Here is a 60948-nt window from a genome sequence, read left to right as displayed (position 1 = left end):
GCTGTGTGCTTCCAAGTTACCTTCTGCTTTGGGGTGCTGAGAGCAGGAATCCTGGGCCAAGGCCTGGTTTTGGGGAAGTTCACCCCAGGGGCTATAGAATCTGGTGCATTTTTATTTTCCCAGGAGAAGGGGGAGGATGTCTTTAAACTTTTTGCTGGCTGCTGGGCCCTGGGACAAAGGGGAGACAAGCCCCAGGGCTGAGACAATCATGTCTTTATTATCTCAGATGTCTCAGGCCTGTCCCCCGCCTGGAGATATATGGCTGGGAAGGCTAACTCCGTGGCCTCGGCGCGATTCCAGGTCCTAGGAATGTCTGGCTGTTTTATAGCAAACAGAATCACGCACAACAGCCCAGCATCCAGGCATCTCCACCCCAGCAAGCTCATTCTCCCCGCCAGCTTGTAAAACAGTGGGACCTACAGCAGTGTGACACAGGCCCCATGGCTCTTGGGGTCTCAACACCTTGGCATAGGGCAGCAGTCGTGGGCAATGTTGAACCCATCTAAGACTTTGGGCACAGGGCCAGCAGTGCAGGCCTGGCTGTATCCAGGGACCACCTTTCAGACCAGGCCCTGCCTGGCTTAGTTCTCACTTGCAAGCTATGGGCTGCCCTGATTCTAGCCTGTTTCTCTTCTTTTGACCCATTTGGGGAGCAGCTGCAGGGAGCCACTGAGAAGGCTTGTTTACAGATGCACTTGGCACAGGATGGGGAGACCAGCAGCGATGAGTCCTGAGTTCCAACTTCCAGCTGCTCCCAGGTGCTGAGAAGCCTTCTACTTTGGGCCCCAAAAAAACAAGTCCACACTGTTGTCTTTGGCTAGGGCTTCAGGAACTTGGAGATGAGGAGACTAGAAGACAGTGGGTCAGATAGCTGTCCAGGACGTCATCTATAACAAAGCCGTGTGGGCTGGCCCTCCAGGGAGGCCTTGCACAGGGACCATGGGTTGTGAACCCAGGCTTAGGCTCTTCTCTGGGGCCCTGAAAGGGGCATTAAGGGGCCTTGAAGTTCAGGGATAGTAGTGGGTAGAGATAGTTTAATCTGTTCCCTGGACTTGTTTATTATGGAGAAGAGTCCAGAGTAACAGTCATAGACCTGTAGCATTTTAGAAAAGGGCTGGAGCCCACTCCTGTGTGGCCATTCATCAGAGAGTCAGTCTATCTTGTACCTCTCTGATGGTCAGTAGATGGTTGTTTTCTCCCCTAACATGCATGTCTCAGTTCATTTGACATTCAGTGCATCCTTCCCACCCTCAATATGAAATAGAAGTTCCAGATCCCACCCTGAAGGTGCTCACAGTTTAATGGGGGGTATGAATGTGTAAGCAGTAGTATGTATGACACCATATGGCTTGTACCTCAGGAAGCACAGGTCTGTCAAAGGAGCATCAGCCCTTTTTTTCTGTAAAATGTGTTCTCTGCCCAACTGAAGTCTTGGGGAGCCTACTCTTAAACATCTACTGGCTCAGGATTCTCAGGATCGGAAGTGGGGGCAGGAACATTCTCTGCTGTTAAAAGCAGTAATAGCTAATGACTGAGCCCTGGCTTTGTGACCAGCAATGTGCTAAGGGTTTTACATGCTGTATCTTCATGATAGCTCTGTGAGATGGCTACTCTCTTCATTCTCAGTTTATAACTGAGGAAACAAGTTAATGACTTGCCCAAGGTTCACAGCCAGTCCGTGGTAGAGCTGGGGTTATTTGACTCCACAACTTCAAAAAAAAATTATTTTTGAGAATGTTCTGAGCTATTTTTCTTGTAACTGGTGCTATTAGTGGGATGCTGTGGCTAACTTCTTTATAGAAAATGTAAAAATTTCTAGAATAGAGTTGACATTAAGCCTCTCACATGTCAATAACTAAATTATTAGTTTACTTAAGTTGAAATTAGTCAACTGGCAGTTAAAAGTGGTGTTCAGTATTTATTTCTATAGAAAAGTGGTAAGGTGTGGCTGGGCACGATGGCTCACACCTGTTAGACCATCCTGGCCAACATGGTGAAACCCTGTCTCTACATTAAAATAAAATTAAAAAAATTATAAAGACAGATTCTCACTCTGTCACCCAGGCTGAAGTGTAGTGTGCAATCATAGCTCACTGTAGCCTTGAACTTTTTTTTTTTTTTCTTTTTGAGGCTGAGTCTTGCCCTGTTGCCTAGGCTGGAGTGTGTTGGTGTGGTCTCAGCTCACTGCAACCTCTGTTTCTCCAATTTAAGCGATTCTCCTGCCTCAGCCTCCCAAGCAGCTGGGATTACAGGCCTGTGCCACCATGCCCGGCTAATTTTTTGTATTTTTAGTAGAGACAGGGTTTCACCATGTTGGCTAGGTTGGTCTTGAACTCCTGATTTCGTGATCTGCCTGCCTCGGCCTCCCAAAGTGCTGGGACTACAGGCATGAGCCACTGCACCTTGAACTTGAACAAGCTGGCCAGCCTTGAACTTCTGACTCTAGAACTTATACTACCAGCTCCCCTTGGGGCAGTAACAGAATAGCTGGTGGACAAATGATGTGTAGAATTTGAATGCTTATTTTATCAGATGAGAATAATAGAAAAATAATGCTTATTTTAAAATCACTATTGTGTTGATTTGTTTTTAGTCACAAGATTTATTTTGAAATGACAGATTTAACAAAGCAGGGGTTTGTCTCTCAAAGGCAGGGGACATAGGTTAAAGGTTGAGAATCTCTTGCTTGCCAGCAAGTGGCTGCTTCACTGGGTGAGCTGTACAGGGCACAGTGGAGGGGAGTAACCAGCTTTTCCCCTTGCCATACTGGGGTCCCCCTATCAAACTGAAGCCTGCTGTGGTTGGAAATGGGCACCTGAGCAGCTTGGGGACCAGGAATCACACCCACATTGAGTGTATCCTAGATTCTGAGATGAGAGGGTCAGGGTGTGTAGAGGGTTGTCATGCAGCATCTGGCTGTGCTGACTTGCCCAGGTGGGAAGGGTGAGTGTGTGTGTCCCAGGTCAGAAGTGAAGGGAATGGGAGAGGGAACATTGGATGCCGACCTGCATTGTGGTTCAGTTCTCACAGGAGTTCTTTGAGATGGGACAGGTGGGGAAGCTGTGCAACCTCAGCTCTCAGGCTTTTCCCGCCACACTATTGCCTGTTGTTTTGGAGAGCAAGTCTCCAGTCCCTTTTCCTCATACCCTTCTGATTGCGGGATTGAGCCGCTCCTCTCAGCCTGCCTCTTTCCCCATTGAAGCTGTCTGAATTCAGAGCAGCAGCCCCGGATCCTCTTGGTCACTTCTCTGGATCCACTCCAGCTGTATGATGAATCAGAGGGGCAGCAGCTCGCCCTGTCCTGGCTGTGATAACCATCAGCCATTCTTGAAGCTTCCCAGGTGGCTCCAGCCGCTGTCCAAGAAGGGGATGGGGGAGGAGGCCCAGGTTGCAGGAGGTGCTGGAAGGAAGGAGGAGGAGAGATGGGAGAAGACAGACCCAGCAAGCAAATTCTAGTGTCACAACCTGATGAGACCAGGAGCCTGGAATGCCATCCTTCACATGCCCAATACATATTTCCCTCACTCTTAAGGAAAGAGCCAGTGTTCTGGCCAGTGACTACCGTCAGCATCCCTGATAGCCCTTCCCAGTCCATAGAGCACTTCCCTATACAGTGTTTCACTTGGGCCTCCAGCAACCATAATGGTGGAAGTGTGGGGTCAGGAAGGCTGTGTAGAACGGAGGCTTTAGAATTAGAACTGGGTCCAGTCCTGGCCCTGCGGTATCTTCATCTCTACTTTACAGATGAGGTTGAGAGGTTTATGAACTTGCTTCAGATTCCTCAGGCTGCCAGCAATGAGGAATGAGACCCCAGGTCTTCTGATGCCTAGAAAGAGGCTTCATGAGGAGAGAAGGGAGAAGCAAGCATCTATAGGGCTCTGATTAGGTGCTGGTTAAAGTCCTGCTTAGGAATCTGCTTGTTGCTGTGTACTTACGATCTGTTTGTTTTCCTTCAATTTCCTAGTAAAAGATGTTTTTGAAAAATACCTCCGTTTGGCTGAACTGAAGGGGAAAAGGACTCGTCAACTCATCTATACCTTGGTTCAGGCAAGATGCTCTAGAGCCAGGTGTGGGAACAACTCAGAAGGGGTTTGGACTGGATTGTCAGCCCCTTCCTGCTGCAGGCAGGCACCTGACAGCCAATCTGACAGGCCTGGAACTGGGCCTAAAGTTCTTCTGCCACGCCAGCCCGGGAAAGGGGTAGGGGGTGGGCTGCTGTTTCCAGCTATGGCTTTGTCAGCTCTAGCAATGTGACTCCAAGCTTTCTCATCCCCTGCCTTAAAGAGAAAGCTGTAGAGCGATGTGTAATTCTCCAGCAGAGTGACAGAGTCCAGCTTAGCTCAGCCAGAGACAGATTTCTTGCTCCTGTGTGGGGAGGGGTGGGCTCAAGGCTCTGAAGCCCTTTGGCGAGGAAGCACCAAGGGTAGGTCTACGCCAGTAGTGGAGTGAGGGAAGTGGAGGATCTGTGGGACTGAGGAGGGCCTCTGGTGACATATTCCATCCTGACCAAGTGCTGAAGCCTTAGGTTCCGCTCTTGGGCAAGTCTCTTCCCTTCTGTAGGCCTCAGTCTCACCTGTAAAATAGTGATGAAGCCTACACCTGCCTCTGAGTTGGTTTATCTGATAGGAAATGTTTGTGTTCACTTGCTTGCCTATGAACATGACATGGGATAATGCTAGTAAATGGTGCTTTAGTGCAGGCCTGACCCACAGTCGGTGAGTTGCTCAGTAGATGGTGTGGTGTTGAGTGTTGATAATTAGTAGTGTCCTGCATCGCTGTCTCAGGGAGGTCATGTCTGTTGCTTTCTCTACTAGAAGCTTCAAGGAGGCAACTGTTCCTGATGTTGCTACAAAGTCCATTTTTGACCCTTATATCTGGCAGGAGGCCTGTGAGGACTTATGAAAAAAAGGGAGTCCTTGGGTAGGTGAGGAACCAAATTGAGGATGGAGGCTTTGGCTCAAAGGGGGCTCAGGGATGACGAAAGTAGAGTTGGTCTGGAATCAGGAAGCGGGGCTAGGCTGGGTGCGGTGGCTCACGCCTGTAATCCCAGCACTTTGGGAGGCTGAGGCAGGTGGATTTCTTGAGGTCAGGGGTTTGAGACCAGCCTGACCAACATGGTGAAACTCTGGGTGCCTGGAATCCCAGCCACTTGGGAGGCTGAGGCAGGAGAATCGCCTGAACCCACGAGGCAGAGGTTGCAGTGAGCCATTATTGTGCCACTGCACTCCAGCCTGGATGATGGAGTGAGACTCTGCCTCAAAAATAAAAAGAAGCGGGGCTACATGAGAAGGGCCATGCCTGGGGCCTGCGTTCTCCCAGTGGCTGCCGAGTTGAGCTAATTAAGCCCAGAGGAGCCACTGCCTGGTCCAGGACCAGTCTGGCAAAGCCTGTCCTGGGTCCTTCCCGCTGGCTTTTGCACCATCTTCCACAGTGATCAGTCTCTGGGCCTCAGTTCCTTCTCCTGGGTGCCCCTTTCCCTTTGTTTTGAGGGTTCTACCTTAGCCTTCCCAAGTCTTGGGGTGCTGGTGGGGCTAGAGACTGGCACTGCTCCAAGGTGATACACACAATCTGTTCTCTGGCTTGACTGAGCTCCTTGAGGGCAGGGGCCAGGTCTGAGTTGCCTCTGGCCTTTCCCTGTTCAGCATTGAGCCTGTAATCCTTGGGTCCTGACCAGAGGGCCCAGCCCTTGCTGGTCTCAGTTGTTGGGCTGGCCAAGGTGGCACAAGCTTGCATGAGGCCTTCTTCCTCACAGGTGGCACGAGGAGGTGGGGTGTGTGCTGAATTGGAATACATGGCTCCTTGTGTCCAGCTTCCTCTTCCCAACTGGCCCAAGGCTTGGGAACAGTGGCTGCCTTTCTGGGGCGGCCAGGGCACCTGGCCAGAGTGTGCTCTGCCGGGCACTGTCAGCTCTTCAGCAGGCCCCGGTCCTCTTCTTAACCTAGAGAAGGCCCTGGGTTATTGGTGTTGTTCTTGGCGGACCACCGAGCCCCTCAGCAAACAGGGAGGCGAGTGTGCACCCGGTCTGGGCCTGTTTGTGTTGGCCTCGCCAGGCGGGGGATTAGCTCAGCTGGGCTGCTAATTGCCTCCGAAGTGCCGGCCGGGATGCTGACAAGGGCTGGGCCTCTAGTCCCCTCCTCCCGCAGCAGGCACTGTGCCAGGCTTGGGGGCCTGGCCCAGAAGGGCCCCTTCTCTCCCCTGTCAGCGCCTGCTTGGCCTAGACCCTTGAGATGTGGGCAGGGGTCACCAGGACTGGCGGCTCAGGAAGGAATTGGGGGAGATGCTTATGAAGTCATCGACTGGGCCAGGCCAGGCCGTGTTCCACACACCCCTCCCCCACATGCCTCAGACTGCACCTCCCCAGCTCCCTTTCTGAATCAGACACTTTCTCCTGAAGCTCAGCACTTTTCTCCTCTTACTAGGAAGCTGCTGGGCTCCTTTGCCCAGACGCCCTCACCTCAGTCGCTGCTCTGAGCTCCTGCAGCATCTTCTCTCTTCTTATCTCTTTCTCCCTGTCTTCCTCACATCTGTCCTCCCTCTCTGCCTTTTCCTCACTCTATGTCTAGCCTTTCTTAGTCTCCTGCAGTTGTCTAGTTCCTAGACTTCCCTTCTGTCCTGTTTTCCTGTGTTCTCTGGCCTTTGCTTGGCCTCTGCTGCTCCCCACACTTCCCATGGACTGGTTGTTCTCAGGAAGAGGCTGAGAAGGAGGTCTGCTTTGTCACTGCATTTTCATAGCTCTCCCAGAGAACTTCAGGCCCAAACTCTGAGGGCAGCTACAAGGATGGAGCCTGGACATAGGCTCTCTGCAAGCGGACCCAGCCTGGGAGCCTGAAAGCCTTTTCTGTCCCCACAGGCAGAGCACTTGGGGCCCACTACACCCTTTCCTGCAGCTCTGGCACTCCTGTCTGCACTTCCGACTTGGCCCTGCTCTCTGGCCTTGCCCTGCTTTTCCCAGACATTGAGATCTCAGTCAGCCCTCCCAGCTGGTGCGTAGGGACAGCTTTGCCATAACCTTGTTGGCTACTGCCTGGGTATCCTGGCCCCTGGGATTCTCTGCTCTCCTACCTGGGGTTTTCTACTTTGGGTAGAGATCTGCCTGCTTCTGAGCTCTGGGTAGGGCCAAAGTCTTGGGGCACCTGCCTCAGCCCCCAACCCGTTCCATGTGAATTAGAGGGATCGAGCCACTCCTCGTTTCATTCCCCTCCTGCCCCCTTCATCTTACAGTGACCTTCACTGCCGTGACCTTCACTGCCTCCTGGGTTCCTGAAAAGGGAATAGTAATATTTCCAGTGAGAGTTGTCTGGGAGGGTAGACACAAGGAGAGGGAGAATTAGAGAAGGTGCTGAGGGAGCTCAGGGCAGCAACTGAGGCGAGGGCATTTGGGCAAAGGAGCCAGCAGCTTTCTAGAAGAGTTGTTGAACTTGACAGATGTTCTCGTATTTAACACCCCCAACAAATAGATTCTATTATTATCTAGCCCCATTGAAGTGTGTGTGTAAGCGGGTGGGACAGGCCCATTTTACAGATGAAGAAGTGAGACTGGGAGAGGATGACGAATTATCCGAGGTTTTATCTAGTGAAGAAACGGCAACGCTGGGATCCAAACCAGGTCTATCTGATTGCAAAGCCTGGGACCTTTGCATAGTCTAGAAAATGATCCAGCATGGTCATCTTGACTTCTTGATTTCGTTTTGTTTTGAGACAGGGTCTTGCCCTGTCGCCTAGACTGGAGTGCAGTGATGCAGTCTCAGCTCACTGCAACTTCTGTCCCCCAGGCTCAAGTGATCCCCACTCCTCAGCCTCCTGAGAAGCTGAAACTACAGGTGTGTGCCACCGTGCTACGTTAATTTTTGAATTTTTTTGTAGAGGTGGAGTGTCACCATGTTGCTAACCTTGACTTATTTGCTCTTCTTGTACCCTCTATCCCCTCTCTCTGCGATTTTGAGGATGAGGTGTCCTTTTTTGTCCACCTGTACTCTAGACCGTGTCCCGGGACCTCCGTTTGTCTATTATGCCCCTGCCCCCTATTCTTTACAGTTCATAAGCACCCCTGCTGTCCTGAAAGCACTTTCCTTTAGCTCTTTACCCCGCTAAGCTTTTGGAAAGCTGAGCACACAGCAGCCTCCCCACTCCCCGGCTGCTGTGAATTTGCTGCGGTGGGGGTCGGGGACAGGCCGTGGCCTGCTTTGGTAAGAATAAGGACTTCACTCCGTTAGAAGGGAGGTTCCTGAGAAGCCACCCTGGATCTCCCCATCAGCAACGAGTTCCCTTGGCTGTGGCTTTAGACTTGAGTTATATGAAGTTTTCCACCCAGTCTCCTTATTCTAACTGGGTTCTAATTCTAGAGTTTACCTGTAAGCCATAGTCCTTGGATTCCCATGTCTCAGGATAGAAGCTAAGTCCTTTTCCCTCGTCCCCTACCTCCCATGTCAGTACCCAGTTTACCAGGCCCTCTACTCAGTCAGGCCCTCATCCATACTCTTGAAAGATCTGACTAGGCCAAGGTTTAAGTAGCTGGTCATGACCCAGTGAAACGCACATGAAGAAGCCTTTGTGAGTAGTGAAGTTTCAGAAAGCATGCAGGTGGGTTCTTGTGGCCCTCAAACCACCTATTAAGAAGGCAAAAGGGCCCCTATATATAGAATTTGCTACTATTTATCTGCTATTCCCATGACCTTCTCCAAGTCTCTTCTCCCTATTCTATAAAAAAAGTCACTGTCACAATTGCAAGATAAAGAAATAATTGTTTTATCGTGCATCAGACTATGTCATGGGGACGTCACAATGGCAAAGAGCCTAGTATAAAAATTGGAGGATGGGGTGGGGCAGCAGAGTGGGTTAGCAGCATCCAGAGCTGGGGTTTATCCAGCCCTAGGCCTCAGGGCATCACCTTTGCCTTGGGATGAGAGGAGAGTGGTTTGGGCAGGATGTGGACCTTCTGGCCAATTTCCAGGCCACAGTGAGGCCAAGACGGGGTGGGCTATGTAAGGGCTGTGCCAGTTCCCCCAGGACAGTTTGGAGCTGGGCATGTCCAAAGAAGCTCCTTTTCCTGTGACTGTGGATTTCTTTGACCTCTGCAGCACTGGTGGTGGTCGGCCTGGGTAGTGGTTCCTAGAATCTGGTCTGATTAACCTAGGTTGCAACCTTCAGAACCCCAGGAAGATCAGCTTTAGGAACTCCCTGGCAGGTGAAAAGGGCAGTTCCCATCATACCAGCATCCAACCTGGACCCACTGTTCTCTGCATGGGGAGAGTGGCTCAGCTCTTGTCTCTGGGAGGGGAGGGGTCCTCACTGTTCCCTCTCACTGGGTCTGGCCTCTGCTATTGAGGGATAGTATTTTTCTTGGGCTTAGTGGACAGCTGAACAGCCAGCCAGAGGAGCAGTGGACCCAGCTGGGCAGCTGTGGCGACAGTTGGCTCAGCTTTCATCCACATCAGAGCTGGCCTGCTCCAAGATTATCCCCACGTTTGAATGTGGCTCCAGCACCTCACTTAGTTTTGGCTTCCTCCTTGTGTGGACACTGAGCAGAGATCTTGGCTGGGGGCCAAGGGTGTTGACCCTCTTTTCATGAGGGAGCCAACACTAGGAGGCACAAACCATAATGCCTGGAGAGGAGTTTCTGCAGGCTGGAGCCCATATTCCAAATCTCGGATGTTGAATTCAGCCACTGAATACAGGAGTCAGGAGCTTGGAGTCTGGGAACCCCAAATGGGGGATCACAGAGCATAAGATCTCAGACCTGAAACTTAGAGCCCCAATGTGGGGGCAGTCTGGAAACTGGGCTGACAGCAACTTCCTCTGGTGATTGGAAGCCCGTCTGAGAAGCAGTTGGGTCAGGGGCAAGGTCTTGCTTTGTGCATGTCCTGCTCACAAGCCTGGGCGGGGCTCCTGATGGTTTGGTTTGGCGGTTGCACAGGGTCAGGCCCAGGTTGCTGGTGCTGTCTCTTGGGAAATCTTGCAGTAACCATGGTACCTGGGACCCCAGGGACCCAGATATGCTGGGGATGGGTGCGCCACACTGCTGAGACCTCACTGTCAACCTTCTAGCTGTTCACGTCTTTCCTCAGAGCCTGTTCTGCCCTCAGGAACCATGTGGACTCCAGCTCAGCCTGTGATCTTTGACTCCTGCTGCTTCCCTGCCCCTTTTCCTCCAGCCAGAACTCCCTGCCCCAGGCTCAGACCCAAGAAGACCTGCAGTTTATGTGCCTTAGGGTACAAGAACCAAGGAAGAGGCTTGGCTGGAGGACTCTTCTGGCCCTACCTCTCCATCAAGCTTGCTGTGAGGTCTGGTGAGCATTGCCCTCTCTGCTGTCAGATGGGCATTAGCATTCCTGTTTTGTCTGCTTCCCAGGACTGTTGAGGCCATCAAGTGAGATGGTCTGTACAGGGCCTAGAACACGTCGTATTTGCTCAATAAATTGTGTTGAGTAAGATAATGGCAGAGGACTTTATTGCACAGCCCTTTCCTCCCTCTCTCTTGCACATGTGCGTGTGTGCGTGTGTGTGTGTGTGTGGTTTCCTTTTTCAGTTTCATGGAGGAACAGCACTGTGAAAGCTGACTCAGGGGCATGACTGCAAAAGCACATCCAGGATCCCTGGTCCAGGATGGCAGCCTATATGCCTGCTTAGGTGGGTCTGGGGAGTGGTTACGTTTCCTCCGCCCAGGGGGCAGGCTGGGCTCTAGGGTGGAACTTCAGCCTTCTCTTGCTCTCACCTCCCTCCTCTTGCCTGGAAGGACCCACAGAGATTGAACCTCTAGCTGTCCATGTGAGGGCTGAAATGAACCTCCTGCCCTTGACCTGGTATCTGCTTGTTCCCTTTCTCAGGGCATTTGAGAGACATGGCTTCTAGGCGCAAGCTGCCAGGAGTCCATGTGTATGTGTGCTGGAGAGTTGAGAGTTCTTTTTTCCAGAGGGTGTGACTTCCATCAAGACGGTACCTATTTTCCCTGCCATAAGGCCCCCTCTTTCCCGATGACACGATCAGTAGCCATGTGGTGGTAATACTCCTTGTTACTCCACCTTAAGTCTGCAAGTAGAAAAATGGACACAGATAACAACTGAGTGGTCAGTGGCAGCCACATATGGGCAGCCAGAGGCACGAGCAAGGTCCCTTTGGTCAGTGGCAGCCACAAAGGCCCAGGCTTTGGGGAGGCCCTGGTTGGTGCCCTTGGGGTTGCCTGCCTGGTTTCGGCAATAAATAACATGAGGACCCAAAAACCAAACCAAAACAAAAAATACAACCAGTATCTCTTGGGGTAGGTGGTGGGAGACTGTTTAAATTATCGGCCTTCCCTGGGCCACTAGGTGGTTGCTGGCGCAGGGCTAGGCAGGCGGTCATCGGCACGTGTGCAACTCCACAAGCCGCTGGCACTGCCGGCACTTGACGAAGCAGCACCAGTGGAATTTGCAGCTGCAGCGTTCAGCCAGCTCCACCTGCGCCGTGTGGAAGCCGCGGCCACAGCACAGCAGCTCACAGCCATCGATGGCCTTGGACGTCTTGTTGCATGTGCGGCCCCTCGTGCCCAGCACGCCGCTGCGCATGTCCTGCTCGCAGAAGTCGGGGCTGGGCTCCAAGTACACCAGGTCCTCATCTGTGTGTGGCTTGAACTGTGCATTGCGTGGCACCAGTGCCCTGGAGGAGCCCACGCGGCGTGGCTCCACCTCAGTGGCACCATCAAACTTCTCCTTCAGTGCGTGACCCACCTGGCGGAAGGGCGGCACGGCTCGCCAGCACGTCTTTACCTCACAGGAGCCTGACACCCCGTGGCACTTGCATTCCACCCGCATGTGTGTCAGGATGGCCTGTGGGAGAGGGTAGGGGAGAGGGGCCATCAGGAGATGGCAAGGGGAGGCGGGGAGGGGCCCTGGAGGCTGACAGCGGAGTGTTGGTGCCCTGGGGCCGACGCTGCAGTCAGATTTGCTGTTGTACCTCCTCTTACGAATTATGCGGTACTGGGCTGCTAAGCAGTGTTGTGACAGGTGAACAAGGTACTGTCCCTGCACTTGGGGCATTGGGAGTTGATGAAAGAGAAGCACTAAGGGTGGTGTCCTATCAACAGTGAGTGACAGGTGCTGGGTAGGGAGAACACTGTTGCATTTAACTTCTGTAGGAACCTTGGGGAGTAGGCATCCAGAAGGCAGGTGGCGTTACAGGCACACGATCTTCATGGTGATGGGGAGAAAGGTTTACATCCTAGCTCTGCTGCTCTTTTGGGGAGTCAATGTATATGAGAGACAGGGATGGACACACATGTATGTATGTGTGTGGGGGGCCATATGTATGGAGGGGGCCACTTACCCTGTCTGTAACACCTGCCCACCTGTCTGCACCCCCACCTGGCCTGTCTTGAACCCCACGGACCTACAGAAGGTGCCAGGTGCTGGTGAGAGCCTGCACAAATGTTTTCTGAGTGGCCATGTGGGTGGGAGAGTATGTGAGGCCCTGTGCACGCTATCCCTACCCCGCTTTTGGTAGCACCATACTACCTTCCTGCCGGCCTCATTGTTGTGGAGGTTCATGAGGGCTCTGCTGGACGAGGCCCCCTTGCTTCTCTCCCGCACATCCACAAACGACTGTGAGAAGGCCACACCGTAGGCGATGTTGTCAGAGCATCCTGACCACTGGAAGCCTGGGGTGTGGTGGGCACAGAGAGGGCTGTGGTGAGTGAGGGCCAAGGTCATGCCCCCTGCCCTCCCACTCTGACCACCTCCTGCACCTACCCTGTGGGCTGACCCCGTGCACCGTCCGGTCACAGCCACACTTCTCCAGCTCCCCACTGCTGCACGCCCGCGTCACTGCAAAGGCCACACCTGCCGAAGAGATGGCGTACACGAAGGCCGCCTCCCGAGTCCCTGTGGGAGGCAGACGGAGGGCAGGGCTGGGTCCCAGGGCTCCTCCCTGCACCCTCCTTTGTAGAGGGGGAGGGGCATATGGGGCCTCCTGCTTGCTGGAGGCCAGAAGGGAGCAAGACAGGCAGAAATCAGGAAGGTGCTTGTTCTTATCACACCAATAACTGAATCTGTTTTCTTTACCAGAGCATGGCTTAGGGCTCTTCACACAGGCAGATCCTGTCATCCTCACAACCACCCCAGAAGGCAAGGACTGTTACCATCTCCATTTAAACAGAGTCTTGGGGGCTTTTCCGAGGTCACTGAGCCAGCAGACAGTCTGGCTTCAGAGCCTATGTTCCCAGCTCCTGTGGGAAGCTGTTCTCACTCCCTCCCCAGAAGGTTTGTGAAGGTTTATGGAAGACCAGACAGGCTGGGAGAGGTGAACCGGCTTGCCAAGGCTGCAGGTAGGAAGAAGGCCTGGAAGGAGAAAAGGTCTGGCTTCCTTTTCTGGCCTGTTCCCCAGCTGGCCCCACTGGAGTCACCCTACCTTATGATCTTGCCCCTTCCTCTGAGACTCGGCCTGTTTTTGAAAATGTCTTGCTTCCTTAGAGTAAACCGTAATAACAGCAGCTTCTACGTAACCCCTAACCCCTATTGTGGCTAATTAGGAGATACCTATTACGCATAAGCCCTCCACCACTGGGGGCTTCATTGTCCCCCATTTTATAGATGGAGAAATGGAGGATCAGCCGGGGAAGGGATTTGGTCCCAGTCACCCAGCCAGAGAGCCACGGAACCAAGACTCAAGCACACGTCTGACCGCCTCTGCCGCATGACTTCTCAGTGATTCTATTTTGGTGCCGGCCCTCGGCCCTCGTCCCCTGCCTGAATGGATGTTTTTATCCTCCTAAGAACTGTGCCTTGGGGGTGTAGCTGTTGTGGACTCTCTTTCTGGAGGTGGGGGGCAGTGTGCGAGCTGGAGTATGCATGGCCGGCTGGGTGTGTGACCAGACAGCAGACCATGCTCCCCTCCTGGGCCCTGTGAGGAGGGCCTCTGTATGCTGTGACTGTCCTTCTGTCTCTTGTCGGAGTGTCTGTGTCCACAGGAGTGGAGGGGGCAGGCTTTGGCCCCATGGTTGGCAGTTACCTCTGTGACACCCAGGCCTGTGCTCTCGGCTGCCCCAGGGAGCAGGCACCGTGGTCAGATGGAAACAATCACCTTCTCTGTGCCCCTGTCTGTGGACAGAGGCTGTAGAGGCCGAGCACTGGGGTGGGAGGCATCTCAGTCCCCGACCACTCAGGACGCCCTGTTCTTGGTTCGGCCCTTCAGCTGGCGATAGTGCCCACCACCCACTCTCCACTGCCCACTCTCCACCCTGGCTTGGCCATTTTGGGCCAGCACTGGGGGGCTTGGCTGGAGCAATGGAGCCTCGACAGCCTGAGACAGAGTCTTCTCCAAGTTAATCGAGGTTAATAGCAGGATCATGTTGGTTGGTTTTATGCTGTGGCCGCCCAAAGAGAGACGACTTCAGTTTCTGGTATTTCTGGTATTTCCAGGCCTGAACCAGCACAAATCTTTGCCCCAAAGACCAAGGGGGAAGGGAAGTCAAAGCAGGAGACGGGGCTGGCTGACGAGACGGGGCTGGCGGGTCACCTCAGCCTGGCCTCACATGGTCCTTCCTCCTCTGCTGGTCTCCGCTCCCAGGCCACCCCAGCCCAACCCCAGCCCCAGGCTGATCTCCCCTGTGTACTGGGGGTCCCTGGGGTGCAGGGCCCCCAGGGAGGTTGCTCAGAGAGACCTCTGCCTCATTCTCCAAACCAACATTCATCCACTGAGACTCCAGGTTCCTTTTGCCCTGGCTTTGGGAACAAGAACACTGTTTTCTCATCTCAGGACTGGGCCTGAAGGAAGAGATTCTGGAAGGAAGATTAACAACCTAAAGCTTAGAGACAGTTTACCATGTGCTGGGCTCTGTCTAAGCACTTCACATGTGTTATATACTTGTCCCAACAACCCTATGAAGTAGATACTTTTCATTCATCTTTGACAGATGGAGAAACTGAGGCACTGAGTGGTAAAGCAACTTGTCCAACAATACCCAGCCAGGAAGTGGTGGAGTTAGAATTTGAACCCAGGCAGCCAGACTCCAGAGCTTTCAAACTTGACATTATTCTGCCTCCCAGAGGCCCTGAGCCCCTGGGAATACACATGCAGTTGATTCCACCTCCCACATATGGAGCCAAGAAGGGCTTCCTTAGGTCCACCCTAAACTTCACATGCTGTAGGACAAGCCCAGTTCCCTCTGTGGGTTCTTTACTGGGGGACGGTGAGCAGCTGGCCTCTGGGCTCAGCACAGCAGGCCCCAGAAAGCCTGGAAGATGTAGGCAAGCATCTGTGCCCCTAAAGCTGATGGCAGCTCCTCCAGCCTTCTCTACCTGGTTCTGGCTTCCAGCCCTTGGACTCCAGGGTGGTGGCCCTTCCCAGTTCCTCACCTCTGCCCAGGTGCCCAGGCTGGAGCCCTGCTCGCTTGAGGAGGACCTGGCAGAGCACTCTCCCCAGGGGCCACTCAGACATAGAGAAAGAACTGTGGTCCACCTGGGTGGGTAGCAGCAGAGCTTCCCTAGCAAAGTGGCAGATCCTGCTCCCTGGCCAGGGACTTTTCGAGGGAGGAAGGCAATCCTTGCCTTGTCCTTTCCTGGGCCAGGGGCCAGGGTAAGGCAGAACTCTATGGTGACTTCCGTTTTCATACAGCCATTTGCCCCTTCCCACACCCAGCTCATTTCTTCCTGCTGTGTCTTCTTCCCAGAGCACCCCTGGCCCCTGATGTCACAGGTCTAAATACTGCGTGTCCTCTGGGTCCAGCCTCAATGCCACCTTTCCCAAGGTGCTAAGGCTGCTTGGGGCTGGGAATTCAGTTAACCTGTAAATCCACTAACAGCCACTCTTTCTGAGGGCCTGCTATGTGCTGTCTAAGGCTCATGACAGCCTTAGCAATGAGCTCTCTACAGCTCTGCTCTATAGAAGAAAAGGTGAGAGGCTTGGTGTCTTGCCCTGGCTCCCTCAGGCAGTAAATGGCCAAGTGGGGATTGGAACCAAGGCTTGTCAGACTCAAGGCCTGTGCCCTTCAGAGCATATCACTTGTGAAGTCTTTCCCAGATACGGGAGAAGGAAGTAGTTAGGAGTGTTTGGAGAACTGGCTAAGGCTGAGTTGGACTGGCAATGAAGCCATAGGCTTGCTGATCCCCTGGGTGCCAGGGCAGGTATCTTGGTAGAGGTGAGGCCCAGCTGGAGTCTTGGGGAGGTGGGGCAGGATAGGCACTGTCTCCCAGGATAACCTTATCCCCCGTTCTCCAACCTCTATCCCTGCCCAGTCTGCCTTTCCAGATTCCTTTACTCTCTTGGATGTGCAAAAACCCACCTTTTCTTGAAACCAGCTCCAGGAAGCCCCTTTAGATGTAAGAGACAATACAGGATCAGGGAAAGAGCGAAGGTTTCAGAGCCAAAGTTGTATTGCATTCTCACTAGCAGTGTGACCTTTCTTTCTGAGCCTTCTTGAGTTGAGTGTTCTCAACTCTAACATAGGGATAATAATGCCACCCCGGCAGGCCAGACTTTGCACCTCTTTGCCTCCCTGCCCCATGTGGTCAGAATCAGGATGTCCCAAGCTTTATCTTCTAATTGTCTTGTGTGTGTCTGGCCACTGCAGCCTCAAGGCTTTCCCAGTGTGGGAATGTCTCGGGGGTATCTCCTCCCCAGATCTTCTGTAACTTATAGCATCAAAAGGCTGGGTCACAGAGGTAACCCAGGAGAAAAAAAATGTTCTCCCCATCATTGGGTCCAGTGTGATGCCAATATTGAGGACAAAGGTGACAGCACAGGTTCTAGTGAGGGACACCCAAGACCACAGAGCATTTACTTCTTAGGTCCAGGTGGTGCCACAGTCAGGAAGGTGTCCTAGATGGTTTAGACATGGGGAATGGACAGACAGGCCTGGGTTTGGACCCTCACTTTGCTATGGCCAGGGCACCACATGGCCTCCCAGCCACAGCAGTCAGACCCTGAGGGGGCCTTAGAATTAATCAAGTCCCTCATCTCAGGATAGGGATTTGCTCAAGGTCGTAGAATAAGACACGGTAGAGGCAAAGGAGGCCCAGTGCTGTCTACAAATGGAGGACAGCAGGAGAAGGGGAGTTTTTACTGCCTTTCCTGCCTCTCCCACCCTGCCCAGGCACACCTTTGCCTGGTGCTATGGCCTCCCTGCCACCCTCACACCCGTTGGTTCATTCGATATTTATTGGTTTATTTGATATTTATCAGTTTAGTATTTAACAATTCATTCAATATTTATCAGTTACCTATTATATGCAGGTCCTGCTCATTTAATATTTTAATATTTGTTGGTTACCTATTATGTGCAAGTCCTGTTCTAGGGCTTGGGATTAAGTAGTGACTAAAACACAGAGGCCATCCCTCATCTAGCCCTGAATACCTGCTCAGCCAAGAACCACCAATCCCCGCCCTCCCAGCTATGCCAGCTACATTACCAAATTTTTGGTAGATGTTCAGCCTAGAACACACAGTTTTGCCCCAAATTACACACCACCTTCATTGTTCATGATTATTTCACTGTCCATCTTGCCTCCAGGCCAGGAGCAGGGGAGGCTGTGAGACCTGGGGCAGTGCTGGCAGTGGGAGAGCCCCCCACCCCTGAGCCATGTGGGGGTCAGTTAGCCCTTCCTAGGCATCATCTCTCTGATCCTCACGGGAATCCTAGGAGGCTGGTCCTGGGGTGGTCAAGGAGGACACTGGGATTTAGAGAGGGCACAGACCTTGCCCAGAATCTCCCAGCCAAGAGTTGGCAGGCCCAGGGCTGGGGGTGTTACCGCCCTCTGCTTGCCAAGTTTCCTTTCTCACCTGTGATGTGGGAGAACAGCACTATAAACTCAGAGTGTCACGAGAATGACCTGATGCAATAGCACACCACAGGCTCTCAACAAATGGGGGCTCCTTCTCTCCTCTCAGACCCCGGGGTGGGTCTGGTCTGGCCTGCTAGCTTTGTCTTCCACGTCTGACGCCATGACCTAGCCAGGTGGCTCATGTATGCAGGCTCTGGCCATGCCCCCGGTCCTGAAAGCTGGGCATGTGAGTGAGGCCCGCTTACACGGGCTGCTGTAGATGACAGGAGCTGGTGATGGGAGGTGTATCTACACGAAGTGCTTCCCATGCGTGAGGCCACTGTATCTTCGTGACAGCCTCATGAGGTAGGCCTGCGTGTGGCCTTGTTGCCAGGCAAGGACACAGATGCTCAGGGGAGCGCAGGCACTTGTCCCAGGCCATCCTCGGCCTCACCCTTCCTCCATCTGCCTCACCAGCCAGTCCCTGGACCTTCTGAGAGCAGTGCTTCGCTCTCGGACCTCAGGAGGGACAAGCCCCTTTTCCTCTTAGTCATTGGAGACAAATTAAGAAGTTTCCAAGAGGAATTTTACTAGGGAAGAAAACCACAAATGCAAAAAGGAGGAGTCTGATGAGTGGGCAGAGCTCAGCCTCCTTCTCCAAGTGCGACTAGTACCTGCCAGGTGTGACTGGCCTAGTCTCAGCACCTTGACATGTCCCTCTCCAAAGGGGGCTGGACATTCGACTCTACCACTCAGACTTTAGTCCAGAGCAGGTACCACCCAGGCCTAGTAGGAATCTCAGCGTCCCTCAGAACTTGCTGAGCCGGTGCTGGGTACCCCCTTGGTTCCTCCCCCAAAGGTAAGGAGGGCTTCTCACAGGGTCCCGAGTACCCACGATGACTTCAGGCCAGCATTGGCCCAGGCTACCCCCTTCCTTGCCCCTTTGATTCCTCACCCCCGACCTGCTTTCTGTCATTAGATGACATCCACTAACTCTCCTCCATGCCAGGCTTTGCCATGTGCCAAGAAACAGGTCAATGAGCCATGACCCTTGCCTTGGAAGGGTCAGAGTCCTAGTGATGGGGGAGTGGAGTCGGGTGAGGAGATACGCATTTCAGTCTAAAAGGTGTGCTAGAAGCAGCGTGAACACAAATGGTGTAGATAAAAAGGTGTGTGTATATATAGAAAGAGAGAATAACAAAGCAAATGGGTGAAAGTGTAAGCGGTTGGTGAATCAAGTGAAGAGGATATAGGAGTTCCTTGTCCTACTTTTGCAATTCTTCTGTAAGTTTGAAATTATGATTCAAAATAATCCCACAGGAAGAACAAAGAGCTTTGGAGCCCAGAGGGAAGAGCTGAGAAGGTGTTGTGGAGGAGGGAACTGCTGAGCCCTCAAGAAGGGGGCTTGGGTGTTTGGGGTAGAGGATGTTGCATGTGCAAAGGGAGGAGTGGGAGAGGGTGACAGCCTGCCATATGAAACGCTGCCAGTCTATCCACCAATCTGTCCAAGACACACCTACTCTGTCCAAGGGCTTCCCAGGCTCATGAGCTGCTGTTTGAGGCTGGTTCTGGGGCCCCATCGACCAGGCAGCCCTGCCCGCCTGGAGGCAGCACTGTCATCCTGGGAGATCCTCCACTGCCAGGCTAGGCTCACTGGGTCTCTGTTGCTTTTCCAGAGCAGTGATGTTCAGCAATGCCAAGCGAGATCATGCCTTTTTGGCCCCTGCCAGCTCTTAGGAGAACAGCTTCCAGATTTCTATCACAGTTGGTTTCCAGCAACATCCAAATGGTTTGCCACAAGCCCAGCAGCCCCGGCCGTCCAGGACCACAGGTGCCAGGAGAAGGGTTGGCCCAGGCAACCCCTTCCTGCTGCCTGAGCAAGTCAAAGGGCCCTGTCGATGGTTAGTGACTCGGAAGTGTCAGTTTCATGCCCAGGAAGTAGAAAAAGGGGCCCATAGTTTAGAGTATTTCCTCGAGGGCAGGAGCTTGGCTGGCGACCTCCGGAGGAGACTTCCAGTTCCATAGACCGTTCTCTATGCCCTGGCCCCCCTGTCTTTGGCTTAATGCCATCTCACATTTCTGGTCTCAGCTGAGGGCCAGTCTCCTCGGAAAAGCCTTCCCTGAGCATCCCAGCCCCAGCCAGGGGTGGTGTCCACCCTGTGCTCCCAGTCTCCCCTGGCCCCTTGATCACAGCGTTTCCTCGTTGAGGGTAAGACCACAGACCTGGAAGCGGGACTGCCTGGGGTTGAGTCCTGGCTCTGCCACTTTCTAGTTCTGTGACCTTGGGCAAGTTACTTAACCTCCATGTGCCTCTGTTTCTGCACATCCCTGTATCTCAGGGCTGGCCGTGCTGGAGGTGCACAATAGGGTTGGTCAGGTGTACCAAGGAATGGGATGGGCCCAGGTACTGGAAGCCAAGTGCTGGGGTGGGAAGAGCAGCGGGCCAGGGATCCAGAGCCTCACGTCTGAGCCCTGATGCTCCTCTCCCTCTGAGGAACCTTGGGCAAGTCAGTGCTGTTCCCTGCCCGAGCCTCAGTTTCTTCCTTCATTACCTGCTTACACTTCCAGGAGGTCATCACTGGAAACACGGTGTGCTTCTCAGTGCTGCCCCAGCACAGAGCTGCCATCTCTTCTGATGGCCCCCATCCCACATGTGCCTCCCACCTGGATCATCCTCCTGTCCTGGGCCCCCAACGCTCTGCATCCTTTATGCCCTCACTTGGGCCCTGTGTTGGTTTTACTTTAGAAATGACCTGGAATAGCCCCGTTGCTCACAAGCATCTCATTTCCTGCTGGGCCCACGCCCTGGCACCGCAGGCTCCCCTGCAGCCCTGCATGCCCTCCCCTCACCTTGCGTCACCACCTTGCCGAAGACGGGCAGGGAGTCGAGTGTGGAGCAGTTCCAGCGCCGGTTCCGGAACTGGTACTGGCACTCCTCAATGGCCAGTTGGGCACCGCGACGCACCGAGTCCATGACTTCCAGGTTCCGCTTGCACATCTGCACCTGCCTCTGGATCAGGCCCTTGAGTTTCTCACACGTCTCCTCCTCTGAGATGCTCCCCACTGACGACAGCTTGGCCAGGTACCTGGGGAGAGGGTGGCATGTGATGCAGAGCCCACCTCCTCATCTTTCCCGGCCCAGGACCAGGCCTGCGCTCCAGCCTGGGTCTCTGGGAACTGACTCGTCCCAGTGATTGGGCCTGGCTGCTGACTTCTCTCTTGATTCGGTTACAGGTCCTCTTGCCCAGCTCTAGGGGCACCAAGGGAGTGGAAATGCTGTCTTCCACAAAAGGCCTCTATCTCAAGTTAGGCAAAGCAGGCAGCAGCAGTGGGAGGGAAGCTGATCGAGCCCTCCCTGCCCCGGCGGCCCCCGTGCCACTGTCTGTGCCAGGACATCACCCCAGACCTGGCTATGGGATCCCATTATTCCTTGCCGAGATGCCCTCTAGCGAGGAGGCTGGAGCCGCTGTCTGCCCAGGGTCTCTCTTTCCCTGCCCTAGGCAGGAACCCCAGTGATCCTTGGCCCACCTTCTGGCCACAAGACCAAGTTCCTCACTGCCAGCCACATCCTAGGACCACCAGATGGAGACCAGTGGCATTGTTGCCACTCTTTGGAGGTGGGACAATGAGGGCAGTGACGGGCTAGAGGTCTAGGGATGGTCAGGATATGGGTGGTGGTGGCGAGAGTGGGCGGCTGTATGGAGGGTTCAAAAGCCAAGTGCAGCATGCTCTCTCCTCTGCCCCTTGAGTTTCTATGGAGATGGAGCAATGATGGCTGCTCCTCAGAGGGTTATTGCGAGGATCATGATCTCAATGAGAGGAGTTCTGTGAAGGTGCTCCGGGACCAGGCCCATGCGGGAGGGGGGCCTGTGAGTGTTTCCATTTCAGTGGAGGACGAGAGAGAGCACCACAGTTACAGGTCACCGACTGGGTGCCGTGCACCATGGCTGCACTTCACCCTGTTGCATCCTCACCCCAAATCTATGAAGTGATTATGCCCGTTTTATGGATTCTAAAATGAAGGCTAAGAGGGTGACAGGTCCAAGATGACACAGATAGCAAGTGCCAGAGCTCAACTTCCAATCCCTTCACACCTATAGGTCTTTCTCCTGCCTGTCCTCCTTCGTGGCATTGAAGGGGCCTGGGAGGCCCTAACTCATCTAAGGACAGACACTCTGTGATCTGGGTCAGGAGGCAAAGAGACCTGAAGCAAGACATCAAAGTGCTCACTGGGATTGGAGCAGAGCTGGGGAAGGGCCCTGTGAGGGAGAAGCTGAACCGCTCTTGAGGGAAGGGAAACGAGCATTAACTGAGCACTTATTAAGTGTCAGGTCTGGTTCAGAGAGGTGGAGCGACTGGCTCAAGGTCACCCAGCTCTAAGGGCAGACCTGAATTAGAGCTTGGGTCTGGACACCCCAGAGGCTTGTGCTCTAAGCATTGCCCCTCAGCCTGCCCTACCCTTCCCCTGAGTGTCTCTGGCCCAGCGCAAGTGCACATAGTAGGTGGACAAGAGGCAGCCTCTGGAGAGGAGAGCTGAGTGGTGACTCTGGAAGACCCCCTTTCCCATCTGGTGAGTGGGAGATGCGTCTGATCACCTCCCAGGGCAGGGCTGCCTTCCAGGTTCTTGGAGGAGCAAGAGTGCAGAGAATCACACCTAAGCAATGTTCCCCAACAAGGTATCTGGCCCAGACCCCTCGTTTTACAGGTGGACACACTGAGGCCCCAGAGATGGAGGGGGGGGCCTTCCCATGCCAGAAGGAGGTTCCGGGCCTGGCTCTGCCTTCAGCCTCAGCCACACAGATTGGAGTTTCCTGCTGCCCCAGACTCTGCAGCGAGCCAGGCCTCCTGCAGGGGCTTGCCCAGCACACACTGAGTATCCTAAGGGTTGGGGATTTTCTGGAGGTGACAGTGAAGAAGCTGTTGCATCTTATAAAGGGAGATGCGCAAATTTCTTGTTTGAAGAAGGATAAAGGGAAGGTCACTGCTCTCTGGGCCTCAGTTTCCTCATCTGTAATAAGAGAAGGGACCACTGGTTCTGTCTGAATGGAGGAACTGCTGCCTGGAGCAAGAGGGATCTGTGTGTGAGAGATGGCCTGACACTGGCCTGAGGCAATGAGGCAGGAAGTCACCATTCATTTGTTGAATGAGGGAATGAATGAATGGTGACCAAATAGAAAAGCAAACAGAAAGTCCTATTTACGGGAATTCTTTCTAAAGATAAGAAGAGCTAACTTCTATGGAACTTGGGACTGGGCTAAGTACTTTACTTTATTGCATTTAATCCTCTCAGCCAACCAACTCCCACTTGAAAGAAGAGGAAACTGAGGCACAGACATTTTAAGTAATTTACCTCATGTGCAGGGCCATACAGCCGGTGAGGTTGAGCAGGACTTGAACCTGGCGTTTGCCTGGCTTCACAGCCTTGGGCAGAGACAATATTCTCTGTGCGGCTCAAAGACTAGAATTGACACTGTGGCCAGAAGCTGCTGGGAGCTGGGTTTATTCAACCCAAAGATGCTAGCCAGGGTGCAGTTGGGGGGCTGTCTCCCTATCCCTGGAGGTTTGCAGGTGGCAGCTAAATTTTATTTGTCAAGTATGTGAGTTGGACCAAGTGACGGTTCTTGAATCTGGCTGTGCATCAGAAATGTGTGCAGGGTTTGTTGAAAGTGGACGTGCCTGAGTCCCAGTCCCAGCAGGGTTTGGTGGGCATCTGAGGTTAATTTAATGTGCCTTAGATACAGCTGGGAGGCTAGGTAGGCGCTGGCCCCGAGAGCAGTCTGTGTAAGTATGGGTGATGTTTCCTTCTCAGCCATAGGGAGCTCTGACTCAGGGATGCCACTGCCCTCCTCACTGTGGCATTGATCCCCAGGATGTTTCCTTTTCCCGTGGCTGTGGACCTGAGCCTGGTTTTCCTTATCTGTAAATGGAGATAACGGTTCTCACCCAGAGGGCTGCCGAGAGGAATGCCGGTGATTTGCTGTGTGATGCACCTGGCTGTCAGCTGGGTACATCCTAGATGCCAGGTAATTGTGGGGGCAAGTACACAGCACGGGGCAAGTGCGAAGTAGGTGGTATCAGGCCAAGGATGGCCAGCCTCCCCTCCCCACCCCCCGCATTCCTGGTCTCCCAGGGGCCTCCCCACCCCTCCTTCCTCTCTACTTGGTGGTTCCCAGAGGATGCACAGACTGGTGGTATCCTGACAAGGCCCAGGCAGGAGCTCAGAGCCCCTTGGAGGGAAGACAAGGGCAGGAAGGGGGCTGAGACGCAGCAGAGGCTGTATTTGGAAGGGGAAGGGCTCCTCAGCCCTGCCTGGGTGCTCTCCCGCCTCTGCCCAGTCAAGGGGTCGCCTGTGGAGCTAGTCCCACCTGTTGCTCTTGGCCTGCAGGGGGCGCCAAGAGCCCGGCTACTGGCGGTGGGCCAGGTCCACGTTCAGGAGGCCACAGGTGTCCCTAGGTGGGGGCACAAGGAATTGAGCCTGACGTTGGATCCTTTCCTGCTCAGACCCAGGCTTGGCCTCTTGGCAAAGGGTGGGGACCCTGTTTGCTCTGTCATGTGGGGGCACAGAGCTGGCCCATTCCCAAGTCAGCCTCTGCTCCCACAGCATGCAGCCAAGGAGGCTGCGTCTGGCTGTGCTGGGCCCTGGCCTCTGGTCAAGGGAGGCACCCAAGGGCACGGGTTCTCTGGGCGAGGTGGTGGTGGGCGGGCAGCCTCTGACCCACCATGACCTTGGGCAAGTCCCTGCCACACTTGGAGCCTGTCTCCTCATGGGTACAGTAAACTGGTGGGTCCATATGGCCTTTCCCACTGTCAGAGTAGGTGGGCCTCCTTCTACTGGCAGGGTGGGGAGTGGCTGGGCTTCAGGGGCCTACTGGCCCCGTGCCAGGCTGATAGATGTGTCTCTGCCATTGAATAAGTAGTGAGATGGACCAGGGGAGCCACCTGCATCCCCCCACCCAGGCTCAGAAGGCAGCAAGGGCTGAATGACAGTCGCAGGGGCTTAGGGTGAGCTGCTGGGCTGCCGTGGCCGTGAGTCACTGGGCCAGCTTCCAGGAAGGAGCTGAGCAACCTCTTCCGTTGGCACCAGTGCCCACCCCCAGCCCCTGCCTTCATCTGGCACAGCAGCTGTCCCCTTCCATACACACGAGGCCCAGCCCCACCCCCACCCCTGTTCCCCCAGACCACAGGGTCTCGCCCGGGCAGGGCTGGGTGCCAGGGCTGGAAATGGAACTGGGCACCGGCTCTAGAGAGTGAGAACCCCAGGCATTACAGGCTCTCATCCACAATGTTTCTGCTTGCTTGTTTCAGTATCTAGCTAGCATCTGGCCCCATTTTACAGATGAGCAAACTGAGGCTACAGAGACAAAGCAACTTGCACAAAGTCCCACAGCTAGAGCAGCGAGCTGTAGTGCAAACCCAGCCCTAACTCTCAATTCTGTTTCCTCTGTACCTGGCTGTGGATATGCCCCATTTACCTGCTGAGAGGGCTAATACCGCCCTTGGTGCCTCATACAGAGCACAGTGCATAGAAGGTGTTTAATAAATGCCTGCAGCAGGGATATAGGGCTCTGTCCTGACGGGGTTCCCTCTGCTTGCCTCCTGGCAGAGTGCTCAGGACGGGGAAGATAAGGATGAGGGAGGAATGTGGGGGCTGCTGTGGTCTTTTGATCTGCTGAGGGCCTGGACACCCGTTAGGGTGAGGCCTGATTCGTCCTGGACACCTCAGGAATCCCCTTCCAGCGCCCTGGGGTGGTTCAACCTCAGAGACACGTGTGCCATCCGCTGACCCTGGAGTTGGACCAGGCTCAAACATGGAGTGCACCAGCCCTTTCTAGGGGTGACAGAGAGCCAGGGCATGATGGGCGGGCTGGGCCAGGCTGTGCAGGGCGTTGGCCATCCCTGAGACTTCTCCTGTCCTGGCTGCATTACCCCAATTTAGGTTCCTTCCTGCCACCGTGGAGTACAGGCTTAGCAATTTGCCACCTGCTGCCCCGGCCACCCAGGACTCTAGCCATGGCCATGCCGTTGATCAGGTTACCCTGCCAGCCCAGGCCGCCCCTGCTGCCGCTACCAGCCAGCTCATGCCCTGATCTTCTCCAACGGGAGGCTGCAGGTCCTGCAGGCTCCTCCCAGGAGGCCCTCCCTGAGCCCGGCCCGTGCCTACAGCCTGCAAGGCTGGAGGGCCCTTGCCCTGCCAGGGAGATCAGATCCTCTCGGCCACCTGCTGTTTTCATTAGAAACTAAAATTAGCTGGGCTTGTCCCAAGCTTTTCCAGGTTTGCTTGCTTTTTAAAAAAAATATACAAATTCCTGGAGGAAAATCTGCACCTCTGCGACTCCTCCCGGCTCTTACGCTGTGAGTCAAGAGGAGAGGGGACGGGAAATAGCTGGAGCGTTTGGGAGGCCAAGCAGACCAGTGTCGTGGGTCCCGGCCCTGCGGGTGTCCAGGTGGGGGCTGGGACGCCGGCGCAGGCCTCTCTGCCCCCTCCCTTTGGCCTCCCTGCCTGCCTGGGCCACATTTAGAGCCTCCTCAGGAGCGGTAGTGCCTGTGATACCAGGGAGGAAGGAGACCAAGGGGGTGGGAGGGGGAGCCGGAAGAAAATGGAGTGGCTGCTGAACAGAGCCGCCTTGGGGGATGTGAGCCAGTGGGGACAAAAGTGACCACAGTCCCCATCCAGGACTGTGTTCTTAAGGGGATGGTGCCTGGTTTCCCAAGATGCTAACCATACCCCCCACTCACTTTTACATCTTTGAATGTTTCTATAACCATAGTCTTGATATCCTGCTGTCCTCCCCCTGACAGTGCCTTAGCCTTGGAGACCCTTGTCCTTTGGCATGGCAGGCAGTGCAGTAAGGACACGGACCAGGAACTCCTGGGTCCAAATCTCATCTTTGTGTTGCTTGAGGCAAGTTAGTGAACACCTCTGAGCCTCAGTGTGTTCATCTGTGAAGTGGGAAGGCTGGGATTCCTGCAGGCAGGAGGCCTAAATGAATGAAATGTGTGTGCAGGAGATGCTCATCCCTGCTGCAACATTGTTCTAGCAGCATCATCAAGATGCTCACTGCCATCAGTGCCATCACCACCCCTCCCACTACCTCTCCCAGTTCCTCTGGTCGCCCCTCTGCTGCACCCCAGACCAGACCCCTGCTGGCTTCCGCTCATTTGTGTGTTTTCTTTGCTTGACTCTCTTGGCCCTCTTAGGCCTGGGTTCCTGGTCTTTTTTTCAGCTGATCATGCCTGAGAGGTGGGACACGCTCCCCCAGGGTACAGTGGATGACCTCAGCAGCCATCTCAATGGCAGGCTTTTGACAGAGTCTCCAGACGAAGTCTGCAGAGTCTGAGAATGTGTTTCCTGGCGACCGTCAGTCAGACCCTGTGAGGCTGGGGAGTGTGAGAGATGGGTGGAGGGGATGGTGCTGCTGGGACATCAAGAGCTGGGACACTGGGGTGAGGGCAGGGACAGTGGTGTGCAGGACAAGCTCAGGCGTGTCCAGGGGACTTGGAAACCATTTGTGGACATAACATAGTAGATGCATGGGACCTTCATTTATGTTCTGCCATCAATAGTCACATGCCTCAGTATGTCCTTAGTGCAATAGCACAGGGCTGGCTACGCAGGTGTCTTCCCCTCTGTTTTGCAGATGAGGAAACTGAAGCTCAGAGAAGCATATGTTTGAGGCCATGCGGCCTGCAGTGGAAGGTCAGGATTTGAAAACAGGTCACTCTGGCTCCTAAGCCAAAGATGACCCAGGGTACTGAGGCATGAAGTTTGGCAGTCAACAGACAGTGACCTGAGGGAGGAGGCCTGATTCTTCCCTTGATGGGTCTTTCTAGAGCCCCATGTCTTTTCTGAACTACAGCGAGGTGTCTGGGCTGTGTTCAGGAGTAAGGGGTGTGGGGACAGATGTCTGGGTGGTTATGGGGCTGCCTGGACAGTGTGGAGGCCTGTGGTCTCTGTAGCTGTTGGGGCCACAGAAGAGCTGCTGCCACTGGTCCAAAACCCCTGGAAGGGCAGGCTTTGGAGACACTCATGGTGGTTTGCAGGGCAGTGGGTGCTGCCTTCACCCCTCAGCCTTAGCATGGTCCTAGGTCTGTCAAGGCCCAGGCCGAGTCCTCTTGGCCTCAGGTGCATTTCCTCAGGTGGAGAGAGAGAACGGCCTCCCCTGGAACCCAGGCCTCCACTGCCAGTGCACACCACTCTGCACCTTCGGGCCCCTTTCCCTCTTTCCTGGCTCCTGGGACCCCTTGCTCCCATCTCCTATCCTTGGAAGCCTCAGTGCCCTCATTTTCTGACTCTTAGTTTCCCAATTCTCATTACTTCCAGTATCCTGGCACCCCAGCCCCCTGCATTTCACTCCTGAGGGCTCTGTGTCCCCCACTTCCTGTTTGAGGGATCTGTGTCCCCCACTTCCTGTTTGGGAGCCCCCCACCCCATTTCCCATCTCACTGTATGTGTTCCCAGGGAGCTGGTGGCTGCCTCAGGGCCACAAAGTAGACAGTTGGACCTGAGCCTGGATGGCCCCAGAGCTCTGCCAGGTGAGAACTTGCCTTCTCTGCCTGAGGCAGGTGTGTTGTTGGGGGGAGTAGGTGTCAAATTTAAGGCTGATCTGACCTCACCTTGTCCCCCGACTTGCCGGCAGAGAGCTCTTCCTTTGCTAGACCCACCCAACCTGTGTCCCCATAACCTTTCATGTCCTGTGGCCACTGACCCATTGAACTGTCCTCCCTGGTGGGCTGAGGGAACCTGGGGGTGGGGAAAGAGGAGACCAGGTGAAACCCCAGTCGAACTGTCCAGAGCCAGTGCTGGCCTGGAGTGAGGCTCCCGGTTTCTAGCGAGTTCCTCAGCCTTGGGGGATACCTTCCAAAGGTCCAGTCCTGGGAAAGCCTGTGGCTGAACCCCCACTCCTGCCCCCACCAGGGTGGGGCTCATCTCCCCAGCAGATAATAACTGGCTAGGCGTACGGGGCTGCAGCGCAGCTGCCAGCGGCTGCAGGGACAGCTCTGGGAGACCTGGGATGGAGTCCTGGTTCTATCACCGCCTTGCTGTATGGCCCTCAGTGCCCAGCACAGGGCCTGATGTGGGGAAGCGCTCGACATGTTTGCATGGGGGCATCCCAGGCCCTCCCTGGCAGGAAGGCTCCCCAAAGGGGTTGAGCTGAGAGTCCCCAAGAACCCCCTCACTCTCATGCCTCGAAGCTTGGGTTGCCGGAACAGCTGGGCACCTGACCCAGAAGGGGCTACTGCTGTCTCCAGCACTTGGGGAAGGGTCTCTGGGGCCCAGTCCTGGGATTTCAGGGCTTGTGTGTGAACAGATTGAGAAATAGGGTCTGAAGGGACCATTCAGAGTCATTGCAGGGAAGGGCCCTCAGGCCCGTCAGCTTTCCCACTGTTCTCATGGGCCTCCCCGAAGATACATATGAGCTGTCCGAGGCTCCTCTCCCCTGGAGGACGCATCCCTTCCTCCTCCCACCTCCCTCCCGCTCTCTCCTCAGACCAGGTCCCCTCCTCTTCGGGGTCTGACTTGGCAGGGAACTTTCAGAACACAGTTTGGTTTCAGTTTGCCAGGACATGGGTGGGGGGAGCTGGTGGGGTCACGGCAGGGAGCGAGCCGTCCCGAGTTTGGCTGGATCACAGAAGATGCAGTTCAGGACTCAGAGATAAAACCTGGCAACTCCTGTGGAAATCTGGAGAGCAACCCTGGGGTCGCAGCTCTGCCTGCAGCTGCGCCTGCTCCATGCAGTGGAGGGGTGACGGGAGGGCCCACGGCAGGCAGCTGTCACCCCACCCATGGCTCCCTGGCCAATCTGCACCCCACCGGCTCAGCCCAAGCCCCTCTTCCCAGAGGCAGCAACAAGAGGAGGAGGCTTGTGCAAATGCTCAGCTTTCCGAGTGTACCCACAGGGCCTGAGTTGAGCGAGTTTCAACAGGTTTGGGGAGCACTGTCTTGTCAGATGCTTGCTGCGTTGCTCAATTGCTAATCCAGGGTTGAGGGAAGAAAGTCAAACTATAGCAGACAGCTGGGTCGTGACTGCTGCCTGAGCCACCCCCTCGGGCACAGCCTGGTCTTGGGGCGCTGCAGTGCTGGCGGAGAAACACTCAGCCTGGCTCTCAGGGTCTGTTCCAGCCCAGGAGTGAGGGGCAGAGCAGCAGATCTGGGGGGCAACAGTCACACTTCCTGCCACCCACCTCTGTGCCTTTTAGTATCACCTGAGCCTCAGGGCAGTGGAGCAGAGCCTTCCTCCTACTGCAGGCCTTTGAAGAGGGGCTACCATTGGACAACAGCTGAGAACCCTCTGAACAAGCCCGCCTTTCATTCATCCATCAAAGATTGGCTGAGCACCTAGTACCCGGCAGGCACGTGCCAGGCACTGTGAGATATTCAGAGGTGTTTATGCCACAGCCGCGGTCTCCAGATGTTTATAACCTTGTAGAAGCAGTAAAGAAACCACACGATTAGACTAGAGTTATATATAATACGAAATGGTTCTATAGGCGGGGGATGAAAGCTGTAAAATCTGGACATGGGAGAGCAGTTCCAGTCCTGCTTCTGATTTGCAGAATGACCTTGGGAAAGTCATCGCACGTCTGGGGCTCTGAAGTAGGGCTGAAAGTAATCTACACTTCTCTCCTCTGAAAGTTGTTGTGGTGAGGCATGGAGGGGAGGGTGTGTGGTTCAAACAGGGTAATGGTTGTGAAAGGTCTTTGTAAACCACCGATTCTTGGGGGAATGATTTTGCGCCCCCAGAGGACATTTGGCAAAGTCTGCAGACATTTTATGTTGTCACCTGGGAGGATGCTACTGGCTATCTAGACGGTAAAGGTCAGGGATGCTGCTAAATATCCCACAATGCACAGAAAAGACCCACACAGAAGACGTGTCCAGTCCCAAATATCAGTGATATGGAGGTTGAGAAATCCTGGTGTGAGCTGTATAGTACTGGGAGGGTGTTTGTGATTGTAATTCACTGCCCAGAGCCATGGAGGAGCTCTAAGGAGACGGGTTTTTGACTATTTAAGGGGAGAGAGGGATCTTTAAAAGCTGGGAATCAGGGGGACACTTCCTGGAGGAGGTGGGCCACATCGTTACCTGCGTGACTGGCACTGCACATTTGGGCTGGCTCTGCCCCATCCCTGCCCCAGGGAGTTGTGCCCAGAGTGTTGGGCTTCACTCCACCAAAGGCCAAGGGAGATATAAACTGCACCCCCGGCCCCTGGGCAAGCAGGCTCAGGGGAGCTTGGCCCGAAGTTGCACACCAGTGGGGACTCAAAGCCAGTGGAAAGCATGATGCGTCCTTCACTGCCCCCAGGGCACTGAAAGGTGCTCCCAGCAGCAATTCCTCTGTCCGACATGATTGGCTTGTGAGCCAGGCTAGGTCTTCCTGACTCTGGGAGGCTCCTGCGGGGGCCCTTGTTGAGCAAGGGGGTTGCAGCCTAAGATCCTACCTGTGTTAAATCAGTGGATCTGGGTGGGACAGACTGGGATAAACAGGGCTTGGGAGCAGCAACCTGAAGGCCCATTTTCTCCACCACCCTTATCAATAGGGACGCGGCCCTGTAGCTCCCTGACAGCAGCCCTTGCTTCCGGCAGCTGCCATGGCTGCCATTTCCATCAGCGTGCCTGGCCCCTTACCAGTTCGCCACATGCATGGGTTCACTCTTTCTTGCCAACCACCATTGTGCACCATTTGCATCAATGGGCTCCATTTTACAGATGAGAAACCCGAGGCTCAGAGAGGTTAAGTAACCTGTCCAAGGTCACTCAGCTGGGCACAATGAGCTGAGCTCAGTTGGATCTCAAAGACCCACTTCTTGGCCATGCCGCTGGCCTGCCTCTGAGTGCAGCATGGGCTCCCTCCCCTCACCCCTGGGATTCTGCTAGAGCCCCACTACCCTCCTCTGAGAAATCCACAATCCTCAGACCTTAGCTTATTTATTCCCTAACCCTCCCCAGCACTTCCATCTGGGGTTCAGAACGATCTGCTGAGGACTGTGGCCCCGAGGGAGGAAGGGGCCACCCAGTATGTGGCCCAGAGCTGGGACTGGAACCCAGGTGTCCTGACTCCCAGTACAGCCTCAGTGCAGGGAAGAGGGGACATTCAGAAACATTTCTGAGCTCAGGTCTGTGTCAGGGCAGCCTCCTTAAGGGCAGAGTCCCAGCCTTCCCCCAGGGACTCTTCATCCATCCGGCCCTCCCTCAGTGGTGCGAGCCATCACAAGCTGTCAGCCGGCTCCTCCGGTGCCAGACAAGAGAGTCTAATCAACAGCTCCCAGCTTCTCTGGGCCTGCCCAGGCCTCAGGCTGCCCTCCCAGCTCCAGGCTCCATTCTGCCCAAGAGCTGCACGCGGCGGGACACCTGGCCTCCCCACCAGGCCACCCGCCCTTCTGAGACAACAGATAGCCCTGGCTCTCGCCACTGGCCAGCAGACCCACCCTGGACTGAAGCCTGACTCCAGGGTATTGGGAGGCGAGTGGAACCTAGACCTTGCTCCTCGGCAGGTGCTGTCAGCTATCCTCTCAGGGCCAGGCCTCCTCATACTTCACACTTGAGAAGACACAGTGCCAGCCACCATGCCTGCATGGACACCTGCCTGCCCAGAGCTTTTCCTTCTAGAGGCAGCTTTTCAGTCAGACACCTCTGGCGTTTACCAGCTGGGTGACTTGGGCAGTTACCTCTGCAATCCCCAATCTTCTCGTCTGTAATGGGATGGAAACGTTGGGATTTAGATAATGCTGTGGGAGTCATCATAATAATTATTATTGTTATGATCCTACAGTCTTCAGACCAAGTCTCCCTCTGTGCCTGCTCGGGCTCGCACTCAGCTCTTTTCTCTCACAGCCATAGAGCATGCGCCCCGTTCCACTCAGTCGTGGTTTTATCATGTCTTTCTACCTAGACTCCGGGCTTGTGGGAGGCCAGGCTGTGACATCCATGTCCCCCAGAGCTGCCATTCCTGGCCAGCTGATGGTTCGATAGAAGTTGATAAATATTGGACCCAACCTTGGTATGTGCCCAGTGTCTTCTTCATACCCTCTCTGGTTTGGGAGGGTCCTGGGAAGCCTGTTGTTCCTCTTGCCTTGGGCAGAGCAGAGAGACCCTTGGCTTGAAGCCGGGGGTGGAGCAGGAGTGAGCTGGGTCATCCAGAGACCTGCTTCGTGGCAACCTGAACCATCACCGTTGCAGAGAACAGGTTTGCCAACCTCTCTTCTCCTAGGCCGCCCCTCCTCACCCCACCCCCAACGGCACAGGCAGGAGAACTGAGTTGTTGGAATTCCCCATAGTTTGCATGATCCAAAGCCGAGGTTGCCTTCCCGGCTGGGATTTTGGGGGTGGACATGGGTGAAGGTGAGTGGTGATGCCACCGGGCCATGCTGGCTCCACTTTGGGACAGCTTCAGGGAAGGGGGTATAGGGTCACCGCCTGGGAGTCAGAACACCTGGGTTCAGTTCTCAGCTCTGAATTTGGGCAGGTAGCTTCCCCTCCCTAGGCCTCAGTTTCCTCATCTGTAAAATGAGTCAAAGATGAGATGCTCCTGAAGGACTTCCCACTGCAGATGTAGCTGTCTTCCATGCAGGCCTGGGCCAGACGCTTGGACTGCCACTTTTTATTCTTTGTTTTTTGTGGCTTTGGCGGTGCTGGGCAGGTGAGACCCAGTTCTTGCTCCTCCTGATGCTCAGATCTGTTTTGGAGACGCGGGCTCTGAACCCATGCATTCAAGAACCAGCTCCAGGGACACCCAGGGTCCTCCAAGTCCAAATCAGCTCCCTCCCCAGCTCTGCGACCCAGGCTCCATTCAGGGGGTGGCCTGCAGGGGGGCAGTGGGAGAAGGTGGTAGTGCCCTGCTTTCTGTACACTCTGCCACTGCTCCTGAAGTGTTAATCAAATTAAGGCTCCAAGAAAAACAAAAGCTCCGCAGCCACTTCGGGCTGCCTTGGAGTCGTTTGCTCTCGGAACAGCTGGGAGAATTCTACATCACCTCTGTCCCCCAAGCCCTGGGTGGCTCTGACCCCAACGAACACACTCCTTCCAGCCTGGAGGGCTCTGGTTGGCCACAATGACCTCATAGCAACAGCCATTGGACACTCGGGGCAATTTCATGAGAGATATTTGTTCTTTGGTCTTGATGCAGAGAGAATTTTTTCCTCTCTCCCTGTCTCCATGGAAACCCCAGCTACACTGTTGGCGATCCCCCTTCCCACCCCATGCTTTTCAGATCAATATTGGAGCTTGGCTCCCCACTGGCTGCCCGCAGCGGATGGTGGCAGAGCTCTGGGCAGGAGGAATTGGGGCCAGGGTTAAGTGCGGGGCATGGGGAACCGTCCTTGAGAGGGGATGAAAGGAGTGCAGGTCCTCTTGCTCCCTGTCCACCCACTCGCTGGAGCTCATCCCTTTAGTCTCCCTCCTCGCAGCAAACCTTCCGCCCCTACCCAGGGAGCGCCCTGAGCGCAAACCCAGTCAAGGAGAAACAGACAGGTCACCAGCGGTTACCACCCCTTCCTCCTTAGGCTAGACACGGGAAGGTGGGGGGCCGTTGTCTTCTTTAAAGTCTGGACGGAGTTTCTTCCTGCCCCAGGGAAAAACCAAGGCCCGGCCAGCGCCGGAGCCAGCCCCGGGCCCTGGGAGACCAGGCGTCCTGGTCCCTTCCTTCTATCTCCGGCTCCCGCCCCCCAAGCAGAAACAGGTCCCTGCACGCCTCCAGCCCAGCCCGCAGCGCGGCGCAGCTCGGCGCGGGGAGCTCGCTCCGGACTTCTCGGGATTAACCTGCTATTATGTCCCAGAGCCCTTCCCTGCAATGGGCTTCCTCGGCGACCTGTCAGCCCGGCTGGACTGCACCCCGCGCCCGGCGCCCCTTCCGGGCCACCGCCCCGCGCTCGCACCCCTGTCGCCCTCGAGCGCCCCGAGCCGCCTACCGGTGCGGACGCTGCCGCCGCCACCCCTGACGCCTCTGAGCAGGGAGCCGGACCCGGGCAAGAGGGGACCCCGGGTGTGCAGAGGGACTTTCGGGCAGTGGCGGCGGCAGCTGAGCGAGCGAGCCTCCGGTCCCGCGGTCGAGACACCTGCCGGGCTGCCCCGCGCCCGCTGCCCCGCGCCGCCTGGCACCGGCCGCTGCCCCCGGGGCCTGCCCCGCCCCGCCCCGCCCCGCCCGGCCCCGGCCCGACTTACAGCCAGTTGCTCGCGGCGGCTGAGAAGACGGCGAAGACGAGGAGGCGCAGCGATCGCAGGCACGAGCGGGGACTCATGGTGCCGCCGCGGGCGCCCGGCCCGGGACAGCGGCTGCGGCCGCGGGGGGCCTCCCGTCGGGGCGGCAGGTGGGCGCCCGCGGGCGGGCCGGGGCGCGCGCGGCGGGGCTCTGCCTCCGTGTGCCTGCCGGCAGCCTGCCCGCTGCTGCGCCCGCTGCCCGGCGCGGACCAGACTGTCAGCGCCGCCCCAGAGCCGGGATGCGGCGGCGGCGGCGGCGGCGGAGGCGGGCGGGCGGGCGGCCGGGGGGGCGGGTCGGGGGCGGGCCGAGGATGGGGTTACCTGGGCGGGCCCAGCGGCCCGGGACACCCCCCCGGGGGCGGGCCGGAGCGGCTTGCGGCTGCCGCCCTAGCCCGCGGGACTGGGCTGCTCCGGGGGCCTCCCCGGCTGGGCGCTCCGGAGGACTTGGGGCCCGAGCCCGCTCCAGGCACGCCTGGCTGCGCGCCGCCGAGCCCGGCCGGGCTAGAGGCGCGGCGACCCAGCTGCCCGGCCGCCGCCCGGGCCTCGGGGACAGGCGGGCACAGCTCCCCCAACCCGCCGCTGCGGGCACTGCAGCGCGGCCCTCACTGCCCCCCAAACCTCCCACCGCCCCCCGCCGGCGCCTGGGAGCCCAGACCCCGGTCCCACCGCGACAGACCCACCGGAGCGCGGCTGCCACTTGCGCGCACCCAGGCGCTGGCGCTCCGGGTGCCTGGGGCTGCACATCTGGGCGCTGGATGTCTCCCGGCCGCCCCCCGCCCCGTCCCTCCCTGCCTCCTGGCCCCCGCGTCCTGCGGCCCAGCACCTCCCTGGCGCTCACCTCCCTACAGCTTTCCGGGAGCTGGACGGGGCCTCCCCAGCTTTGGGCAGCTTGGGACAGTGGCCAGAGACTGTGGGAATCCGAAACCTCGCGTCTGGCTAGCCACAAGATCTGGGCGCGCCCCAGGCAGCAGGGTCTTGACTCTGAGCCTCAGTTTTCTCATCCGAGAAGTGGGCTTAAGACGCTGCGATTGGGAGGACAGGAGGAGTTTAGGCAAGCTCTCTTGGCCCACTCACCAAGTCTTACTTTGCATTTGGTTTTCTATGTGCTTGTTCTATTTATCCTCCCATACCAGGCGGATTCAGCCTCTTGCTGGTTTCGGGCACAGGGCGGTGGCTGCCATGTTTGTGGAAGGAATAAATGAATGGAACGGAATGGGCTGCAACAGCCTGTGCTTGGCTAGTCCAGAGAGCTCAATTCCACACCACTGTAACCCCTAAGAATTGTCTGCCCAAATCCAGGCCACACCCTCTCAGGTCACTGATCTGATTCTGTGTGCTACTCATCCTCCAGGCTGCATCCCCCAGTTGCTCAGAGCTAGAGGGACTCTTACCTAAACAGTAAAACTAAGGTCCAGAAAGGGAGGGACCTGTCCCACCTCCCTAGGGGTTGGGAACAGAGGCAAGGACCAGGTCCATGCCCTCACCCCTGACCTTAGTTCTTCACTGATTTTGGAGTATGAAGTTTGCTCCCACAGAGGCCATCATGTTCGAGTGCTGGGATGGTGCCCTCGGGTCCCCTGGGCTCAGAACAGAGGAGGGGCTCAGTAAACATTTGGTACTGGGACTGGGCGGAATGTGGCAGAGATTTGTGGGGCTGGGCAAGAGTACAGATGGAGGTTCATGTACCATGTGTCCAAATATTTGCAGGCTATAAATCAAGCTAACAAAATGCAAAATAAAATATGTTCTATTCTTCCATCTTGATAAATACACTTTCCTAACAAGGTGGAAAGCTGGCTTTGGGTGTGGCATTCTCATACTCCTCAGACCTTGCCCTGGGGCTAGTGGCACAGGGAGAGGGGACCCCTAGTGCCTGGCCTGTGCCCCTGCCCCCTACCTTTTCCTACCTCTGCCTCTGTCCTGTCCTTCAAGGGTCTTGTGCACACTCATGAACATCTCAGCCTGCACATGCAAACTCAGCCCCTTGGTCGCCCCTCAGGCTTAGGGCTGGGCACACCAGTGGTGCACTCTGTCCTCGGGCTGGCTCTGGGGAAGAGACCCACACAGATCCTGGCAGTGGGCCAAGGGCCATCTGTGCAGGGAACCCCAGAGGCCTGGGCACCCAGAGTGTGCTCTAGTGGAGGTGGCTTAAGCTCCAGGTGGGCATGTCCCCTTGTCCCATGGTCTTCCCTCTTTGTGATGAGAGGTTAGCTGGAGAAGGGCTAGACTGGGGGGGTCCCCAGGGTAGGGGCCACTCTCACCTGGGTTTAAGGGTGGTACTGAAGTGCTGACCTATTTTGAACCAACATATTCACTTCCTGGAGACTCAGTGTGGTATGGTGGAAAATAATAATAACAACAATAATAATTTAGATGGCAACAGGCAATTATGTTAGGATGGCCGTATAATTTTCTTCCAAACCAGGATGTTTTCAAGAGTGACGGGGGGCTCTAACTGGAAGATTTGCCAGGCTACCAGGCATAGACCAAGACTGTGCCAGGCCACCTAGGATGCCTCATGCCCCTCAAGTGTTGAGCCCTGGTATGTCAGGCACCGTTCTAAGTGCTTTACATGCTTTGACTCATTCAATCCTTGCAACAAATCTAGGAAGTAGGTACTGTTGTCACCCTCATTTTACAGATGAAGACACCAGGGTGACTTTCTTAAGGAAAACGGTGGACCTGGGACTCCAGAGCCACATCCCCAGCTCCCATACCACCTTGAGCCTGGGACTCAGGTGTTTGGGCTTAAACCCCTGTCCCAAAAGCACATGACACTTGACTTTGGGAAGCTGCAGGACCTTCAGTTTCTGTATCCATCAGGTGGGAACAATGTTACTGGACTCGCCTTCTCCTGGGGTGCTGGGAGATGCATATGAGTGGGTGTGAGTGAGCCCCGTGAGCAGGACCAAGCTGAACCCAGGAGGTAGAGAACTGGAGCCACCAACCGGAGTCTCTCCCCAAGCTGTGATAATGGAGAGGAGGAGCCCTTTGCTCTGAGTCAGTGGAAAATCTGTTTTTTGTTTTGTTTTGTTTTGTTTTTTTGGAGATGGAGTCTAGCTCTGTTGCCCAGGCAGGAGTGCAGTGGCGTGATCTTGGCTCACTGCAAATTCTACCTCCCAGGTTCAACAGATTCTCTTGCCTCAGCCTCCTGAGTAGCTGGGACTACAGGTGCGTGCCACCACGCCCCGCTAATTTTTGTATTGTTTTTAGTAGAGACGGGGTTTCACCATGTCTCTACTATGTTTTCACTAGGATGGTCTCGATCTCTTGACCCCATGATCTGCCCGCCTCGGCCTCCCAAAGTGCTGGGATTACAGGCGTGAGCCACCGTGCCTGCCCGGAAATTCTTAATGAGAAAGTCTCTTGGAGGAAGTGTTCTTCTAACTTTCAAAAACAGCCCAACTGTGAAAGTGTCAATGCAAATTAATTAAAAAGTCAAATTGTGAATAGCTCTTTAATATCAGTAGTCAGAGTGCGTCTGGTGCTTTCTATATACCAGCCACCATTCCAAGTGCTTTTCCCATTTGCATTAACTCATGGAATCTTGGCCATAGCTCTAGGAAGTAGATACTGTTATTAGTTCCATTTATAGGAGGGGAAGCCCAGATGTGCCTCTAAAACTGCTGTAAGACATTTTAACAACCCTATCACATAGGTAAATGTTATTCCCATTATACATATGGAGAAGCTGAGGCACAGAGCGTTCAAGTGCATTGCCTAAAGTCACCCAGTTAGCAGCATGGCCAGGGTTTGGAAGCAGGTGGTCTGGGCACTGAGCCAGCACAAAGCTGTTCAATGGACAAAAGTCTTCCACATGTCAGAATTAATGTCTGTGTTCAGAAGGGGAAGCTCATGGGGTTTCTGTAGACTCTTCCTGGGGGTTACTATTAAACCCTCAAAATCCAAGGCAGAGACCTCCACACTGTATCCCTCTCTGTGCCCAGCACCATGAATACCTCACACATAATGGAATCAGAACGTATCTTTCTCGAAGGGACCAATTCCTTAACTTCCTGAGCAGCCTGTTTCTGGAGTTAGTTCTCCCTCCTTAATAACTATGAAAATTCACCGAGGAAGGGAAACCTAGCCAAGTTTTTAATCAGAAAGAATCACATTCAACCTGTCTAAGTTATTGCCAGTTCTCACGGAGTGGGCCCAAAGCAACGTGGTTGGATGTTTCTCCAGCTCAGTCTTGGAAGCAACTGGTAAAAGAGTGTCTGGTCAGCTGGTGACCGGGATTTCCAGTCCAATTTCCCAGATTTGTGAGGTGAAGAAACTGGGGGCACTAGGCTCGGGGTCTAGAAAATTCTTTTTTCTTCTTTTTTTTTTTTGAGATGGAGTCTTGCTCTTGTCACCAGGCTGGAGTGCCGTGGCGTGATCTCAGCTTACTGCAACCTCTGCCTCTCAGGGCTCAAGCGATTCTCCTGCCTCAACCTCCTGAATAGCTGGGATTACAGGTGCCTGCCACTATAGCCAGCTAATTGGGGTCTAGAAAAGTCTTAATGCCTATCCCTGCATTTTTCAAGGAGATAAAAGGTAGTTTTTTCCCCTGCCACTATGGCCTACGTTGTGCTGGGCTTGGCTGGGCAGATCTGCACAGGTGTGTCCTCCAAGGCTGTTCACCCTGACCAGGGAGGGAATGGGAAACCTGGTCAGTCCCAGCCAGCCAGCCATGTATGTGCAGCCCTGGGCAAGTCCTTGCCCCTCTCTGGCACTGGCATTCGCTCCTTAAAGACTCTTGTGGGAATCTAGAGAAGCAGTGAAGTGGACCAGCAAGTTCTGGGGAAGACCTGCATTTGTTCCTGGCCCTGACAGATCTCTTTGCCTCTCTGAGGCTCAGTTTCCTCATCTGTTCGAGGGGATCATAGCAATGTCATGAGGAATCAATAGATAAGGTAGGTAAAGGCTTCTGAGCACAGGGCCCAGCTTCAGTGAACGTTGAATAAGGCTTCAGGGATTGTTAGCGCTTCATCTTGTTCTATGGTTGAAACCAGAAGTTGCGCACCTGTGGTCTGTGGAGGTGTTTTGCTTGGCCTGCCTAGCGTGTTTTCAAGTACATGAATTTATTGATACTATTTCCAGATTGGGAAATTTCACATAAGAAGCTAGATCTCCAGCTTCTCTTGAGAAATGGGAGATTTGGCAACGTGGGACCCACTTTCTCGGGTGAAGAGTGATCTTTGACTTTAGATGGGGACTGTACTTTTAACAGCTCACTCATGCCCCCGTAACCCCTGTCAGGTCCCTATGGGAAGGAAGGAAGTCAATATTTACTGAGCATCTTACTGTTTGTCACAGAACGCCTCAAAAGCTGCACCTACATATTGCATTTAATCTTTACCATAAGCTATTAGTACCTTTATTTTGCCAATGAGGAAATAGAGGCTCAGAGAGTCCAGTTAAGTTGCCTAAGATCATCACACAGTTAGCAGGTGGTACACCCAGGACTGCCAATCAGGACATAGGTTTCTTTTTCCTTTTAGGGCTTTCTTTCCACCCTTCACCTAGCACTGGATCTGTAGAGTAACCTTGGTTATGACCCATTGATGATCAAAAGATGGATTTAAGCGTGTGGTTCTCATTCTTCACCTTCAGACCGCTGGGAGGCTGCGGGTTTAGAGTAGAGGTCTAGAAATCAATGTGAACACCCAGAATTCTTGGACTAAAAGCCTTCCTCCTATATAGAAGATAATCACAGTTTTAAATGTTTTACTGTGAAAATGTTCAAATATACACAATAAAGAATAATAGTATTAATAAACACCCATATCTGAATTACCCAGATTCAACAATTATCAATATTTCATCCCATTTGCCTCATCTACTTTTTTTTTTTTTGAGATGGAGTCTCGCTGTTTCACCCAGGCTGGAGTGCAATAGCATGCTCTCAGCTCACTGCAACCTCCGCCTCCCAGATTCAGGTGATTCTCCTGCCTCAGCCTCCCAAGTAGCTGGGATTACAGGCGAGTGCCACCACACCCGACTGATTTTTGTAATTTTAGTAGAGACGAGATTTCACCATGTTGGCCAGGCTGGTCTCAAACTCCTAATCTCAGGTGATCCACCTGCCTTGGCCTCCCAAAGTTCTGGGATTACAGGCGTGAGCCACTGTGCCTGGCCTGCTTCATCTACTTTTAAAAATCTTTACGGCCGGGCGCGGTGGCTCAAGCCTGTAATCCCAGCACTTTGGGAGGCCGAGACGGGCGGATCATGAGGTCAGGAGATCGAGGCCATCCTGGCGAACACGGAAACCCCGTCTCTACTAAAAATACAAAAAATTAGCTGGGCGAGGTGGCGGGCGCCTGTAGTCCCAGCTACTCGGGAGGCTGAGGCAGGAGAATGGCGTAAACCCGGGAGGCGGAGCTTGCAGTGAGCTGAGATCCGGCCACTGCACTCCAGCCTGGGAGACAGAGCGAGACTCTGTCTCAAAAAAAAAAAAAAAAAAAAAAAATCTTTACTAAGTTATTTCAAAACACATGCCAGATACCTTTTCGTTTCGCCCATACAAACTCCAGTGTGCAGCTCTAAAACCAGGGGCATGCCAGAGCCACTGGTTTCAGCGGCTAAGACCTGGCTGGCGCATCTCTTCCTAACTCCATGTTCAGGGACATCATGTTGTTAGCTTGAAATCAGCCATGGTGGGAGTATTTACACCATGAGAATCGGCATACACCACAAACCAGGGCTCCCCTCCACCTCCCTACGGCAGAGAGCTGGTTGTTAAACATTTGCCAGTACACTACAGTCTCGGAACACAAGGACAGTTTCTTGCATGACGACCATGATATTATCTTACCTAATGAAATTAACGCCAACATCAGAATCAAATGTCCCCAATAGTTTTTAAAAAGTCTGTTTACTGATGGCTTCTCCAATCAGGGCTTAAACAAGGTCCACCTGTGATATTTGTTATGTCTCCTGATTTTTTAAATCTAGAGTCATGCCCCTTTTTCCCCCAGTTGTGGCTTTTTAAAATGCCCTTGGCTGCCGTGCGTGGTGGCTCACACCTGTAATCCTAGCACTTTGGGAGGGCGAGGAAGGCAGATCACCTGAGGTCGGGAGTTTGAGACCAGCCTGACAAACATGGAGAAACCCCGTCTCTACTAAAAATACAAAATTAGCCCGGCATGGTGGCGCATGCCTGTAATCCCAGTTACTCAGGAGGCTGAGTCAGGAGAATCGCTTGAACCCGGGAGGCAGAGGTTGCGGTGAGCTGAGATTGTGCCACTGCACTTCAGCCTGGGGAACAAGAGCGAAACTCCATCCCCCAAAATAAATAAATAAATAAATAAATAAATAAATAAATAAATAAATAAAATAAATAATAAAAATAAAAATAAAATGTCTTTGGCTGGTGCAGACATGAAGTTGATTTGTGGAGGGTGACCCACTCGGCAGTGCCTGTTTGTGCTGTCAGTTAACCTGTTCTTCTGTTCCTGGACTTTCTGTATATGCTCTAAAGTCTGAATGGGTTATGTTGGCTTTTTGTTATTTTGCCATTAACACATACTAAAAGTGCCCTCATTATGGAATCTTTTGCCATGGAAGAGGGGTTGTCAGACTCAGGAAAGCTGGCCCTTCTGGTCGAGCCTCACCAGTCAGGGCAGGTCTTTTTGCATTCGGTCCTGGGAATGCTGAACCTACATCCACCTTCGGGAGTTCATTCCACATGCTGCCACTTGGATGGTCAGTATTCCTACCTCATGTCTAACTGCAGTCTTTCCTGCTTTAGGTGAAGCCCATTTTCTCCACCTGGAACCCTGAGATTTCTTTCTTTTTTTTTTTTTTTTTGAGATGGAGTCTTGCTCTTTCACCTGGTTGGAGTGCAGTGGCACGATCTCGGCTCACTGCAACCTCCACCCCCAGGTTTAGGTGATTCTCCTGCCTCAGCCTCCCGAGTACCTGGGATTACAGGCACCTGCCACCACGCCCAGCTAATTTTTGTATTTTTAGTAGAGATGGGGTTTCACCATATTGGCCAGGCTGGTCTTGAACTCCTGATCTCAGGTGATCCGCCCGCCTTGGCTTCCCAAAGTGCTGGGATCACAGGTGTGAGCCACCGCGCCTGGCCCTGGGATATTTTAACCTCCTCTCTCTCCAGTCTCTTGTAATGCTGAGAAGAAAAATTCCCCAATGTCCTGTGATTCCAGGATTCTAAGGGCTGTACTTGCAGCAGTCCTCGTTTCACCCTGGAGTGGTTATGACCTTGTTATGCCCCAGCCCCTCCCTGCCTAGGAGAAGGCAGGTATCCCTTTTCCACCCACCTGAAGGATGGGGCTCTCACTGATCAGGGTGACGGCATTCACCTTTACCTGCCGTCCTGGGATCCCCCTGCACAGCCTGGCCTACAGGTCTGGGGTCTTGTCCACTGGCCCAGCCTCAGGTCATGATTCTGATTCCCTCACAGGGCTCCTGTCCTTGCTTGGTCTTTCTGACTGGATTGAATCACGGAAGCTGACTCCTGTCTGTCTTTATCCTCTTGTCACCTCACTGAGTCAGCTGGCAGCTTGCTCTTCACTTCTAGAAACAGAGGACTGTGGTGAAAACACTTGTTGCAGCTGAGCATTCTTCTTGAGTCTGTTTTTTTTTTTTTTGAGACGGAGTCTCGCTCTGTCACCCAGGCTGGAGTGCAATGGCGCAATCTCGACTCACTGCAAGCTCCACCTCCCGGTTCACGTCATTCTGCTGCCTCAGCCTCCCGAGTAACTGGGACTACAGGCACCCATCACCACGCCTGGCTAATTTTTTGTAGTTTTAAATAGAGACAGGGTTTCACTGTGTTAGCCAGGATGGTCTCGATCTCCTGACCTCGTGATCTGCCCGCCTCGGCCTCCCAAAGTGCTGAGATTACGGATGTGAGCCACCGTGCCTGGCCGAATCTTTTTTTTTTTTTGAGACAGGGTCTTGTTCCATCGTCCAGGCTGGAGTGCACTGGCATAATCACAGCTCACACTGCAATCTCAACCTCCTGGTCAAGAAAGATCCTCCCACCTCAGCCTCCTGAGTAGCCGGAATGCTAGGCATGCACCACCATGTCCAGCTAATTTGTGTGTGTGTGTGTGTGTGTTTTTTTTTTAAGAGACAGGGTCTCACTGTGTTGCCCAGGCTGGTCTCAAACTCCTAGGCTCTAGCAATTTGCCCACCTCGGCCTCTTAAAGTGTTGGGATTGCGGGCGTGAGTCACCACACCTGGCCCCTGCTTGAACTTTCAAAACGGCTTGACCTGGAAGGGATACCACTCCTCTGGGAAGCAGAGTGGCACACGGGGGACGTGGAGGCTTTGCTAGTGCTGGACCTTCAACAGAAGGTTGAATCCGAGTGTGTGTTGAAGCTGATGTTAGGAGAACATCCCGGGACCCAACCTGGGAAACACACTATTCAGGAGTGGTAAGGCCCTTGTTAGACCCATCCCTTCCACATGGCAGACCTCTAATGCAGCCCATTGCCTCGGGGAAGCTTGGGGTGGGCAGTGTTAACTTGACTTCTTCTCAAAGGTAATTGACATCACCTACAAGGGAAGAAATCAGAGGAACTTGGAGGAATGAAAAGCTAGTCTGGCAGTGACCATTAACAGGGAGGCAGACAATCTGGACACCTGCAATTCTGAAGTCTCAGAAAAAGGCCTGACTGATAAAGAAAAATTCAAGGTAAATTAGAAGCGGTATTTGGTCTAGGTCATGGTAACAGAAATGTAACTGACAGCTAAGGATTACTGCATGAGGTGCCGAATTGCACTTGAATGTTTCCTTCCTTCCTTCCTTCCTTCCTTCCTTCCTTCCTTCCTTCCTTCCTTCCTTCCTTCCTTCCTTCCTTCCTTCCTTCCTTCCTTCCTTTCTTCCTTCCCTCCCTCCCTCCCTCCCTCCTTCTTTTTTTTTTATTTTTAGAGACAGGGTCTTGCTGTCCAGTCACTGACTGGAGTGCATTAACACAGTCATGGCTTGCTGTAGCCTTCCTGGGCTCAAGCAATCCTCAGCCTTCTGAGTACCTGGGACACCGTACCCCTGGGCACAGTGGCATGTGCCTGTAATCCCAGTACTTTGGGAGGTCAAGAGGTCTCTCCAGGCCTTTGCGTGTGCTGTTTCTCCTGCTGGGAATGCCCCTCCACTTGCTTTTTTTTTTTGTTTTTTTTTTGTTTTTTTTTTTGAGACAGGGTCTTGTTCTGTCACCCAGGCTGGAGTGCAGTGGCATCATCTTGGCTCACTGCAACCTCTGCCTTCCGGGTTCAAGCGATTCTCCTCCCTCAGCTTCCTTACTAGCTTAGGACTACAGGGCCATGCCACCATGCCCGGCTAATGTTTGTAGTTTTAGTAGAGATGGAGTTTCCCACCATGTTGGCCAGGCTGGTCTCGACCTCCTGAGCTCAAGTGATCCCCCTGCCTCGGCCTCCCAAAGTGTGGGAATTATAGGTGTGAGCCACTGTGCCTGGTCTCAACTTACTCTTTAGTGGACTAATTTGCTGCAGGTCTCAACTTCCATAACAGGTCTGAGAAGGCTTCCGTGGGCTTCTGATTACATATTCTGTCTTAGTCCTGAGCTTTGAAACACTGTCAACCTAATACAAATGGTTATTCAATAGTTATTGGTGTAATCGTCTGTTGAATGCGTCTTTTCCCGCGGCTTGGGGCCTCCAGGAGGGCAGGGGCTGTGGCTGTTTTGCCCACTGCTGTGCCCCTGGTGCTGTGGTGTGCCTGGGATGTGGTGAGAGCTCAGTGCGTGAGTGCTGAATGAATAATTGAAGCGGAATTCTCTAAGCTACAGTTTCTTTATCCAAAAACGGGCCTACGAGTATCTTTCTTTTAAATGGAAATAGACATAACATTAATTCCTTTCCTATCCTCAACCTTTGCAAAGAAACTTAGAAGAAATAAACGGTCTTGTGAATTAGTAGCCTGAAAAACCTGCAGCTCAAGGGATTGAACATGAAGTTGGGATGGTAATTCTGGAAGGATTGAGATGTCCCTGGCTGCAACACGGGGGTGGGCTTAATGGTCCTCTCTGGTCCTGGGGTGCGGGAGTGCTTTCTCCTAGGGGTGAGAGAGCTGGTTTGCTTCTGTGTGCAGGGCCAGGGCTGGGCTGAGAAATTCGTGGAGAATTGGGGTGGGGGTAAGGGTCAGGTGGGGGCCCCATTCCACCCTAGGTGTGACTTAGAAGTGTCTCTTGGCCTGGTGGAAGGTAGGATGGCCCAGGACACACCGCCTCCCCTACGCTGGACAGGGAGTTTCCTGAAAGAGGTGACATAGCGTTTAGGCCTGAGGGATTGGTAAGGTAAACTTGGCTGGTGGTGAGGAGAAAACTGTTGTAGTGTTCTAGGCTAAGGGAAGAGCATGTCCAAAGGCCTGGAGGTGAAATGGCAGAGTGGGACTGAGGAAGGAAACATTCAGAGCGGTGGGTGGGCAGGTGAGGAGTGGCTGGGCCCCATGCATTGGGCCAGGGAATGAGGGGGGAGAAGTCTTGGAGGAGGCTGACGCTTGTGGGGCTCTGTGTTTCTGTGTGTGTGCATACGTGTGTGTGTCCATGTGTGTTGGGGAGGTGGATAGGGCACAGGGGGCAGTATCTTCAGCCTCCTACCAGCAACTATGCACACAGAAGCCCAGCCGGCATCCCTGCAGAGACAGACGCCCCGGCACTGCCTTGTCAGAAACCCGCCGGGGCAGGAGCAGCTGCTTCTAAATCAAGGCCAAAGGCAGCCACGGGCCGGGTTGGGTTTGGTGGGTCTGCTGCATGGGCTGATGTGGGGGCAGGGGCTGAAGGGGGCTCTCGGGCAGGGATTCTGGGCCAGAATGAGCCTGGCTGGTTTGGGGAAGTTTATTTTGGAAGCTGGGATGATGCAAAATTAAGTGGGGAGGAAAAAATAGATGAGGCGACCGAGAGGGTCTGTCTGTGGCTGGCGGGGCTGTAAGTGGCCAGCGAGAAGTGCGTTGTTGGGTAAACAGATGGGGGTGGCAGCGTTCTGCACACTCGCTATAAATATCCCGCAGTTTGCCGCCCCTGCCGGGGTTTCCTGGCACCGTGGGTGTGGAGATCAAGGTACAGACACAGGGCACTTCCGGAGTGGCAGAGAGTGGCCAGGGCCCTGCTCAGATCCCAGCCTCCTGGGGATGGAGTGGGCACCGGGAACTGAGGCTGAGGCCCGAGTAGGGGCGGGAGATGCTCTTTTGCTATTAACTGGCTGTGGTTCTCAGGCAAGCCCTGTGACCTCCGTGGGCCTCAATTTCTTCACCTGTAAGATGGGCATATGATAAAATGAGGCAAGCTTGTGTTGCTGCTGGGACAGGCACCCTGGAGACCCTCAGGAAATGATCAAGTGCGTAGGCGCTGTGTGACCTGGGCGAATTCTCTTGTCGCCCTGAGTCTCAATTTCTTCATTTCTTCTTCCAAGATACGGGGAGAAGAACCACTGTCTGGCAGCTGAAATGGAACTGTGGGTCTGGCACTGGACTTGCAATGTGTGTGGTATTTCAGGACACACTGGGGGCCCGGCTGGAGCCCTCCCCCAGCCCTCTGCAGCCTCTATGGGAGCTGTCTCATCTCTGCAGTATGGTAGTGATGGCAATGGTGATGATAGCAGCCAGGCCCACTGCGAGCCTTTTGGTGACCCAAGGGCTTTGTAAACTGTTATCTGAGTTCTTTGCTATCTCAGCTTATTTTCCCACCTCCTTCCCTCTCACAGATAAAGAATCCAAGGTGCAGAGAGATGGGACTGCTGGAAGGAACGGAGCCAGATCCACAAGAGCCTTCATTCGGACGATAAATATTCACTGAAGACCTGCCACCTGTCAGGCCCCAGGCCAGGTGCTGGGGATTTAGCAGAAAACCAGCCAGACCCGTTTCCTGCGTCCATGGAGTGCACAGGCTGGTGGGGGAGATGGGCTATAAATCCGCGAACCAAATTATACAGAGATGAGTGCCGAGCGCCTAGCGTGGCCTGCGACCTCTCGGGCTCCCATATCTGTGACAGATGTGCTTGGGCTCCTTGTAGGACCGAGGGACTTTGTTATCCACAGCACTGGCCTTAAAGTTGGCTGCTACCTGATGAGATGAATTAAGAACATACCAGCACTTTGGGAGGCCCAGGCGGGCGGATCATGAGGTCAGGAGATCAAGATCATCCTGGCCAACATGGTGAAACCCTGTCTCTACTAAAAATACAAAAATTGGCCGGGCATGGTGGCAGGCACCTGTAATCCCAGCTACTTGGGAGGCTGAGGCAGGGGAATTGCTTGATCCCGGGAGGCAGAGGTTGCAGTGAGCTGAGATCATGCCACTGCACTCCAGCCTAGGCGACAGAGAGAGACTCTGTCTCAAAAAAAAAAAAAAAAAAAAAAAGGGACATATATTAATACATTCAGTTCATCAAAACAGTCCCTGAATATACCTCTGTGCAGAACTTGTGCGAGCCTCTGGGGACCCAGGGCTGGTCAGGCTGGCTGGGCAGAAGGGGATGAAAACATTGCCTTATACACATTTGTAGAATATGTCACAATGGGAGAAATCTTCCCACAGCTTCTCATGAGTCCAGTGAATTAGGCAGGGCAGGTATCATTGTCCCCGTTTTATAGATCAGGAAATTGAGGTCCAGTGAGGTGAAGTGTCTTGGCCAGGGACACTTGGTCAGGACGTGACATGAACACAGTACTGTCTGACTTCAAATCCAGTGCTTCTTCCCCTGCAGATGAGAAGGGGCCCCTGTAGCAGTGGGAGAGGTCCCAAGGCCCCCAAGCTGCCCCCGAGGACCCCGTCAAGCTCAGCAGTGAGACTTTGGCCAGGGGAAGGGCAGACATTTTATCCTATCTCTTGCATTCCATTCAGAAGGTCCCTGTCTGCAGCTGGAGGGTAGAAGGGACTCTGGACAGGGTCACTAGAGACCCTGCTCTGCCCTTCACCAATAGTGCCATGGGAATCCAGCACATGCTGTCTGAGCCTTAAATGAAAGGGTTGGACTTGATTATCTCTAGGGAGCATTTTAGTCCCTGAGGGCCTGCCCTTGGACCCCTGGGGGCATAGCTGGGAGCAAGGATCCATCTGAGAGTGGTTCAGGACAAGACTCATCTCCAGCCCCAACTGGGAGACTTGCTCTCTGGCTGATGGTGAAGTCTACCCACAGCAAGCCGAGCCAGGGAGCTGGGGAGGGAGGATACCTTTGCAGGCCACTGGGATCCCTGCACTGAAGCCATGGGGCCAGGGTCTTTCTGCTGTCTCCCCTCCCTCCCCAGTCCCCACCCCCCTGACTGGGGGACAGTGCTCCAGGCAGCTGGAATGGGACATGGTTTGTGTGGCAGCGAGGTATCCAGGTTCTCCTCCTTCTGGATCTAAGGTAGGAATGCACTTCCCACCCCCTTGAAGTTAGAGGTGGCTGTGTGACTGGCTTTGGCCAGCAAAATGTGACAGCAAGCAGCAACTAGCAGGATGGGGGTGACTTGGGACCTGGGTGGGGACAACACAGAGCAGATGGGGCTTTGGGGCCTCTCCCACTGCTCTCCCATCCACAGGCATGCAGTGTGAGCAGGAGCGAATGCTTCATGTGTGGGGCCACCGGCTTTGGAGTTGCCTGTGGCTGCAGTGTAACCCAGCGTCTCCGGACTGATGTTATAGATTCTGCAGGAGGGGCAAATGCGGGCAGCAAGGGCCTGCAGCCCTGAAATTAACAAATGAGTACGAATGAACCCTCCCTTCCTCCCTCCCTCCCTTTCTCCTTTCCTTCCTTCTTTTTCAAAATATATTTATCCATCTATCTATTTGTCCATCCAAGGATTCAAACCCAGGTCTGCTTGACAAGGAAGGCCGGCCCTGTCTGTGGTGCCAGGAAAACTCTTTGGAGAAGATGCCGCTCTCTCTGCCTGCGTGAATCTTCTCTGTCCACAAAGGCCTGCTCCATCATCCCTCCTCCAGGAAGCTTTCCCTGACTGTCCCCAGGTCCAGCCAGGGTGTCTGGGGGTGCTGGAGAGACCCACAGAGCCTTGATCACCGCGGCTGGCCCATAAGTGTGGCGACTGAGTCCCAGTCTGGAGGCACAGCTGGACTTTCCCAGAGAGAACTGAGGCATTGTGGGAATTTCCCAGCAGTGACCCCAGGACCCTGATTGCCCAGAATGACTCCGAGTTCACATATCTGGGGACCGTCACCAAGACTCCTGTGTCCATATTGAACTCAGTAAACATGATGACCCTGGAGATGTGCCCTCAGCATTATAACCACACTCTTGGCCCCTCCAGAATTCAGAACCACTTTGGGAGTCCACCCTGAAGCCCAGTTCTTTTGAAAAGAAGGAAGAGAAGCTCTTAATGTGGTGAAATTGGGTTTAAGTGAAATTGTCATCTGCTGATTGGTGAGGAGGGTCACTCAGGCCTCTGCTATTTCCTCTGGGCTCTCCCCAGCAGCCCTCCCTGGGGTACCGAGAAACAGAGGCTTTGCTCAGCCTCCAGAGGCAGGGTAGCCTAGTGGTAAATGCACGGGCTTTGCAGCAGACAGTGAGACTGAGTCCCTTCCACCTCTGTGTGGTCTCTGAGCAGGAACTTCATATCCCTGAGCTGATCCTCAGTTTTCACATCTGTAAAATGGGGGGTTTCCTCAGGTTGGCGGCTTGAGGTGAGAATGTGATGAGGCAGTGAAAGTGTGTGAAGCACCCAGCACATGGTAAGTGTGCACTCAGTTGCAGTTACTATCAATGGTGGTAGCCCTGCACTGGCAGGACCTTACACAGTGACATACAGAGATCTGGTGGCAGGAGTCTGGGTGGCAGTGGTGATTATATTTCTCAATTGTGTAAATCCAGCTCCCCTTGTGGGAGGAGCTTAGCCCCTGAGTTAAATGTTGGGACCAGGATCAAATGCACAGTTAAACACACATTTCTTGGCCGGGCACGATGGCTAACGCTTGTAATCCCAGCACTTTGGGTGGGCAAGGCAGGCGGATCACAAGGTCAGGAGTTCGAGACCAGCCTGGCCAATATGGTGAAACCCCGTCTCTACTAAAAATACAACAATTAGCCAGGCATGGTGGCCTGCGCCTGTAGTCACAGCTACTTGGGAGGGTGAGGTAGGAGAATAGCTTGAACGCAGAAGGGGGAGGTTGCAGTGAGCCGAGATTGTGCCACTGCACTCCAGCCTGGGCAACAGAGTGAAACTCTGTCTCAACAACAAACAAACAAACAAACAACAACAACAAACCAAAAAAAAAAAACAGGCCGAGTGTGGTGGCTCCAGCCTGTAATCCTAGCTCTTTGGGAGGCCGAGGCAGGCAGATCTCGAGGTCAGAAGATCGAGACCATCCTGGCTAACATGGGGAAACCCTGTCTCTACTAAAAAAAATACAAAAAAATTAGCTGGGGGTGGTGGCGGGCGCCTGTAGTCCCAGCTACTCGGGAGGCTGAGGCGGGAGAATGGCCTGAACCCAGGAGGTGGATCTTGCAGTGAGCCGAGATCGCGCCACTGCACTCCAGCTTGGGTGACAGAGCGAGACTCCATCTCAAACAAACAAAACAATAAACAAACAAACAAACAAACAAACCCATACATTTCTTAGAGGAAGGAAATTATTCTTCTGTAAAACTACTGTGTGCCAGGCATGGAGGTAGGCAGAGTGGGTGCATAATGTCCTGGGAGCCTCCATGGGTTCTAAGAGGGATCATTAGCCCCATTCTACAGATGGTGCAACTGAGGCTCAGAGAAGCTGAGGGACTGACTGGTCGAGGTCACAGAGCGAATTAAGGATGAAGTGCAGATTCTGGCCCAGGTCCCTGCCTGCCCCAACTCCCGTGCTCTTTCCTGCATGGACAGTGCTCGGGCCTCTGTGCTGGTCACTTCCGCAGCACCAGCGGAGGTCTGGTGTGAGTCTGAGCAGCTTTGACAAAGCATCTCCTTGCTCCCATAGTAGGGGAGCCCCGGGGCATGGCTTTGGCGGCTACGCTGGCCAGAGTGCAGGTTCAAAGCTGCTCTGGAGTGACTTGATTGAACTCCCTGGGGGTCCAAGCATCCAAGGAAGGAGGCAGGATCTGGCTAGTGGGCAGCACCTGGAGAGTTGGCAGGTTTCATCCCAGCGTGTCCACCTTCCTCCCCAGGGCCCTTTTCTCCTCTCTCCTCCCCTCACCAGGGACACTGCCACCTTCATTCTGAAGCCCACGTCCCTGCTTCTTGTTAGGGAAGGGAATCAGCCCAAGGATCCCTGGACTTGAGTGAGGTCACAGTTCCCATTGTAGAGATCAACAAATCAAGGCCCAGGGATAGGAAGGGAAACTTGGCCAAGTGGCAGAGCCAGAACCAAGAGCTCCGGACTCCCTGCCTGGGACTCCTTTCTCTAGACAACTACGAGGATGGGCTTATGTCCCTAGGAGACACCAGTTGGTTGCCATGGAAAATGGGTACAGATGATCTGAAATCAGAACTGTCTAGGAGGCTTCGGGCTACACCGTCAGCACAGCCACACCACCCAGAGCCCCGCTTCCTACCCACCCCGTGTTCGGGACAAGTGTGTTCTTTCTTGCAGGAGTAAAGGGGCAACAATGCTTAATCCAGTTCCTCAATTCTCATGGCGAAATTTCAGGCATGGTGGCACCTGGGCGGGGGAGAGGTTTTGGAGCTAGGGGATATTCCTGGCTTCTCCCTGACTCCCCTCCACGGTGACCTCTGGGAAGGCTGACCTTGCGCCAGGGCGGCCCTCCTCGGAAGACTGTTTCTGTGTCTTCCTGTTGCGGTTTTGACTCTGGAGAAATGCTCCAGCCTTGAACTCACCGAGGGCTGGCCCCATGTGAAGCTCGAAGTTTGTTCAGCCGTTTTGGGCTCCCGGTGGCTGGGAGCTCAGCCTTAAGCAAAGTCCAAACTGACCGCAGCTTTCCCGGGCGACTCGAGCGGACGAGCCTATTTATATGTGGTGGGTTTTATATCACCACTTCCCTCCACGCTCAGTTTGTGAAGGTTTTTCTCCAGGGGGAGGAGGCATGACCTTCTTTCCACCATCACCCTCACTTTTTCTGGCCCCTCAGGCCCGAGGGTGCCCCAACCGGACAAAGGGAGGCAGGGCCACGCAATAGTGAGGATGTGGTGCAGAAAGACCCAGTTCTAAGTCCTTCAGGTCTTAGCTCCAACAGCACCTCCTCCACGAGGCCTTCCCTGCCCTTTTTATTGTCCTCACGGATCTTACCACTGTGGGAATGATCTCGCCATGCATTTATTTGCCTTACTGTCTGTCTCCCCGGCTCGGATGCCAGCTCCACGGGGTCGGGGGCCATGTCTGTGCACAGGTGTATACTCAGCACCCCGATCGGTGCCAGGCATACTGTAGGTGCTCAATATAAGAATGCAGAACAAATGCACAAACAGGGTGTGCTCCCTCCAACAGGGGTTCTCCAACTTCAAGGTGCATGAGAATGTGCTGGGGAACTTGTTAACTGCGTGCCGAGCACCTGGATCCCTGGGCTGGGGTGGGCAGGCATCTGCCGCTGGGCAGGAAGCCATCTGCTGGGAGACACTGCCCCAGGGACCCTGGGCCTCAGAGCCCAGAGCGTGGCAGGACTGGGGCTAAGCTGTGGGCACACCTCCCTAAACACTCTGTCGGGGGTCTGGGAGGGAGCGCTGGCAGCGGGATTCGAGGGGACCTTAGCTGGGGGCATTGGAGGATTTGCTCCCAGTCCCGGGGGAAGCCAGGCTCTCCCTCCACTGGCATTTGTATCATAGATCTTACCTTCTTCAAGTTCTTTGTTTAACGTCTGTTCTTGCTATTCGACTCTAAGAGCACAGGGACCCAGTCAGTGTCTAATTGCCCTAGGTTGAGGCAAGCAGGGCCCAGGCTTTGACCCTGGACCTGGCTATGGTTACTTCTGGCCACACCCCGTCCCACAGGGTAAGGGGCCAAGAGTAGGTGCCAACCCAGAGCCCAGACCACCCCTGCTTGTAGAGCACACTGTGGATGCTGGAATGGCTTGCTCCAAAGGCCTGAGCCTGCTCCGGGGCCTGTGTGGCTCCCTTCCCGTGACTCATTCTCCCGAGGGTGGACTCCACTATGCTGCTAGGCCTGGAGGTGGCCGTGGAGCCTGTGTCTGGGGGACATGGACACAGCTTGGATGTGTGGGCTGGAGTGGCCACACACTGGGCCCGGGTGGGAAGAGAAAGAGGACAGGGTGTAGCTGGGGGCCTTCCTGGTACTCTTACTGTGGGTATGCAAAACCGAGTCTCATTTCCAGTTATATCCCTAGTGCCTCGCTTGGGGCCTGGTGCCTGGCTCACTGGCTCCTGGCTTCTCCCCAGGCTTCTCTGCTTCAAGCCTGCACCCCCCTTAGAAAGCAAGCAAGAGAAGGGCTGGGAAGAATGCAAATATGTTATTTTCTGGCTGGCTTGTGTCTTAGTCCATTTGAGCTGCTCTAACAAAATAGCTGAGACTAGGTAATTTATAAAGAACAGAAATGTATTGCTCACAGTTCTAGAGGCTGGGAAGTCCAAGATCATGGTGTTGACATCTGGTGAGGGTCTTCCTGCTGTGTCCTCATGTGGCAGAAGAGCAGTAGAGAGTGAACCTGCACTCCTGCAAGCTCTTTTTTTTTTTTTTTTTGAGACGGAGTCTCGCTCTGTCACCCAGGCTGGAGTGCAGTGGCACGATCTCAGCTCACTGCAACCTCCGCCTTCCGGGCTCACGCCATTCTCCTGTCTCAGCCTCCTGAGCAGCTGGGACTACAGGCGCCTGCCACCACGCCCGGCTAATTTTTTTGCATTTTTAGTAGAGATGGGGTTTCACCGTGTTCGCCAGGATGGTCTCCATCTCCTGACCTCGTGATCCGCCCGCCTCGGTCTCCCAAAGTGCTGGGATTACAGGCGTGAGCCACCGCGCCCAGCCTGCAAACTCTTTTATAACAGCATCACTCTGTTCATGAGGGTGGAGCCCTCATGACCTAAACAGCTCCCAAAAGGCCCCATCTGCCAGTGCTGTTGCACTGGGGATAAGTTTTCAACACATGAATTTTGGGAGGGGACAGAAACCTTCAATCCATACCCCTATGCATGTTTCTCATTTACTGAGGGCCTGCTGCTGTATCCAGACCTTTCTTAAGTTTCCACGTTTAATCCTCATGGCATCCAGCGATAGGTAGTGTGTTCCCTGCCCTGTGATGCTCAGAGGAGTCAAGTGACTCATGCAAGGCCACACAGCCAGAAGAACCCCCTTGCTCCTCTGACTCCAAAGTCAGTGCTAACAGGTTGGGGGAACGCATTTCTTAGCAAAGAGCATGTGGATGGGTGCACCTGCTGATGGGAGTGGTGAAGGGGTGATGCAAGAAGAGGACATGGCTGTGAAGTTTGTCCTGAAGACGGCAAGGACAGGTCTTAGGTCAGACAGGAGGATGAGGTCACCAGGCGGTCAGCAGTGCTGAGGCACAACTTGGGAGCCCTTCAGGTCCCTATAAGCACCATCAGACCTCTCAGAGCCTCCCCAGATGAACACTAGTCAAGTTAAAAAAGGGTCTGACTATGCCAGGCAGTGTCAGTTCCAATACTCTGGCTCCTTTCCAACCAGGTGACTGCCCCCAAACTCAGGACTCACCACTGGATGGGGCAGAGATCACACAGCCCAGCAGCCCTGGGGAAAGGGGTGAGGCCTCAGTGTCCCCTCAGCAGAGGAGTGAGTCCCTCAGTGTCCCCTCAGGAATGGTTGGAGCCCTCAGTGTCCCCTCAGGAGTGTGTTGGAGCCCTCAGTGTCCCCTCAGGAAGGGGATGGAGCCCTTGGTGTCCCCTCAGGAAAGGGATGGAGCCCTTGGTGTCCCCTCAGGAAGGGGATGAAGCTCTCAGTGTCCCCAGGAAGGGGATGAAGCCCTTGGTGTCCCCTCAGGAAAGGGACGAAGCCCTCAGTATCCCCTCAGAAAGAGGTGAACCTCTGTGTCCCCTTAGGGCATGGAGGCCCTCCTGACAGCACCCTCAGTCAGTCAGGGTTGAATCCCGAGCCGGCACTGTGCTAATTTCATTGTCAGAACAGCCCCCGGGGTGGCTACAGCTGTCATCCTCACGCTGCTGCATCACTGCATCGCGAGTAACTTCCAGTAACTGCGGTTCAGAGAGGTGGAGCCACTGCCTGAGGTCAGCAAGCTGCAGGTAGCAGGGCAGTGGGTTGGCCCAGGCCTCTCTCGCTGCCAAGGCAGGAGCGGTCCCCGTGTGCCACCTGGGTGTCACTGGACCTTGGACAGTGCGGCCAGAGGATCCGGAAGGGGCGAGTTCAGCTCCCGGCTGCCCTTGCTCCCAGACTGACCAGAGGTGAGTATGTGGCATCTGAGGCTGCGGGGAGCTGGGGTGGGCCAGGAACAGTGGGGGCAGGGGCTGGGGAGGGGTGGGAAACCCAGCCTGGCAGTGCCAACCCTAGCAGGAAGCACCTTTGCTTGTTCAGTCAGCCTGTGGGCAGAGGGCAGCTGTGTGGGGTGGCTGCTGCCACCGGCCAGAGATGGTTTCTAAGGGCAGAGGGTAAACAGTCACCTTGGCTACTTGGGCGTGCCATGGGCGGTGGTGGGTCAGCTCTGGAATATTCCGGGAAGTGAAGGAAGGAAATGGGAGGCCTCGGGTTCTGAGAGCAAGGTGGAGGCCATGAGCTGGAGGGCCCAAGAGGGCGTCTTCTGTCCTATAAGGCTGGCTACACAGAAGCCAGGCCCTGCGGGAGGGCTGGGATTCTCTCCTCCCCAGGGAGCAGGGTCCTGGCAACAGGACACCAGGGAGGCTTCTGCTCTGGTTGAGCCTGCTGCATCCTGTGTGATGGGAGAGAAAGACAGCGTCTGGTTTCTCATTAATGACGATTCCTTTCTGATCCCATATCACCTGCTGTCTACTTACCGTTTCATTTATTCAGCCCACAAATAGTGACCATTTCAGGCTCTGAGCTAGGCCTGGGGTACAGCAGTGAAGACAACACAGGCTCTGTCTTTGGGGCACTTGCAGTCTGGAATTGCGAGGTGAAACCACCTTCAGCAAAGCAAAGCAAAACACAGTGCAGCGGGGAGAGGATCAGGTAATTGGGAGACTTTCAGGCATGCTGGCTCCAGGGCAAAACAACATTTTTGCCCTTAGCTGCTCTCTCGGCCTCCTGCTTCTGCTTTCTCTGTCTGGGGCTTCATTCTCATCTGGGCATTCTCCACGGGGCAGGGAAGGTGGCTGCCCTCACCAGTCTCCCTGCAGCGCCTCCGCCCTCTATCAACATCCGTATGTCCGGGCTTAATCCAGACCCATTTTTGACACCACTGGATGTGGGTGAAATCGTTATCCTGAGAAAGAGGCAAAAAGCAATGTGTCCATGAGTGGGTAGATGGACATTCAGGGACCAATTTAACCAATACTTAATGTAATTATCGTTGTGACTGGTGCTACAAAGAAGTATGGGGTGAAATCAATAAATGAGGGTCGGGCTGGGCGCGGTGGCTCACGCCTGTCATCCTAGCACTTTGGGAGGCTAAGGTAGGCAGATCACTGGAGGTCAGGAGTTCAAAACCAGCCTGGGCAACATGGTAAAACCCTGTCTCTGTGAACAGGAAAAAAAAAAAATTAACCAGGCGTTGTGGCAGGCACTTGTAATCCTAGCTACTCGGGAGGCTGATACAGGAGAATCACTTGAACTCGGGAGGCAGAGGTTGCAGTGAGCCGAGATTGCACCACTGCACTCCAGCCTGGGCTACCCAGTGAGACTCTGTCTCAAAAACAAAAACAAACAAACCAAATACGTAAATAAAATAAATATGGGTCTGAGAAATCAAGAAAGGCTTCGTGGAGGAAGTGGCCTCTGAATGGAGATTTGAATCATAAGCAGTCTGTTTCACGCTGCTGATAAAGATATACCTGAGACAGGGTAATTGATAAAGAAAAAGAGGTTTAATGTATTCACAGTTCCATGTGAGTGGAGGGGAGTGAGGCTGAAGAGGCCTCACAATCACAGTGTAAAGCAAAAAGCATGTCTTGGGTGGTGGCAGACGAGAGAGAGAGAAAGAGAGCCAAGCGTAAGGGGAAACCCCTTATAAAACCATTAGAGCTCGTGAGACTTACGACCACGAGAGCGGTATGGGGGGAACCGCCCCCATGATTCAATCATCCCCCACCGGGTGCCTCCCGCAACACGTGGGAATTATGGGAGCTACAATTCAAGATGAGATTTGGGTGAGGACACAGCCACACCGCATCAGTGAGTTAACTGGCCTAGGATGGGGAAGATTGTTCTAAGCAGAGGGAACAGAACTACCACGTAGTTAGGCACAAGAGAGGAACAACTAGGGTCAGACCATTTGGGCTTCTCCAGGGAGGTGACAGTAACAATTTTGGAGTTTCCTTGAGAGCAATAGGAAGTCACAGGAGAGTTTTAACTGGGGGCGGCGTCATGGAGATCTTCCAGGCTGTATTATGGAGCAGGTGCTGAGAGACCAGTTGGTTGGCCATGGTACTAGCCCAGGCAGGAGAGGGCTTGAAGGAGGGAAATGGCACTAGAGACAGAGAGAGGTGGATGAATTTGGGATACATTTTGGAGGTAAATTAATAGGACTTGGTGCTTGATTGGATGGGGGAAGGGGTAGGAAAAGAAAAACACTTAAAGGACAGCTTCTAGATTTCTGGCTTGCTCCATGGGACCCCAATCCTATGGAGTGGGGATTGTTGCCCTGCATTTTTTTTTTTTTGAGATGGGGTTTTGCTCTTGTCACCCAGGCTGGAGTACAACGGTGTAATCCCGACTCACTGCAACCTCTGCCTCCCAGGTTCAAGCAATTCTCCTGCCTCAGCCTTCTGAGTAGCTGGGATTACAGGTACCTGCCACCACACCCAGCTAATTTTTGTAGTTTTAGTAGAGACAGGGTTTCACCATGTTGGTCAGGCTGGTCTTGAACTCCGACCTTAGGTGATCCACCTACCTCAACCTCCCAAAGTGTTGGGATTACAGGTGTGAGCCACTGCGCCCGGCCTGTTGCCCCTCATTTAACAGCACTGGAAGCTGAGGCTCAGAGACAGGGGATGACTTCCCAAGGTCACACAGCATGTGAGTGGTTGAGTCTGGATTCAAATCCAGGCCTGTCTTTAAAATGTATGTTCTTCTTCTCCATGGTTCTCTTTCCCTGCCTTTATTTTCTCCATTAAGGCTGTAAGAAATGAGTGGCAGGTTGTCCAGGCGCGGTGGCTCACACCTGTAATCCCAGCACTTTGGGAGGCTGAGGCGGGTGGATCACGAGGTCAGGAGATGGAGACCATCCTGGTTAACACGGTGAAACCCCGTCTCCACTAAAAAAAAAAAAAAAAAAAAAAATTAGCCGGGCGTGGTGGTGGGTGCCTGTAGTCCCAGCTACTCGGGAGGCTGAGGCAGGAGAATGGCGTGAACCCGGAGGTGGAGCTTGCAGTGAGCTGAGATAGTGCCACTGCACTCCAGCCTGGGCAACAGAGCGAGACTCTGTCTTAAAAAAAAAAAAAAAAAAAAAGAAAAAAGATATGAGTGGCAGGTTTAGAGAGGCTTAGGAAACCCAGCTCCCCGCTGAGGGTGCTCCCAACGCAAATGAGTTTTCCTGAGGGTTCTAGAAAGTCCACAGCCAGGAGCCCAGGTCAGAGGGAAGCCTAGGGGAGGATAACTCAGGAAAGACACCAGCCTTCTCTACCTCTGACAGTCAGGATATACAAAGCTGGGTATATCGCCAGTATATGCACCTGGGGAATTTCAGTGTCTCAGGACAAGCAGGGACTGTGGTCAGGCCTGCAGGTAGAATCCTAGGCAGGATCTTCACTATATTATTCGGGTCCCGAGCCCAGTGGTGCACCTTCTGTTTTTGTACCTCCGTGGCATCCTTGGTTCCTAAGCCTGGTGCTCTGAGCCTGGTGACTTCTGATCTCTGGCTCTCTCCACGATTCAGTGTCCTTGCTTGTAAAGTGATGTGTGCAATTCCTACTTTGCAGGTTGATTGCAAGGCTGAGATGAATCCTTGGTACTGAGTAGGGACCTGCAAGCTTCAGTCCGGGATTAGAATTCTCTCATGCTGGCCTTGGGGTTTGAGCACTACCGAGACAGTCAAGCAGGTTTCCCCGCCGGAGATTCTGGGATGGGAATTTTCAGAGGTGGGAATATTGCTAAGGCAGCTCTCCAGAGCACCTGCAGGGGGTGGTTGGCGCCAGCACCAGCCCAGGCACCTTCAATCTCTATTCTTGTTCTCCATGGCTCAGCAAGACTTGTTCTCCAGGAAGCCTTCCCTGCCCAACACAATCTACAGTGCCCTTCCCTTCCTCTAGGCCTTCAATCCGCAGTGAACCTGTGCCTGCCATGGCTGTCTTCCCGCTGATCCAGCCTTCCTGAGTGAGCCCTCGACTTCTGGAAAGCCAGACTGGGTTACCTGACCAGCTGAATGACCTGGAGTCATTTAATCTCATTGTCTGTCTGTTAACTCAGGAATCAATTTCCCAGAGCTTGTTGTAAGGATTCAATGAGATAATGCTTGGGAAGTGCCCAAAGGCATCGCGGTAGAACACAGCAATAGATAGTACTTCCCGTGGGGTTGTCATTGTGGGTTTGGGACTGTTTCCTTTCCAGATCAAGAACCTCACAGAGGCTGGGCACGGGGGCTCCTGTCTGTAATCTCAGCATTTTGGGAGGCCGAGGCAGGAGGATCACTTGAGGCCAGGAGTTCAAGATCACCCCAAGCAACATAGCAAGACTCCTTCTTTACAAAAAAATTAGCCAGGTATGGTGGTGCGTGCCTGTTGCAGTCCCAGCTACTTGGGAGGCTGAGGCAGAAGGATCAGGAGGATCCCTTGAGCCAGGAGTTGGAGGCTGCGGTGAGCCATGACTGTGCCACTGCACTCTAGCCTGGGTGACAGAGCAAGACCCTGTCTCTAAAAAAAAAGAACCTCACCGAAGGTAGGGATTATATCCCAATGAGTCTGGCAGGATGCCTGACACACACATAGTAGGTGCTCAGTTAAGGCCTGTTGAGTAAACATGCTGCTTTTCCTGGTGTCCCCAGCAGAGCCTTGCACATAACTGAGAGGCAAGGTGCGGGTAGAGGTAAGGAAATGGATTTTGGGGTCTGATAGCTCTGGCTTCAAGTCCTGCC

At 54.2% G+C, this 60948-nt stretch overlaps 1 protein-coding gene and 1 long non-coding RNA gene across 4 annotated transcripts; one reads left to right on the top strand and one right to left on the bottom strand.

Moving 5' to 3' along the window:
• Positions 1 to 8729: 8729 nt before the first annotated feature.
• Positions 8730 to 35050, bottom strand: WNT4 (Wnt family member 4). Of its 3 annotated transcripts, none has more exons than XM_007980117.3 (5): positions 34885 to 35050; positions 20577 to 20812; positions 12720 to 12809; positions 12486 to 12628; positions 8730 to 11801 (listed from the first exon to the last, which is right to left on the bottom strand). In XM_007980117.3, exons 1-5 carry the CDS (start codon positions 34959 to 34961, stop codon positions 11334 to 11336), a joined length of 1014 nt encoding a protein of 337 aa, XP_007978308.1. In that variant the 5' UTR covers positions 34962 to 35050; the 3' UTR covers positions 8730 to 11333. The 3 variants fall into 3 exon arrangements, with proteins under 3 accessions (XP_007978308.1, XP_037857734.1, XP_007978307.1); XM_038001806.2 differs by having other exon boundaries at positions 8730 to 11702; positions 12720 to 12851; positions 34885 to 35049; XM_007980116.3 differs by having other exon boundaries at positions 12720 to 12851; positions 34885 to 35047.
• LOC103225418 (uncharacterized) lies at positions 20703 to 50197 on the top strand. The gene is made up of 3 exons (XR_494463.3): positions 20703 to 20808; positions 47593 to 47714; positions 49672 to 50197. It is a non-coding gene; the product is annotated as an uncharacterized lncRNA (long non-coding RNA).
• Positions 50198 to 60948: the final 10751 nt, after the last annotated feature.

Source organism: Chlorocebus sabaeus, chromosome 20, assembly GCF_047675955.1.
Source record: "Chlorocebus sabaeus isolate Y175 chromosome 20, mChlSab1.0.hap1, whole genome shotgun sequence".
NCBI classification, from domain to species: domain Eukaryota; kingdom Metazoa; phylum Chordata; class Mammalia; order Primates; family Cercopithecidae; genus Chlorocebus; species Chlorocebus sabaeus.
This window is presented reverse-complemented; position numbering and strand designations above follow the sequence as displayed.

Excerpts from the sequence above, each read along its gene's own strand:
- WNT4 (XM_007980116.3), bottom strand. The coding sequence starts at position 34,961 with ATGAGTCCCCGCTCGTGCCTGCGATCGCTGCGCCTCCTCGTCTTCGCC. Across the intron at positions 20,813-34,884 it reads GCCGCCGCGAGCAACTGGCT|GTACCTGGCCAAGCTGTCGT; the intron begins GTAAGTCGGGCC and ends CCCTCTCCCCAG. Across the intron at positions 12,629-12,719 it reads GCACGGGGTCAGCCCACAGG|GCTTCCAGTGGTCAGGATGC; the intron begins GTAGGTGCAGGA and ends ACCACACCCCAG.